At 55.6% G+C, this 67,875-nt stretch overlaps 3 protein-coding genes across 7 annotated transcripts; 1 reads left to right on the top strand and 2 right to left on the bottom strand.

The window, feature by feature from the left end:
- Positions 1 to 11,817: 11,817 nt before the first annotated feature.
- LOC119847811 (persulfide dioxygenase ETHE1, mitochondrial-like) lies at positions 11,818 to 32,363 on the bottom strand. Of its 2 annotated transcripts, none has more exons than XM_043501824.1 (7): positions 32,185 to 32,324; positions 14,510 to 14,654; positions 14,020 to 14,168; positions 13,733 to 13,862; positions 13,179 to 13,268; positions 12,869 to 12,985; positions 11,818 to 12,627 (listed from the first exon to the last, which is right to left on the bottom strand). In XM_043501824.1, the coding sequence occupies exons 1-7, from the start codon at positions 32,290 to 32,292 to the stop codon at positions 12,575 to 12,577; spliced, it is 792 nt and encodes a 263-aa protein (XP_043357759.1). In that variant the 5' UTR covers positions 32,293 to 32,324; the 3' UTR covers positions 11,818 to 12,574. The 2 variants fall into 2 exon arrangements, with proteins under 2 accessions (XP_043357759.1, XP_038238846.1); XM_038382918.2 differs by lacking the exons at positions 11,818 to 12,627; positions 12,869 to 12,985; positions 13,179 to 13,268; ... (1 more) ...; positions 14,020 to 14,168; positions 14,510 to 14,654 and adding exons at positions 28,942 to 29,751; positions 29,993 to 30,109; positions 30,303 to 30,392; ... (1 more) ...; positions 31,144 to 31,292; positions 31,623 to 31,767 and having other exon boundaries at positions 32,185 to 32,363.
- Positions 32,364 to 41,077: 8,714 nt separating this feature from the next.
- On the bottom strand, positions 41,078 to 52,074 carry XRCC1 (X-ray repair cross complementing 1). 4 transcript variants are annotated; one of them, XR_006276841.1, is made up of 17 exons: positions 51,759 to 51,907; positions 51,472 to 51,564; positions 50,733 to 50,840; positions 50,342 to 50,500; positions 48,931 to 49,011; positions 48,670 to 48,787; positions 48,228 to 48,370; positions 47,421 to 47,541; positions 46,989 to 47,199; positions 46,525 to 46,641; positions 46,128 to 46,227; positions 45,621 to 45,946; positions 45,136 to 45,275; positions 44,753 to 44,843; positions 44,225 to 44,300; positions 41,843 to 43,827; positions 41,078 to 41,338 (listed from the first exon to the last, which is right to left on the bottom strand). XR_006276841.1 is itself a non-coding variant. In XM_038382916.2 (17 exons), the coding sequence occupies exons 1-17, from the start codon at positions 52,032 to 52,034 to the stop codon at positions 43,714 to 43,716; spliced, it is 2,178 nt and encodes a 725-aa protein (XP_038238844.2). In that variant the 5' UTR covers positions 52,035 to 52,074; the 3' UTR covers positions 41,078 to 43,713. The 4 variants fall into 4 exon arrangements, 1 of the variants encoding a protein (XP_038238844.2); XM_038382916.2 differs by having other exon boundaries at positions 41,078 to 43,827; positions 45,621 to 45,675; positions 45,772 to 45,946; positions 51,759 to 52,074; XR_006276843.1 differs by lacking the exon at positions 41,078 to 41,338 and having other exon boundaries at positions 43,761 to 43,827; positions 45,595 to 45,675; positions 45,772 to 45,946.
- Positions 52,075 to 63,648: 11,574 nt separating this feature from the next.
- Positions 63,649 to 67,653, top strand: LOC122457394 (phospholipase A2 inhibitor and Ly6/PLAUR domain-containing protein-like). The gene is made up of 5 exons (XM_043502086.1): positions 63,649 to 63,697; positions 63,992 to 64,108; positions 65,166 to 65,318; positions 65,642 to 65,782; positions 67,496 to 67,653. Exons 1-5 carry the CDS (start codon positions 63,649 to 63,651, stop codon positions 67,651 to 67,653), a joined length of 618 nt encoding a protein of 205 aa, XP_043358021.1.
- Positions 67,654 to 67,875: the final 222 nt, after the last annotated feature.

Raw genomic sequence — 67,875 nt, 5'->3', positions numbered from 1 at the left:
GTACTTAAAGACTGTTACCCTGTCGTCCCCCCGCCCCGCCTCCGTCTTCTCTTCTCCCAGCTAATTTCAATCTGCCCTTGTAGGCCATGTTTTCTAGATGGGGTAATACCTAGCCCTGCCTCGTTTTTATTGCTCATCCCTGGACTCTCCGATTTGCCCACATCTTTCGAGTGTGGTGCCCAGTACTGGATGCAAGACTCCAGGTGAGATGTCATCAGGGCTGAGCAGAGCTAAAGAATCACTTCTCGTGTTTTGCTTACAACACTCCTGATGAGACATCCCAGAAGAACGGCCTCTGGTTTTGCCACATCATCGTACTGTTGACTCACATTTAGCTTGTGATGCACTCTGACCCCCAGATCCCTTTCCGCAGGACTCCTTCATAGGCGGTCATTTCCCATTCTGTGTGTCTGCAACTGATTGTTCTTTCCAAAGTGGAGTACTTTGCATTTGTCCATATTGAATTTCATCCTATTTACTTCAGACCATTTCTCCAGTTTGTCCAGATCATTTTGAATCTTAATCCTGTCCTCCAGCATGCTAGTGTGACAAAGTAGGGGATTTTCTTAGTGTTTTGCATGAATATTGTGTGTGCCTCAGTTTCCCCGTATGCTGTGTGTGTAACGAGGGGGTGGGAGGGGGTTTGTTGTTGCAGGGGACCAGGTGTGTCCTCGCCTAGCAGCCGGGACCCCAGACACCGGTCTGGAGATTGGGAGCCAGCCGGGTCCAGCCGGGGACGAACAAAGGACCGCAGAGAGGGGCCCAGGCTGTCTGTTTACGTGGGATGGAAGACAAAGGGCAGAGGAGGGGCTGGTGGGGGAGGGGATTTAGGGGGCTCGGCTGGGGACAGGGAGCAGCCGGAGCCCATGGGGATGGGGACAGAGCCAGTTGGATGGTGCTGAGACTGGCCAGGCCCGAGGGCCCTGAGAACTGCCCGGGCTGGGTCCAGACATTCAATAAACCTCCTGTTTTATGCTGGCAGAGAGTCACTGCAGCTAGAGACTGGGGGGCATTGCGCCCTCTGGGGGTGGGGGTCCCGGGGGCCCAAAGTGAGGACTACCTGAGGGGGCCCACGGCAGAGCCAGGCTGCTGGAGGCTCAGAGAGATGCGGTTCCAGGAGGCACTGGAGCCCATTAACCCCCATGAGAGATTGTGACCTCCAAGAAGGGCTATCACACTGGGGGGTTCGTCCCAGGGGCTGTACGGAGCCGAGAGAGCCCGGGGCCTGGAAGACTGTGACAGCTTGCAACCCCTTCCAGCTTGGTATTGTCCTCAGACTTTATAAGTGTGTTCTCTATGCCATTATCCAAATCACTGAACAGAACCAGACCCAGGACAGATCCCTCCAGGACCCCACTCGAGGGTCCTTCCAGCTTGACTGCGAATCGCTCATAACTGCTCCCTGGGAGCGGTTTTCCAACCAGTTGTGCACCCACCTTCGAGTAGGTTTGTCTAGGTTGGATTTCTCTGGTTTGTTTATGATACATGTGAGACTGTATCAAAAGCCTTACTCAAGTCAAGATATACCACGTCTACCGCTTCCCCCCCGATCCACCAGGCTTATTACCCTGTTAAAGAAGGATCTGAGGTTGGTTTGACACGATTTGTTCTTGACAAATCCATGCCGAGTGTTACTTATCACCTGATTATCTTCTCGGTGCACACAAACAGATTGTGTGATTATTTGCTCCATTATCTTTCCAGGTACCGAAGTGAAGCTGACTGGTCTGTAATTTCCTGGTTGTCCTTATTCCCCTTTTTGTAGCTAGGTACAATATTTGCCCTTTTCCAGTCCTCTGGCATCTCTCCTGTCCCCCAGGAATTCTCACAGAGAATCGCTACAGGTTTCAGAGTGGTAGCGGTGTTAGTCTGTATCAGCAGAAAGAACGAGGAGTCCTTATGGCACCTTAGAGACTAACAAATTTATTTGAGCATAAGCTTTTGTGGGCTAAAGCCCACTTCATCAGATCCATGCAGTGAAAAATACAGTAGGAAGTTATATATATACACAGAGAACATGAAACAATGGGGGTTGCCACACCAACTCTTAACGAGACCAATCGATTAAGGTGGGCTATTATCAGCAGAAGAAAAAAAAAACTTTTGTAGTGATAATCAGGATGGCTCATTTCAAACAGTTGACAAGAAGGTGTGAGTAACAGTAGGGGAAAGTTAGCCTGGGGAAATAGTTTTTAGTTTATGTAATGATTCATCCATTCCCAGTCTGTATTCAAGCCTAATTTAATGTTGTTCAATTTGCAAATTAATTCCAGTTCTGCTGTTTCTTGTTGGAGTCTGTTTTTGAAGTTTTTTTGTTAAATAATTGCAACTTTTAGGTCTGTAATTGAGTGTCCAGGGAGGTTGAAGTGTTCTACAGCTGGTTTTTGAATGTTATAATTCTTGACGTCTGATTTGTGTCCATTTATTCTTTGCGTAGAGACTGTCCGGTTTGGCCAATGTACATAGATTCATAGACACTAAGGTCAGAAGGGACCATTCTGATCATCTAGTCCAACCTCCTGCACAAGGCAGGCCACAGAATCTCACCCACCCACTCCTACGAAAAACCTCACCTATGTCTGAGCTATTGAAGTCCTCAAATCGTGGTTTAAAGACTTCAAGGAGCAGAGAAGCCTCCCTCAAGTGACCCGTGCCCCATGCTACAGAGGAAGGCGAAAAACCTCCAGGGCCTCTTCCAATCTGCCCTGGAGGAATATTCCTTCCCGACCCCAAATATGGCGATCAGCTAAACCCTGAGCATATGGGCAAGATTCACCAGCCAGATACTACAGAAAATTCTTTCCTGGGTAACTCAGATCCCATCCATCTAATATCCCATCTCAGGGGATTCGACCTATTTACCCTGAATATTTAAAGATCAATTACTTACCAAAATCACATTATCCCATCATACCATCTCCTCCATAAACTTATCGAGTAGAATCTTAAAGCCAGACAGATCTTTTGCCCCCAGAGGGCAAAGGGGCATTGCTGGCACATGATGGCATACATCACATTGGTAGATGTGCAGGTGAACAAGCCTCTGATAGTGTGGCTGATGTGATTAGGCCCTATGATGGTGTCCCCTGAATAGATACGTGGACAGAGTTGGCAACGGGCTTTGTTGCAAGGACAGGTTCCTGGGTTAGTGGTTCTGTTGTGTGGGGTGTGGTTGCTGGTGAGTATTTGCTTCAGATTGGGGGGCTGTCTGTAAGCAAGGACTGGCCTGTGTCCCAAGATCTGTGAGAGTGATGGGTCGTCCTTCAGGATAGGTTGTAGATCGTTGATGATGCGTTGGAGAGGTTTTAGTTGGGGGCTGAAGGTGATGGCTAGTGGCGTTCTGTGATTTTCTTTGTTGGGCCTGTCCTGTAGTAGGTGACTTCTGGGTACTCTTCTGGCTCTGTCAATCTGTTTCTTCACTTCAGCAGGTGGGTATTGTAGTTGTAGGAATGCATGATAGAGATCTTGTAGGTGTTTGTCTCTCTCTGAGGGGTTGGAGCACATGCGGTTATATCGTAGGGCTTGGCTGTAGACAATGGATCGTGTGGTATGCTCTGGATGAAAGCTAAAGGCATGTAGGTAGGAATAGCGGTCAGTAGGTTTCCGATATAGGGTGGTGTTTATGTGACCATCGCTTATTAGCACCGTAGTGTCCAGGAAGTGGATCTCTTGTGTGGACTGGTCCAGGCTGAGGTTGATGGTGGGATGGAAATTGTTGAAATCATGGTGGAATTCCTCAAGGGCTTCTTTTCCGTGGGTCCAGATGATGAAGATGTCATCAATGTAGCGCAAGTAGAGTAGGGGCATTAGGGGACGAGAGCTGAGGGAGTGGTGTTCTAAGTCAGCCATAAAAATGTTGGCATCCTGTGGGGCCATGCGGGTACCCATCGCAGTGCTGCTGATTTGAAGGTATACATTGTCCCCAAATGTGAAATAGTTATGGGTGAGGACAAAGTCACAAAGTTCAGCCACCAGGTTAGCCGTGACATTATCGGGGATACTGTTCCTGATGGCTTGTAGTCCATCTTTGTGTGGAATGTTGGTGTAGAGGCTTCTACATCCATAGTGGCCAGGATGGTGTTTTCAGGATGGAAGATCACCAAGATCGCTAGTGGCTCAGAGATCTCATCAGCTGGTTCCTTACGTATCCAAGGCCGGATTTCGTCAGGCCCTGCCGACTTGAAGACATGGAACTTATCTAAGTAATTCTTAACTCGCTCTTTCCCTCTTGTAGCCTCAGATCCTGCCCCATGTCTGCTGACATTCACTATGGTAGTCGGCTGATAAAAACGGAAACAAAAAAAGCATTTAACACTTCAGCCATCGCTTCATTTTCTGTTACTGGCTCTCCATTCTCACTGAGTAATGGACCTGTCCATCCTTGGTCTTCCTCTTGCTTTTCACGTATTCACAGAATGTTTTCTTGTTGCCCTTTCTGTCCCTAGCTGATTTAATCTTGTTTTGTGCCTTGGCCTTTCTCATTTTGTCCCGACATGTGTCGTGTGTTTATATTCACCCTTCGCAATCTGACCTAGTTTCCACTTTTTGAAGGATTCTTTTCTGCGTTTCAGCTCATTGACGATCCCCTGGTAAGCCAGAGTGGTCTCTTGCCATCCTTCCTATGCAGCGGGGTAGTTTGTTCTTGTGCCCTTAATAACGTCTCTTTAAAAACTGCCCTGAACTCTGTGGCCCTTAGACTTGCTTCCCACGGGATCTCACCCCCAATTCACTGAGTTCACTGAAGTCGGCCTTCTCCAACTCCATTGTCTGATCTCTGCTGTTTTCCCTCCTACCGTTCCTTAGCAGTGTGAGCTCTGTCATTTCCTGACCCCTTTCACCCAAGCTGCCGTCCACCTGCAGATTCTCAACCAGTTCCTCCTGTGGGTCAGAACCAAATCCAGAACCGCCTCCCCCTCGCTGCTTTCCCCAAAGCTGTCTCCAATGCATTCCAAGATCTGTGCCCGGCGGTGTTATTTTCCCAGCTGTTCTCTGGGTGGTTGAAACCCCCCGTTGCCACCATGGCCTGGGCTTTGGATGATTTTGTGAGTTGTTTAAAAAAAGCCATACCCACCTCTTCTTCCTGGTTAGCTGGTCTGTCGCTAACCCTACCATGGCATCCCCGCCTGCTTGTTACCCCTTTTATCCCTACCCGGAGACTTTCAGCAAGTCCGTCTCCTATTTACATCCCAGCCTCAGAGAAGGTGCAGACACCTTTGCTATACCAGGCAACCCCTCCTCCCTTTATCCCTGCCCACCTGAGTAAACCGTGCTGTTGTATACCGATATTGCAGTCACGGGAGTTAACCTGCCAAGTCATTGTGATGCACCTTCTGTTGTAATTGGGATTATTCACTGGGATCTCTAGCCCTTCCTGTTTACTCCCCATACTTCGTGCATTAGCACACAGGCATCTAGGACGATCATTAGATTTGCCCTTTAGTGTCTCCTCTGCCCCTGCCCACATTCCCCCCAGATTCCAACCCTTCACCCAGGTTCTGCCGCCTTGGCTGGCATCATATAACCTCAACCCAACACACCTGTGATGTGGGCCTGATATAAACATGGGGCAGGAGGGTGGGAACTGGAGATTGGCCACACCCCGCATTTCACAGGCCACCTGGCTGAGAGCAGGTGGGCCTGGGAGCCAGAACTCCTGGGTTTGCGCCTCAGTTCTGGGAGGGGAGTCTAGTGGTTAGAGCAGGCGGGGTTGGGAGCCCGGACTCCTGGGATCTATCCCTGGCTCTGGGAGGAGAGTGATGTCTAGTGGTTAGAGCAGGGGCAAGCTGGGAGCCAGGACTCCTGGGTTCTGTCACGGTTCTGGGAGGGGAAAGGAATCTAGTGGTTAGAGTAAGGGGGCTGTAGGACCCAGGTCTACTGGGTTCTATCCCCAGCTGTCCTGCACAGATTTCCGCTCTTTCTGCCTCAGTTTCCCTCACTGTATAATAGGGTTAAGTTTGCTTGACTCAGTTTCCCCAGGGAAGGAAAGGTTTGTCAGGGTCCACTAATTAACCTGTGTTAATTGTTTTAAGATCCAGGGCTGGAAGCAACAGCAGAGAATGCTGCCGGGGCAGCTTGGCGAGATGGTGCCAGGCTCCCTGCTCTGGGGGGAATTCTGCATCAAAAAAACAAAAAGTTCTGCGCACAACATGTAAAAACCCTGTGCATTTTCTTAGAATCATAGAATCATAGAATATCAGAGTTGGAAGGGACCTCAGGAGGTCATCTAGTCCAACCCTCTGCTCAAAGCAAGACCAATTGGGGGAGATGGTTGGGAGATGTCCAGGTAATCTCCACGCCAGATTTTAGCATTGAGAGGGAAGAAGATGAAGTAAGAAAGGATACAGCCGTGGGTAGAAGAATGTATATAAGGAGCGAGGGCAGTGTGGATACCAGTCTAATAGGTTATACTGGCTGTAGAATGACTGTGCCTAATAGGGTACAAAATGTGAGCGAGGCCAAACAGCAAAAATTAAGATGTTTGTACACCAATGCGAGGAGCCTAGGTAACAAAATGGAGGAACTAGAGCTACTGATGCAAGAAGTGAAACCAGATATTATAGGGATAACAGAAACATGGTGGAATAGTAGTCATGACTGGACTACAGGTATTGAAGGGTATGTGCTGTTTAGGAAAGACAGAAACAAAGGTAAAGGGGGTGGAGTAGCATTGTATATCATAGAATCATAGAATATCAGAGTTGGAAGGGACCTCAGGAGATCATCTAGTCCAACCACCTGCTCAAAGCAGGGCCAAGCCCTAATTTTTGCCCCAGATCCCTAAATCAATGATGAGGTAGAATGTAAAGAAATAAGAAGCGATGCAATGGATAAGACAGAGTCCGTCTGGGCAAAAATTACATTGGGGAAGAAAACTAGTAAAGCCTCTCCTACGATAGTGCTTGGGGTGTGCTATAGACCGCCGGGATCTAATTTGGATATGGATAGAGCCCTTTTTAATGTCTTTAATAAAATAAATACTAATGGAAACTGCGTGATCATGGGAGACTTTAACTTCCCAGATATAGACTGGAAGACCAGTGCTAGTAATAATAATAGGGCTCATATTTTCCTAGATGCGATAGCTGATGGATTCCTTCAACAAGTAGTTGCTGAACCGACTAGAGGGGATGCCATTTTAGATTTCATTTTGGTGAGTAGTGAGGACCTCATAGAAGAAATGGTTGTAGGGGATAATCTTGGCTCAAGTGATCATGAGCTAATTCAGTTCAAACTGAACAGAAGGATTAACAAAAATAAATCTGCAACTAGAGTTTTTGATTTCAAAAGGGCTGACTTTCAAAAATTAGTTAGGGAAGTGGATTGGACTGAAGAATGTATGGATCTAAAGGTAGAGGAGGCCTGGGATTACTTTAAATAAAAGCTGCAGAAGCTATCGGAAGCTTGTTTCCCAAGAAAGGGGAAAAAATTCATAGGAAGGAGTTGTAGACCAAGCTAGATGAGCAAGCATTTTAGAGAGGTGATTAAGAAGAAGCAGAAAGCATACAGGGAGTGGAAGATGGGAGGGGTCAGCAAGGAAAGCTACCTAATTGAGGTCAGAACATGTAGGGATAAAGTGAGACAGACTAAAAGTCGAGTAGAGTTGGACCTTGCAAAGGGAATTAAAACCAATAGTAAAAGGTTCTGTAGCCATATAAATAAGAAGAAAACTAAGAAAGAAGAAGTGGGGCTGCTAAACACTGAGGATGGAGTGGAGGTTAAAGATAATCTAGGCATGGCCCAATATCTAAACAAATACTTTGCCTCAGTCTTTAATAAGGCTAAAGAGGATCTTGGGGATAATGGTAGCATGACAAATGGGAATGAGGATATGGAGGTATATATTACCATATCTGAGGTAGAAGCGAAACTCAAAACAGCTTAATGGGACTAAATCGGGGGGCCCAGATAATCTTCATCCAAGAATATTAAAGGAATTGGCACCTGAAATTGCAAGCCCATTAGCAAGAATTTTTAATGAATCTGTAAACTCAGGAGTAGTACCGAATGATTGGAGAATTGTTAATATAGTTCCTATTTTTAAGAAAGGAAAAAAAAGTGATCCAGGTAACTACAGGCCAGTTAGTTTGACATCTGTAGTATGCAAGGTCCTGGAAAAAATTTTGAAGGAGAAATTAGTTAACGACATTGAAGTCAATGATAAATGGGACAAAATACAACATGGTTTTACAAAAGGTAGATCGTGCCAAACCAACCTGATCTCCTTTTTTGAAAAAGTAACAGATTTTTTAGATAAAGGAAATGCAGTGGATCTAATTTACCTAGATTTCAGTAAGGCATTTGATACCGTGCCACATGGGGAATTATTAGTTAAATTGGAGAAGATGGGGATCAATATGAACATCAAAAGATGGATAAGGAATTGGTTAAAGTGGAGACTGCAACGGGTCCTACTGAAAGGCGAACTGTCAGGCAGGAGGGAGGTTACCAGTGGAGTTCCTCAGGGATCGGTTTTGGGACCAATCTTATTTAATCTTTTTATTACTGACCTTGGCACAAAAAGTGGGAGTGTGCTAATAAAGTTTGCAGATGATACAAAGCTGGGAGGTATTGCCAATTCAGAGAAGGATCGGGATATTATACAGGAGGATCTGGATGACCTTGTAAACTGGAGTAATAGAAATAGGATGAAATTTAATGGTGAGAAGTGTAAGGTTATGCATTTAGGGATTAATAACAAGAATTTTAGTTATAAGTTGGGGACGCATCAATTAGAAGTAACAGAAGAGGAGAAGGACCTTGGAGTATTGGTTGATCATAGGATGACTATGAGCTGCCAATGTGATATGGCTGTGAAAAAAGCTAATGCGGTTTTGGGATGCATCAGGAGAGGTATTTCCAGTAGGGATAAGGAGGTTTTAGTACCGTTATACAAGGCACTGGTGAGACCTCACCTGGAATACTGTGTGCAGTTCTGGTCTCCCATGTTTAAAAAGGATGAATTCAAACTGGAGCAGGTACAGAGAAGGGCTACTAGGATGATCCGAGGAATGGAAAACTTGTCTTATGAAAGGAGACTTAAGGAGCTTGGCTTGTTTAACATAACTAAAAGAAGGTTGAGGGGAGAGATGATTGTTCTCTATAAATATATCAGAGGGATAAATACAGGAGAGGGAGAGGAATTATTTAAGCTCAGCACCAATGTGGACACAAGAACAAATGGGTATAAACTGGTCACCAGGAAGTTTAGACTTGAAATCAGACGAAGGTTTTTAACCATCAGAGGAGTGAAGTTTTGGAATAGCCTTCCAAGGGAAGCAGTGGGGGCAAAAGATCTCTCTGGTTTTAAGATTCTACTTGATAAGTTTATGGAGGAGATGGTATGATGGGATAATATGATTTTGGTAAGTAATCGATCTTTAAATATTCAGGGTAAATAGGCCGAATCCCCTGAGATGGGATATTAGATGGATGGGATCTGAGTTACCCAGGAAAGAATTTTCTGTAGTATCTGGCTGGTGAATCTTGCCCATATGCTCAGGGTTTAGCTGATCGCCATATTTGGGGTCGGGAAGGAATTTTCCTCCAGGGCAGATTGGAAGCAGCCCTGGAGGTTTTTCGCCTTCCTCTGTAGCGTGGGGCACGGGTCACTTGAGGGAGGCTTCTCTGCTCCTTGAAGTCTTTAAACCACGATTTGAGGACTTCAATAGTTCAGACATAGGTGAGGTTTTTCGTAGGAGTGGGTGGGTGAGATTCTGTGGCCTGCGTTGTGCAGGAGGTCAGACTAGATGATCAGAATGGTCCCTTCTGACCTTAGTATCTATGAATCAATCCCCAATTTTTGCCCCTGATCCCTAAATGGCCCCCTCAAGGATTTTAGCAGGCCAATGCTCAAACCACTGAGCTATCCCACCCCTCAAATCCCATATAATCCCCTCACTTTCAACTATTTTGGTAATTTATTGCAAAATCCCTGTCAGCGAGTCTGTCTCTAACGACACAGATGACCCCCCAGGAGCAGAGAGGGACAGAATCCCCTGTGCCCATGTGGATCCTTTCTGCAGGCTCATGGTGTAGGTTACCCGGAAACATGGGAGCTGGGGGGTAAGGCAGAGAGAGAACTGACGGCACAGAGAACGCATTAGCATAGTGGGATCTGTCCCAGTCTCTTCCCAGGCAGAGGTGAGGGGGCTCCCTGCTTCTCAGTGGGCAAACACACCCCAAGACCCACGTAGCTACTCCTAGCCCCCCCACCCTTCCTCAGCTTCCCCTCCCTCATCAGGATCCTTGTCCTATGGACCGTTCCCCCTCAGCCCTGTGCCCTCATCTCTCCCTTCCCCTGGAGATTGACTCCCCTTTCCCATCCCACTGCCCCACCCCCACCCCCAGGCTCCAAAAACTCCCGCTCTGCCACTGGGGAACTCTCCTCTCCAACTCCACTGGGGTCCCTCTGCTTCCCCCTCATACCGAACTGACCCCTTACTTGCCTGGCCCATTCCCAAGTCCCTAGCACAGGGAGCCACAGCTGGAGAACCCCGCTCCTGGAGAAGGGGACTTGCCTGTGTAGCATGAAAATCAGTGAGCAGGTGCCCCCCCTCCCTAAATGGCACCCCGGCCAAGGCTCCCCATGGTTTCCCCACAGTTGCTTGGGTCAGCCCCATGCCTCTGCAGGGCAGGCATGGCAACGTGGACAAGGGGCACACACCGGGGCTGCCTGCCAGTGGGGAGCGCAGGCCTCTGGCTGCACGGAGGTGGGGGAGATCACCCTGCAGCCCCCCCCCGTCCCCTGACACAGACTCAGCAGTGCACCTGACACAGCAGAAGGGCCTGCTTTTCTGCAGCAAGCACACCGCAAGAGCAAGCGAGAGGGACAGTCTGGCATGCCCAGCCCCAGTGGTGATTTACACACACACCCCCCGCTGCTCCCAACGCGCCCGCTTGGGACCGCTGCCAGGGAAGGGCGCATGGCCCCTCGCGTAGCTTCCTCAGCGGAAACTCATATTCTGCAGGGAAACAAAGAAAATCTGAGGGGGACCCAAATTCTGCACATGCGCAATGGTGCACAATTGCCCCAGGAGTGTCTCACAGCTGCTGGCTAGCTAAGGTGTCCAACCCCCCCACTTATTTACCCAGACCCTCCTCTTGGTAGCCAAAAAAGGAGCCCCTTTTATAGCCCTGGTCCTTTCCCAGCATGCCTTGCTGCCCAGCTTACAACACCCATCAACCCTGGGGACATCTCCCACAATTCCTTTCTTTCAGGGCTGCAGCCTTAAAGGGGCAACACCCCTTATTGAAGGGGGTGTCTAGGGTGGCTCTATCCCAACCCTGTGGAGTTCACTGGGCAGAAAGACCTTCCCCCTCCAGCTGGGATGGAGCCCCACTAGCATTGCACCTGGCTCTGGGGTGGCGTCCAGGTGGCTGAGCCTGTTTTCAGGGGTCAGGGTGGGTGGGAACAGACCAAGGGATGGGGGGGTTCCCTTTTTTAAGCAGTGTGGGCTGTGGCCAGGGTTTACCCCTCCCTGGAGAGGCAGGAAGGGAAAAGGAAAGAACTATCAGGAGGGGAGGAAGTAAGGAATGGGGGGTGACGAGTTCAGATCTCAGGGGTGGGAGGAAGGGATGGAAGCCAATTCTCCTTCCCTCTTGCCCTTTCTCTGGGCCAAGACCACGGGCAGGCTCCTGCAGCTGTTCCTAGGGTGGGAGATGAGGGGGTCTGGACCCCTGGGGTCGGTGGGGGAGAGCAAACCCCGGGAACAGGCTGGGGAAAGTGAGGGAGCAGCACCCCCTGGTGGGCAACTGCAGTAACACGGTGGCCCCATGGGCCCATCTCACCCAGCATCCTGCCTTGTGAAGCAAACTTGATTCCGATGGATCCAGCACAACTTTATTCTCTCCGCAGTGGTTCATTTCCAACCCTCTCCCTCCCTAAGACTGAGCCACATTCACAAATAGGGGTCCCCCCCCTCCCAGCCCAGAGTGGGGGAGACCTGCTCCCAGGTCTAGGCCCACTGGTGCCGACACCCCACAGAGCAGAGACAAGAGACAGTCCAGCTGGTGCAAATAGCAAGTGGAGGGAGCCCTGCAGCGCGAGTAGGACCCCCCAATTCAGCCACAGGGTGGGAAGCAGGGCCTGACAGAACTGAGCAGGGTCCCCCCGGGTACCCTATTATTCAAATGCAGAATATGGGGGCCTGGGGCCTCTCTCAGACCCCAATGCTGGCTGCAGGGGTTCCCTGCTGTCTGCACACCAGGCTCAGGAAAGGGGGGGGCCTTTGCTCCCCAGGAGAGACTAGCGGGAAGCCTCCACTCCACAGCGAATGCAGAGGAAGGTGCAAACTCCCTAATGCCAGACTGGGGGGGATCAGAGGAATTGGTGGGGATGTTGCAGTGGGGGAAGGGAAGCTGCCATGGTTGAAGATCATTAACCCTTCCCACTCAGGACCCCAAAGAGGGAGCCCCCAGATTTCGCTTAAGGGAGGGACCAAAGTGACAGTCAGAGACAGCCAGCCCCAGGCCAAAGGACCTGCCATTATCATAAGAGTCAATGAGAGGGCATGCCCTATGATGAGGTGGGCGGGGCTTAACACAAGGGGCGTGGCATTAGAGAAAGGGGGCCGGGCTAAGTCGCTGCATCCTGTATCCCACACTTGAGGTTCGCTGGGACCGCAAAGTCTGCAGAGGATGAAAAAAACAGAGACGTTAGACAGAGCGATAGGGGCCCTGGCCTCATCTACACCCCATGCCAGCCCTCAGCTGGGATAACACCACCCCCCGCTTTAACTACTAGACCCCCCACTCCCCGCCCAGCTCCGGGAGAGAGCCCAGGCGTCCTGGCTCCCAGCCCCCCGCTGCTCCAACCCTTTTCCCTCCCAGCCCCGGGAGAGAGCCCAGGCGTCCTGGCTCCCAGTCTCACCAATTTGTTGGGGTTGAGGAAGGTTCAAGCTGTTCATCAGCTGGACAAAGGCCTCGCAGCTCTGGGTCAGTCGGGGGTTCAGGGTCCTCTCCTCCTCCACCGTGGACACCGTCTGGCCTGCAGGGGGCGCCAGGGGCAGGTGAGAAACAGCACCAGCAGGGGGAGCCCCCATCCCACCCCTGTAGCACAACGCCCCTGCGGGCCCCCCACCCGGCTCCCTGGAGCACAGCGCCCCCTAGTGCCGGGCTGGGGCATCGGGGCCAGCCCTGACTGCCCCCACTGAGCCTCCTGGCGCCGTGCTCGGACTCACCCGTGTAGTCGTGGGCGGGGTAGATCAGACAGTCTCCGGGGAGCGTGAAGATTTTCTCGTGCACGGAGCGGTACAAGGTCTCCGGGGAGCCTGGGGGGCGGAGAGAATTGGGGCCTGGTTACCACGGGGTGAGGGACACGGCCAACCCCCTGGCTTGGCACCCCAGCCACCCCCGGCACTGCCTGGCCAAAGCTCCCTGGCACGGCACCCCCATCATCGCCCCAGCAGCCCCTGCCATCACCTTGGCAACCAGCAGCCACGTTCCCCAGGGCTATGCCCACTAGGAGGTGAACCCAGAGATGCTCCCTCCATCCCCATGGCAACTCCCAATCATGTCCCCCCCAAACACACACACCCCTCACCATGGCATCTCCAGGTCATGCCCAGCGGTTGTCACCATCGCCATGGCGGTCACCATCATATCCAAGGGATGCACCCTCCTGTCTCCACAGTAACTATTCACCAGCCCTCCAAGAAACCCCTCCCCCGGTAACACATGAACCCCCCCCCCGCACACACACACACCCCCACCCACCTCCCCAGCTCGCCCTCACCCTGCTGGAAGTCGGTGCGGCCGCAGCCCCGGATCAGCAGGGCGTCCCCGGTGAAGGCCATGGTCCTGTCACTGAGCACGTAGGTCAGGCAGCCGTCCGTGTGTCCGGGGGTGGAGCGGGCTTCCAGGGCCTGCAGACAGGGGGAGCCAGCGACATGACCCCTCCGTGGACCCAGGAGTCCTGGCTCCCAGCCCCCCCGTTCTAACCACTAGAACCCCAGGTCCTCCCAGAGCCGGGGAGAGAACCCAGGAGTCCGGGCTCCCAGCCCCAGTGCCCAGGTGACTTACGAAGGCCCCGAATTCCAGGGCGTGGCCCTCGCGGAGGAGGATGTCGGCCAAGGCCCCGCTGTCCTGGGAGATCGCGCTGCGGCAGCCTGGGAGCATCGTCTTCAGCAGCCTGGTGCCCGTGATGTGGTCTGCGTGGCAGTGGGTGTTGGCTGCGCGGAGCAGAACCAGGGATTTACAGATGGGAACCTAACCCGCTCCCCACCCCCTGAGCCAGCCGGTCCCTGCCCTGGGGTCAGATCAGGGCTGATTCCTCCTAGAGGGAACAGGCCTCGTGTCCCGCTCCCCACCCGCTGAGCCAGCCGGTCCCTGCCCTGGGGCCGGATTGGGGCCGATGCCCCCAGAGGGGACAGGGCCCGTGTCCCGCTCCCCACCCACTGAGCCAGCCTGTCCCTGCCTTGGGGCTGGATTTGAACAGGTGCCCCCTAAAGGGGAACGGCCCTGACCCCATCTCCTTCCACAACAAGACAGTCCCCATGGGAGCCGCTCTCACCTGCATACAGTAAGTTGAGGCCCAGCTCCTTCACCAGCTTCACGTCCCGTTTGGCCGTCTCCAGAACCGGGTCGATCAGAACCGCCTCCTTGGTCTTCAGGTCCGCGAGCAGGTAGGTGTAGGTGCAGCTCACGGGCTCAAAGAGCTGTGGAGGGGAGATCCAGTTAGCACCGGCAAGGGAGTGGGGTCTAGTAGTTAGAGCAGGGGGGTGGGAGCCAGGACTCCTGGGTTCTATTCCTCCCCCCCCCCCCAGCATGGCATCGGTTGACTGTTGATAAATCTCTTCCTCCCCGATAGAATCACCCCTGACAGCCCAGCAGGAGTAACCATCTCTTCACACCCAGCAGCTCCATCTCCCCAGCTCGGCACCCAGCCGTGTTACTGGGTTCCCAGCCTGCTCCCTGGGGCCCAAAATCATCCCCCCACCCCCACCCCCAGAGCCCACATGGACCTCGTAACCACAGCGCAGCCAGGAGGGAATGATCACGTCACGGCCCCGGGACTGGCGCCCCAGGACCCAACACCAGTGCACTGTATGCGCTCATCTCTACAGAACCCAGGAGTCCTGGCTCCCAGCCCCCCTCGCTCTAACCCCTAGACCCCACTCCCCTCCCAGAGATGGGGAGAGAACCCAGGAGTCCTGGCTCCCAGCCCCCTCTGCTCTAACCACTAGACCCCACTCCTCTCCCAGAACTGGGGATAGAACCCAGGAGTCCTGGCTCCCAACCCCTCCCCCCAACCACTAGACCCCACTCCCCTTCCAAAGCCAGGGAGAGAACCCAGGTGTCCTGGATCCCAGCCCCCATGCCTGGCGCTCACCTGCCGGAAGAGCAGCCCCTGGCCTTGGGCACGGCAGGTACAATGTGGTCTCAGGGTCATGGCCAGGGCGTGCTGGTGGCTGGAGCCTTGGGTGATGCGCTGGTGCCAGGCTGGGGGGGATGAGTCCTTTAAATGCCAGACGGTGGGGGCGGGAGGGGAGGAAGGAGGCGGAGGCAGAGGTGGGGAGGACAGGGCAGGCTGGAGATCTAAAAGAGGTTGGAGCTGGGGGGTGGGGCTGGGAGCCAGGACTCCTGGGTTCCACTCCTTTCCCTCCACCATGGCATCGGTTGCCGGTTGGTAAATTTCTCCCTCCCAGATAGAATCACCCCCCAGCAGGAGTTCCCGTCTCGTCACACCCAGCGGCTCCGGTTCCCCAGCCACGTTATTGCCACGGCACGTTCCCAGCCTGCTCCCGGGGCCCCGAAATCATCCCGCCCCCCACCCCCGGAGCCAGCACAGGGCTGGTAACCATGGCGCAGCCAGGAGGGAACGATCAAGTCACGCCCCTGGGACTGGGCCCAGGGACCCAACAGACAATGGGGCTGCACAGTGTGCGCTCATCTCTAGAGAACCCAGGAGTCCTGGCTCCCAGCCAGTCTAACCAGTCCTTTGCTCTTGCGGTGCAGTAGCACTGAACTCTGCCCTTTCAGCCCTTCTGGGCAGTGACAGTCGTGGCAGGCAGGATTCTCGCTCACCTGCCTTCTCGGGGACCCCCTGCCCCCCAACGGAGTCCCCCCTTCTCGCTATGGAAGCCTGGTCACCAGCCGGCCAGGGGCCTCCTCCAGATCTCTAGGCTCCCCTGCTTCCAATCCTGCGGTTTTTTGCTTTTCAGGAAGCAGCTGAGCTGTTTGTAGAGTGGCTGAGGAGAGGTAATGGGTTGGGGAGGGGGGAGCCCGGACACCTGAGTTCTCTCCCTGGCTCTGGGAAGGGAAGGCAGGGGGGTCTCGTGGGTTAGAGGAGGTGGGTCGGAGCCAGGATTCCTGGGTTCTCTCTCCAGTTCAGGCAGGTCCTTTCCCCTCTTGGTGTCTCAGTTTCCCTGCCTTGCAGCAGGCCAATCATTCCGAGCCAGGGAGTGGGTTGGCTCCCACCCCCGGGGGGCCAGTTAATTTTAGAGTGACCAAACAGCAAGTGTGAAAAATCAGGACGGGGTGGGGGGTAATAGGAGCCTATATATGAAAAAGACCCCAAAATTGGGATTGTCCCTATCAAATTGGGACACCTGGTCACCCTAGTTAATTTCAATGGAGTTGGATGTTCAGGGAGACACGCAGCGGGGTGGGGGATCCACGCAGAGCCACAAACAATCCCCATGCCCCGGCCCCCAAGCCACCCCTGCCACCCACTCCGTGCACCTGCCCTCCTGGGAGCCTTTCCCTAGGCACAGGACCCTTCTCCTCTAGGGGGTGCCAACTCCAATCCTCTGCCAGGTGAGCGACTGGCTAGCTCAGAGGGGCTTGGGGGGGAGAAATCAGACACTTATAGACATGTCAGCCTGGAAGGGACCTCGCTCGGCCATCCAGTCCAGTCCCCCGCACTGAGGCAGGGCTAGGTATTACCCAGCCCACCCCGGCAAGTGTTTGTCCCACCTGTTCTGCAAAACCTCCAGTGATGAAGATTCCACAACCTCCCTGGGAAATTTACCCCAGAGCTTAACCACCCTGACAGGTAGGAACTTTTTCCTAATGTCCAACCTAAACAGCCCTTGCTGCAGTTTAAGCCCATTGCTCCTTGTCCTGGCCTCAGTGCACAAGAACAATCTTCCACCCTCCTCTTAACCTTTTAGGTACTTAAAGACTGTTACCCTGTCGTCCCCCCGCCCCGCGTCCGTCTTCTCTTCTCCCAGCTAATTTCAATCTGCCCTTGTAGGCCATGTTTTCTAGATGGGGTAATACCTAGCCCTGCCTCGTTTTTATTGCTCATCCCTGGACTCTCCGATTTGCCCACATCTTTCGAGTGTGGTGCCCAGTACTGGATGCAAGACTCCAGGTGAGATGTCATCAGGGCTGAGCAGAGCTAAAGAATCACTTCTCGTGTTTTGCTTACAACACTCCTGATGAGACATCCCAGAAGAACGGCCTCTGGTTTTGCCACATCATCGTACTGTTGACTCACATTTAGCTTGTGATGCACTCTGACCCCCAGATCCCTTTCCGCAGGACTCCTTCATAGGCGGTCATTTCCCATTCTGTGTGTCTGCAACTGATTGTTCTTTCCAAAGTGGAGTACTTTGCATTTGTCCATATTGAATTTCATCCTATTTACTTCAGACCATTTCTCCAGTTTGTCCAGATCATTTTGAATCTTAATCCTGTCCTCCAGCATGCTAGTGTGACAAAGTAGGGGATTTTCTTAGTGTTTTGCATGAATATTGTGTGTGCCTCAGTTTCCCCGTATGCTGTGTGTGTAACGAGGGGGTGGGAGGGGGTTTGTTGTTGCAGGGGACCAGGTGTGTCCTCGCCTAGCAGCCGGGACCCCAGACACCGGTCTGGAGATTGGGAGCCAGCCGGGTCCAGCCGGGGACGAACAAAGGACCGCAGAGAGGGGCCCAGGCTGTCTGTTTACGTGGGATGGAAGACAAAGGGCAGAGGAGGGGCTGGTGGGGGAGGGGATTTAGGGGGCTCGGCTGGGGACAGGGAGCAGCCGGAGCCCATGGGGATGGGGACAGAGCCAGTTGGATGGTGCTGAGACTGGCCAGGCCCGAGGGCCCTGAGAACTGCCCGGGCTGGGTCCAGACATTCAATAAACCTCCTGTTTTATGCTGGCAGAGAGTCACTGCAGCTAGAGACTGGGGGGCATTGCGCCCTCTGGGGGTGGGGGTCCCGGGGGCCCAAAGTGAGGACTACCTGAGGGGGCCCACGGCAGAGCCAGGCTGCTGGAGGCTCAGAGAGATGCGGTTCCAGGAGGCACTGGAGCCCATTAACCCCCATGAGAGATTGTGACCTCCAAGAAGGGCTATCACACTGGGGGGTTCGTCCCAGGGGCTGTACGGAGCCGAGAGAGCCCGGGGCCTGGAAGACTGTGACAGCTTGCAACCCCTTCCAGCTTGGTATTGTCCTCAGACTTTATAAGTGTGTTCTCTATGCCATTATCCAAATCACTGAACAGAACCAGACCCAGGACAGATCCCTCCAGGACCCCACTCGAGGGTCCTTCCAGCTTGACTGCGAATCGCTCATAACTGCTCCCTGGGAGCGGTTTTCCAACCAGTTGTGCACCCACCTTCGAGTAGGTTTGTCTAGGTTGGATTTCTCTGGTTTGTTTATGATACATGTGAGACTGTATCAAAAGCCTTACTCAAGTCAAGATATACCACGTCTACCGCTTCCCCCCCGATCCACCAGGCTTATTACCCTGTTAAAGAAGGATCTGAGGTTGGTTTGACACGATTTGTTCTTGACAAATCCATGCCGAGTGTTACTTATCACCTGATTATCTTCTCGGTGCACACAAACAGATTGTGTGATTATTTGCTCCATTATCTTTCCAGGTACCGAAGTGAAGCTGACTGGTCTGTAATTTCCTGGTTGTCCTTATTCCCCTTTTTGTAGCTAGGTACAATATTTGCCCTTTTCCAGTCCTCTGGCATCTCTCCTGTCCCCCAGGAATTCTCACAGAGAATCGCTACAGGTTTCAGAGTGGTAGCGGTGTTAGTCTGTATCAGCAGAAAGAACGAGGAGTCCTTATGGCACCTTAGAGACTAACAAATTTATTTGAGCATAAGCTTTTGTGGGCTAAAGCCCACTTCATCAGATCCATGCAGTGAAAAATACAGTAGGAAGTTATATATATACACAGAGAACATGAAACAATGGGGGTTGCCACACCAACTCTTAACGAGACCAATCGATTAAGGTGGGCTATTATCAGCAGAAGAAAAAAAAAACTTTTGTAGTGATAATCAGGATGGCTCATTTCAAACAGTTGACAAGAAGGTGTGAGTAACAGTAGGGGAAAGTTAGCCTGGGGAAATAGTTTTTAGTTTATGTAATGATTCATCCATTCCCAGTCTGTATTCAAGCCTAATTTAATGTTGTTCAATTTGCAAATTAATTCCAGTTCTGCTGTTTCTTGTTGGAGTCTGTTTTTGAAGTTTTTTTGTTAAATAATTGCAACTTTTAGGTCTGTAATTGAGTGTCCAGGGAGGTTGAAGTGTTCTACAGCTGGTTTTTGAATGTTATAATTCTTGACGTCTGATTTGTGTCCATTTATTCTTTGCGTAGAGACTGTCCGGTTTGGCCAATGTACATAGATTCATAGACACTAAGGTCAGAAGGGACCATTCTGATCATCTAGTCCAACCTCCTGCACAAGGCAGGCCACAGAATCTCACCCACCCACTCCTACGAAAAACCTCACCTATGTCTGAGCTATTGAAGTCCTCAAATCGTGGTTTAAAGACTTCAAGGAGCAGAGAAGCCTCCCTCAAGTGACCCGTGCCCCATGCTACAGAGGAAGGCGAAAAACCTCCAGGGCCTCTTCCAATCTGCCCTGGAGGAATATTCCTTCCCGACCCCAAATATGGCGATCAGCTAAACCCTGAGCATATGGGCAAGATTCACCAGCCAGATACTACAGAAAATTCTTTCCTGGGTAACTCAGATCCCATCCATCTAATATCCCATCTCAGGGGATTCGGCCTATTTACCCTGAATATTTAAAGATCAATTACTTACCAAAATCACATTATCCCATCATACCATCTCCTCCATAAACTTATCGAGTAGAATCTTAAAGCCAGACAGATCTTTTGCCCCCAGAGGGCAAAGGGGCATTGCTGGCACATGATGGCATACATCACATTGGTAGATGTGCAGGTGAACAAGCCTCTGATAGTGTGGCTGATGTGATTAGGCCCTATGATGGTGTCCCCTGAATAGATACGTGGACAGAGTTGGCAACGGGCTTTGTTGCAAGGACAGGTTCCTGGGTTAGTGGTTCTGTTGTGTGGGGTGTGGTTGCTGGTGAGTATTTGCTTCAGATTGGGGGGCTGTCTGTAAGCAAGGACTGGCCTGTGTCCCAAGATCTGTGAGAGTGATGGGTCGTCCTTCAGGATAGGTTGTAGATCGTTGATGATGCGTTGGAGAGGTTTTAGTTGGGGGCTGAAGGTGATGGCTAGTGGCGTTCTGTGATTTTCTTTGTTGGGCCTGTCCTGTAGTAGGTGACTTCTGGGTACTCTTCTGGCTCTGTCAATCTGTTTCTTCACTTCAGCAGGTGGGTATTGTAGTTGTAGGAATGCATGATAGAGATCTTGTAGGTGTTTGTCTCTCTCTGAGGGGTTGGAGCACATGCGGTTATATCGTAGGGCTTGGCTGTAGACAATGGATCGTGTGGTATGCTCTGGATGAAAGCTAAAGGCATGTAGGTAGGAATAGCGGTCAGTAGGTTTCCGATATAGGGTGGTGTTTATGTGACCATCGCTTATTAGCACCGTAGTGTCCAGGAAGTGGATCTCTTGTGTGGACTGGTCCAGGCTGAGGTTGATGGTGGGATGGAAATTGTTGAAATCATGGTGGAATTCCTCAAGGGCTTCTTTTCCGTGGGTCCAGATGATGAAGATGTCATCAATGTAGCGCAAGTAGAGTAGGGGCATTAGGGGACGAGAGCTGAGGGAGTGGTGTTCTAAGTCAGCCATAAAAATGTTGGCATCCTGTGGGGCCATGCGGGTACCCATCGCAGTGCTGCTGATTTGAAGGTATACATTGTCCCCAAATGTGAAATAGTTATGGGTGAGGACAAAGTCACAAAGTTCAGCCACCAGGTTAGCCGTGACATTATCGGGGATACTGTTCCTGATGGCTTGTAGTCCATCTTTGTGTGGAATGTTGGTGTAGAGGCTTCTACATCCATAGTGGCCAGGATGGTGTTTTCAGGATGGAAGATCACCAAGATCGCTAGTGGCTCAGAGATCTCATCAGCTGGTTCCTTACGTATCCAAGGCCGGATTTCGTCAGGCCCTGCCGACTTGAAGACATGGAACTTATCTAAGTAATTCTTAACTCGCTCTTTCCCTCTTGTAGCCTCAGATCCTGCCCCATGTCTGCTGACATTCACTATGGTAGTCGGCTGATAAAAACGGAAACAAAAAAAGCATTTAACACTTCAGCCATCGCTTCATTTTCTGTTACTGGCTCTCCATTCTCACTGAGTAATGGACCTGTCCATCCTTGGTCTTCCTCTTGCTTTTCACGTATTCACAGAATGTTTTCTTGTTGCCCTTTCTGTCCCTAGCTGATTTAATCTTGTTTTGTGCCTTGGCCTTTCTCATTTTGTCCCGACATGTGTCGTGTGTTTATATTCACCCTTCGCAATCTGACCTAGTTTCCACTTTTTGAAGGATTCTTTTCTGCGTTTCAGCTCATTGACGATCCCCTGGTAAGCCAGAGTGGTCTCTTGCCATCCTTCCTATGCAGCGGGGTAGTTTGTTCTTGTGCCCTTAATAACGTCTCTTTAAAAACTGCCCTGAACTCTGTGGCCCTTAGACTTGCTTCCCACGGGATCTCACCCCCAATTCACTGAGTTCACTGAAGTCGGCCTTCTCCAACTCCATTGTCTGATCTCTGCTGTTTTCCCTCCTACCGTTCCTTAGCAGTGTGAGCTCTGTCATTTCCTGACCCCTTTCACCCAAGCTGCCGTCCACCTGCAGATTCTCAACCAGTTCCTCCTGTGGGTCAGAACCAAATCCAGAACCGCCTCCCCCTCGCTGCTTTCCCCAAAGCTGTCTCCAATGCATTCCAAGATCTGTGCCCGGCGGTGTTATTTTCCCAGCTGTTCTCTGGGTGGTTGAAACCCCCCGTTGCCACCATGGCCTGGGCTTTGGATGATTTTGTGAGTTGTTTAAAAAAAGCCATACCCACCTCTTCTTCCTGGTTAGCTGGTCTGTCGCTAACCCTACCATGGCATCCCCGCCTGCTTGTTACCCCTTTTATCCCTACCCGGAGACTTTCAGCAAGTCCGTCTCCTATTTACATCCCAGCCTCAGAGAAGGTGCAGACACCTTTGCTATACCAGGCAACCCCTCCTCCCTTTATCCCTGCCCACCTGAGTAAACCGTGCTGTTGTATACCGATATTGCAGTCACGGGAGTTAACCTGCCAAGTCATTGTGATGCACCTTCTGTTGTAATTGGGATTATTCACTGGGATCTCTAGCCCTTCCTGTTTACTCCCCATACTTCGTGCATTAGCACACAGGCATCTAGGACGATCATTAGATTTGCCCTTTAGTGTCTCCTCTGCCCCTGCCCACATTCCCCCCAGATTCCAACCCTTCACCCAGGTTCTGCCGCCTTGGCTGGCATCATATAACCTCAACCCAACACACCTGTGATGTGGGCCTGATATAAACATGGGGCAGGAGGGTGGGAACTGGAGATTGGCCACACCCCGCATTTCACAGGCCACCTGGCTGAGAGCAGGTGGGCCTGGGAGCCAGAACTCCTGGGTTTGCGCCTCAGTTCTGGGAGGGGAGTCTAGTGGTTAGAGCAGGCGGGGTTGGGAGCCCGGACTCCTGGGATCTATCCCTGGCTCTGGGAGGAGAGTGATGTCTAGTGGTTAGAGCAGGGGCAAGCTGGGAGCCAGGACTCCTGGGTTCTGTCACGGTTCTGGGAGGGGAAAGGAATCTAGTGGTTAGAGTAAGGGGGCTGTAGGACCCAGGTCTACTGGGTTCTATCCCCAGCTGTCCTGCACAGATTTCCGCTCTTTCTGCCTCAGTTTCCCTCACTGTATAATAGGGTTAAGTTTGCTTGACTCAGTTTCCCCAGGGAAGGAAAGGTTTGTCAGGGTCCACTAATTAACCTGTGTTAATTGTTTTAAGATCCAGGGCTGGAAGCAACAGCAGAGAATGCTGCCGGGGCAGCTTGGCGAGATGGTGCCAGGCTCCCTGCTCTGGGGGGAATTCTGCATCAAAAAAACAAAAAGTTCTGCGCACAACATGTAAAAACCCTGTGCATTTTCTTAGAATCATAGAATCATAGAATATCAGAGTTGGAAGGGACCTCAGGAGGTCATCTAGTCCAACCCTCTGCTCAAAGCAAGACCAATTGGGGGAGATGGTTGGGAGATGTCCAGGTAATCTCCACGCCAGATTTTAGCATTGAGAGGGAAGAAGATGAAGTAAGAAAGGATACAGCCGTGGGTAGAAGAATGTATATAAGGAGCGAGGGCAGTGTGGATACCAGTCTAATAGGTTATACTGGCTGTAGAATGACTGTGCCTAATAGGGTACAAAATGTGAGCGAGGCCAAACAGCAAAAATTAAGATGTTTGTACACCAATGCGAGGAGCCTAGGTAACAAAATGGAGGAACTAGAGCTACTGATGCAAGAAGTGAAACCAGATATTATAGGGATAACAGAAACATGGTGGAATAGTAGTCATGACTGGACTACAGGTATTGAAGGGTATGTGCTGTTTAGGAAAGACAGAAACAAAGGTAAAGGGGGTGGAGTAGCATTGTATATCATAGAATCATAGAATATCAGAGTTGGAAGGGACCTCAGGAGATCATCTAGTCCAACCACCTGCTCAAAGCAGGGCCAAGCCCTAATTTTTGCCCCAGATCCCTAAATCAATGATGAGGTAGAATGTAAAGAAATAAGAAGCGATGCAATGGATAAGACAGAGTCCGTCTGGGCAAAAATTACATTGGGGAAGAAAACTAGTAAAGCCTCTCCTACGATAGTGCTTGGGGTGTGCTATAGACCGCCGGGATCTAATTTGGATATGGATAGAGCCCTTTTTAATGTCTTTAATAAAATAAATACTAATGGAAACTGCGTGATCATGGGAGACTTTAACTTCCCAGATATAGACTGGAAGACCAGTGCTAGTAATAATAATAGGGCTCATATTTTCCTAGATGCGATAGCTGATGGATTCCTTCAACAAGTAGTTGCTGAACCGACTAGAGGGGATGCCATTTTAGATTTCATTTTGGTGAGTAGTGAGGACCTCATAGAAGAAATGGTTGTAGGGGATAATCTTGGCTCAAGTGATCATGAGCTAATTCAGTTCAAACTGAACAGAAGGATTAACAAAAATAAATCTGCAACTAGAGTTTTTGATTTCAAAAGGGCTGACTTTCAAAAATTAAGGAAATTAGTTAGGGAAGTGGATTGGACTGAAGAATGTATGGATCTAAAGGTAGAGGAGGCCTGGGATTACTTTAAATAAAAGCTGCAGAAGCTATCGGAAGCTTGTTTCCCAAGAAAGGGGAAAAAATTCATAGGAAGGAGTTGTAGACCAAGCTAGATGAGCAAGCATTTTAGAGAGGTGATTAAGAAGAAGCAGAAAGCATACAGGGAGTGGAAGATGGGAGGGGTCAGCAAGGAAAGCTACCTAATTGAGGTCAGAACATGTAGGGATAAAGTGAGACAGACTAAAAGTCGAGTAGAGTTGGACCTTGCAAAGGGAATTAAAACCAATAGTAAAAGGTTCTGTAGCCATATAAATAAGAAGAAAACTAAGAAAGAAGAAGTGGGGCTGCTAAACACTGAGGATGGAGTGGAGGTTAAAGATAATCTAGGCATGGCCCAATATCTAAACAAATACTTTGCCTCAGTCTTTAATAAGGCTAAAGAGGATCTTGGGGATAATGGTAGCATGACAAATGGGAATGAGGATATGGAGGTATATATTACCATATCTGAGGTAGAAGCGAAACTCAAAACAGCTTAATGGGACTAAATCGGGGGGCCCAGATAATCTTCATCCAAGAATATTAAAGGAATTGGCACCTGAAATTGCAAGCCCATTAGCAAGAATTTTTAATGAATCTGTAAACTCAGGAGTAGTACCGAATGATTGGAGAATTGTTAATATAGTTCCTATTTTTAAGAAAGGAAAAAAAAGTGATCCAGGTAACTACAGGCCAGTTAGTTTGACATCTGTAGTATGCAAGGTCCTGGAAAAAATTTTGAAGGAGAAATTAGTTAACGACATTGAAGTCAATGATAAATGGGACAAAATACAACATGGTTTTACAAAAGGTAGATCGTGCCAAACCAACCTGATCTCCTTTTTGAAAAAGTAACAGATTTTTTAGATAAAGGAAATGCAGTGGATCTAATTTACCTAGATTTCAGTAAGGCATTTGATACCGTGCCACATGGGGAATTATTAGTTAAATTGGAGAAGATGGGGATCAATATGAACATCAAAAGATGGATAAGGAATTGGTTAAAGTGGAGACTGCAACGGGTCCTACTGAAAGGCGAACTGTCAGGCAGGAGGGAGGTTACCAGTGGAGTTCCTCAGGGATCGGTTTTGGGACCAATCTTATTTAATCTTTTTATTACTGACCTTGGCACAAAAAGTGGGAGTGTGCTAATAAAGTTTGCAGATGATACAAAGCTGGGAGGTATTGCCAATTCAGAGAAGGATCGGGATATTATACAGGAGGATCTGGATGACCTTGTAAACTGGAGTAATAGAAATAGGATGAAATTTAATGGTGAGAAGTGTAAGGTTATGCATTTAGGGATTAATAACAAGAATTTTAGTTATAAGTTGGGGACGCATCAATTAGAAGTAACAGAAGAGGAGAAGGACCTTGGAGTATTGGTTGATCATAGGATGACTATGAGCTGCCAATGTGATATGGCTGTGAAAAAAGCTAATGCGGTTTTGGGATGCATCAGGAGAGGTATTTCCAGTAGGGATAAGGAGGTTTTAGTACCGTTATACAAGGCACTGGTGAGACCTCACCTGGAATACTGTGTGCAGTTCTGGTCTCCCATGTTTAAAAAGGATGAATTCAAACTGGAGCAGGTACAGAGAAGGGCTACTAGGATGATCCGAGGAATGGAAAACTTGTCTTATGAAAGGAGACTTAAGGAGCTTGGCTTGTTTAACATAACTAAAAGAAGGTTGAGGGGAGAGATGATTGTTCTCTATAAATATATCAGAGGGATAAATACAGGAGAGGGAGAGGAATTATTTAAGCTCAGCACCAATGTGGACACAAGAACAAATGGGTATAAACTGGTCACCAGGAAGTTTAGACTTGAAATCAGACGAAGGTTTTTAACCATCAGAGGAGTGAAGTTTTGGAATAGTCTTCCAAGGGAAGCAGTGGGGGCAAAAGATCTCTCTGGTTTTAAGATTCTACTTGATAAGTTTATGGAGGAGATGGTATGATGGGATAATATGATTTTGGTAAGTAATCGATCTTTAAATATTCAGGGTAAATAGGCCGAATCCCCTGAGATGGGATATTAGATGGATGGGATCTGAGTTACCCAGGAAAGAATTTTCTGTAGTATCTGGCTGGTGAATCTTGCCCATATGCTCAGGGTTTAGCTGATCGCCATATTTGGGGTCGGGAAGGAATTTTCCTCCAGGGCAGATTGGAAGCAGCCCTGGAGGTTTTTCGCCTTCCTCTGTAGCGTGGGGCACGGGTCACTTGAGGGAGGCTTCTCTGCTCCTTGAAGTCTTTAAACCACGATTTGAGGACTTCAATAGTTCAGACATAGGTGAGGTTTTTCGTAGGAGTGGGTGGGTGAGATTCTGTGGCCTGCGTTGTGCAGGAGGTCAGACTAGATGATCAGAATGGTCCCTTCTGACCTTAGTATCTATGAATCAATCCCCAATTTTTGCCCCTGATCCCTAAATGGCCCCCTCAAGGATTTTAGCAGGCCAATGCTCAAACCACTGAGCTATCCCACCCCTCAAATCCCATATAATCCCCTCACTTTCAACTATTTTGGTAATTTATTGCAAAATCCCTGTCAGCGAGTCTGTCTGTAACGACACAGATGACCCCCCAGGAGCAGAGAGGGACAGAATCCCCTGTGCCCATGTGGATCCTTTCTGCAGGCTCATGGTGTAGGTTACCCGGAAACATGGGAGCTGGGGGGTAAGGCAGAGAGAGAACTGACGGCACAGAGAACGCATTAGCATAGTGGGATCTGTCCCAGTCTCTTCCCAGGCAGAGGTGAGGGGGCTCCCTGCTTCTCAGTGGGCAAACACACCCCAAGACCCACGTAGCTACTCCTAGCCCCCCCACCCTTCCTCAGCTTCCCCTCCCTCATCAGGATCCTTGTCCTATGGACCGTTCCCCCTCAGCCCTGTGCCCTCATCTCTCCCTTCCCCTGGAGATTGACTCCCCTTTCCCATCCCACTGCCCCACCCCCACCCCCAGGCTCCAAAAACTCCCGCTCTGCCACTGGGGAACTCTCCTCTCCAACTCCACTGGGGTCCCTCTGCTTCCCCCTCATACCGAACTGACCCCTTACTTGCCTGGCCCATTCCCAAGTCCCTAGCACAGGGAGCCACAGCTGGAGAACCCCGCTCCTGGAGAAGGGGACTTGCCTGTGTAGCATGAAAATCAGTGAGCAGGTGCCCCCCCTCCCTAAATGGCACCCCGGCCAAGGCTCCCCATGGTTTCCCCACAGTTGCTTGGGTCAGCCCCATGCCTCTGCAGGGCAGGCATGGCAACGTGGACAAGGGGCACACACCGGGGCTGCCTGCCAGTGGGGAGCGCAGGCCTCTGGCTGCACGGAGGTGGGGGAGATCACCCTGCAGCCCCCCCCCCCGTCCCCTGACACAGACTCAGCAGTGCACCTGACACAGCAGAAGGGCCTGCTTTTCTGCAGCAAGCACACCGCAAGAGCAAGCGAGAGGGACAGTCTGGCATGCCCAGCCCCAGTGGTGATTTACACACACACCCCCCGCTGCTCCCAACGTGCCCGCTTGGGACCGCTGCCAGGGAAGGGCGCATGGCCCCTCGCGTAGCTTCCTCAGCGGAAACTCATATTCTGCAGGGAAACAAAGAAAATCTGAGGGGGACCCAAATTCTGCACATGCGCAATGGTGCGCAATTGCCCCAGGAGTGTCTCACAGCTGCTGGCTAGCTAAGGTGTCCAACCCCCCCACTTATTTACCCAGACCCTCCTCTTGGTAGCCAAAAAGGGAGCCCCTTTTATAGCCCTGGTCCTTTCCCAGCATGCCTTGCTGCCCAGCTTACAACACCCATCAACCCTGGGGACTACATCTCCCACAATTCCTTTCTTTCAGGGCTGCAGCCTTAAAGGGGCAACACCCCTTATTGAAGGGGGTGTCTAGGGTGGCTCTATCCCAACCCTGTGGAGTTCACTGGGCAGAAAGACCTTCCCCCTCCAGCTGGGATGGAGCCCCACTAGCATTGCACCTGGCTCTGGGGTGGCGTCCAGGTGGCTGAGCCTGTTTTCAGGGGTCAGGGTGGGTGGGAACAGACCAAGGGATGGGGGGGTTCCCTTTTTTAAGCAGTGTGGGCTGTGGCCAGGGTTTACCCCTCCCTGGAGAGGCAGGAAGGGAAAAGGAAAGAACTATCAGGAGGGGAGGAAGTAAGGAATGGGGGGTGACGAGTTCAGATCTCAGGGGTGGGAGGAAGGGATGGAAGCCAATTCTCCTTCCCTCTTGCCCTTTCTCTGGGCCAAGACCACGGGCAGGCTCCTGCAGCTGTTCCTAGGGTGGGAGATGAGGGGGTCTGGACCCCTGGGGTCGGTGGGGGAGAGCAAACCCCGGGAACAGGCTGGGGAAAGTGAGGGAGCAGCACCCCCTGGTGGGCAACTGCAGTAACACGGTGGCCCCATGGGCCCATCTCACCCAGCATCCTGCCTTGTGAAGCAAACTTGATTCCGATGGATCCAGCACAACTTTATTCTCTCCGCAGTGGTTCATTTCCAACCCTCTCCCTCCCTAAGACTGAGCCACATTCACAAATAGGGGTCCCCCCCCTCCCAGCCCAGAGTGGGGGAGACCTGCTCCCAGGTCTAGGCCCACTGGTGCCGACACCCCACAGAGCAGAGACAAGAGACAGTCCAGCTGGTGCAAATAGCAAGTGGAGGGAGCCCTGCAGCGCGAGTAGGACCCCCCAATTCAGCCACAGGGTGGGAAGCAGGGCCTGACAGAACTGAGCAGGGTCCCCCCGGGTACCCTATTATTCAAATGCAGAATATGGGGGCCTGGGGCCTCTCTCAGACCCCAATGCTGGCTGCAGGGGTTCCCTGCTGTCTGCACACCAGGCTCAGGAAAGGGGGGGGCCTTTGCTCCCCAGGAGAGACTAGCGGGAAGCCTCCACTCCACAGCGAATGCAGAGGAAGGTGCAAACTCCCTAATGCCAGACTGGGGGGGATCAGAGGAATTGGTGGGGATGTTGCAGTGGGGGAAGGGAAGCTGCCATGGTTGAAGATCATTAACCCTTCCCACTCAGGACCCCAAAGAGGGAGCCCCCAGATTTCGCTTAAGGGAGGGACCAAAGTGACAGTCAGAGACAGCCAGCCCCAGGCCAAAGGACCTGCCATTATCATAAGAGTCAATGAGAGGGCATGCCCTATGATGAGGTGGGCGGGGCTTAACACAAGGGGCGTGGCATTAGAGAAAGGGGGCCGGGCTAAGTCGCTGCATCCTGTATCCCACACTTGAGGTTCGCTGGGACCGCAAAGTCTGCAGAGGATGAAAAAAACAGAGACGTTAGACAGAGCGATAGGGGCCCTGGCCTCATCTACACCCCATGCCAGCCCTCAGCTGGGATAACACCACCCCCCGCTTTAACTACTAGACCCCCCACTCCCCGCCCAGCTCCGGGAGAGAGCCCAGGCGTCCTGGCTCCCAGCCCCCCGCTGCTCCAACCCTTTTCCCTCCCAGCCCCGGGAGAGAGCCCAGGCGTCCTGGCTCCCAGTCTCACCAATTTGTTGGGGTTGAGGAAGGTTCAAGCTGTTCATCAGCTGGACAAAGGCCTCGCAGCTCTGGGTCAGTCGGGGGTTCAGGGTCCTCTCCTCCTCCACCGTGGACACCGTCTGGCCTGCAGGGGGCGCCAGGGGCAGGTGAGAAACAGCACCAGCAGGGGGAGCCCCCATCCCACCCCTGTAGCACAACGCCCCTGCGGGCCCCCCACCCGGCTCCCTGGAGCACAGCGCCCCCTAGTGCCGGGCTGGGGCATCGGGGCCAGCCCTGACTGCCCCCACTGAGCCTCCTGGCGCCGTGCTCGGACTCACCCGTGTAGTCGTGGGCGGGGTAGATCAGACAGTCTCCGGGGAGCGTGAAGATTTTCTCGTGCACGGAGCGGTACAAGGTCTCCGGGGAGCCTGGGGGGCGGAGAGAATTGGGGCCTGGTTACCACGGGGTGAGGGACACGGCCAACCCCCTGGCTTGGCACCCCAGCCACCCCCGGCACTGCCTGGCCAAAGCTCCCTGGCACGGCACCCCCATCATCGCCCCAGCAGCCCCTGCCATCACCTTGGCAACCAGCAGCCACGTTCCCCAGGGCTATGCCCACTAGGAGGTGAACCCAGAGATGCTCCCTCCATCCCCATGGCAACTCCCAATCATGTCCCCCCCAAACACACACACCCCTCACCATGGCATCTCCAGGTCATGCCCAGCGGTTGTCACCATCGCCATGGCGGTCACCATCATATCCAAGGGATGCACCCTCCTGTCTCCACGGTAACTATTCACCAGCCCTCCAAGAAACCCCTCCCCCGGTAACACGTGAACCCCCCCCCCGCACACACACACACCCCCACCCACCTCCCCAGCTCGCCCTCACCCTGCTGGAAGTCGGTGCGGCCGCAGCCCCGGATCAGCAGGGCGTCCCCGGTGAAGGCCATGGTCCTGTCACTGAGCACGTAGGTCAGGCAGCCGTCCGTGTGTCCGGGGGTGGAGCGGGCTTCCAGGGCCTGCAGACAGGGGGAGCCAGCGACATGACCCCTCCGTGGACCCAGGAGTCCTGGCTCCCAGGCCCCCCGTTCTAACCACTAGAACCCCAGGTCCTCCCAGAGCCGGGGAGAGAACCCAGGAGTCCGGGCTCCCAGCCCCAGTGCCCAGGTGACTTACGAAGGCCCCGAATTCCAGGGCGTGGCCCTCGCGGAGGAGGATGTCGGCCAAGGCCCCGCTGTCCTGGGAGATCGCGCTGCGGCAGCCTGGGAGCATCGTCTTCAGCAGCCCGGTGCCCGTGATGTGGTCTGCGTGGCAGTGGGTGTTGGCTGCGCGGAGCAGAACCAGGGATTTACAGATGGGAACCTAACCCGCTCCCCACCCCCTGAGCCAGCCGGTCTCTGCCCTGGGGCCGGATCGGGGCCGATGCCCCCAGAGGGGACAGGCCCCGTGTCCCGCTCCTCACCCACTGAGCCAGCCGGTCCCTGCCCTGGGGCTGGATCGGGGCCGATGCCCCCTAGAGGGACACGGAGCCTTTCCCAATTCTCCACCCCCTGAGCCAGCCGGTCCCTGCCCTTGGGCCGGATCAGGGCTGGTGCCCCCGAGAGGGGAAAGGCCCCGTGTCCCATTCTCCACCTGCCTCCCAGGGCTGCTCTCACCTGCATACAGCAAGTTGAGGCCCAGCTCCCTCACCAGCTCCGCGTCCCGCTTGGCCGTCTCCAGAACCGGGTCGATCAGAACCGCCTCCTTGGTCTTCAGGTCCGCAAGCAGGTAGGTGTAGGTGCAGCTCACAGGCTCAAAGAGCTGTGGAGGAGAGATCCAGTTAGCACCAGCAAGGGAGCGGGGTCTAGTAGTTAGAGCGGATGGGCTGGGAGCCAGGAGTCCTGGGTTCTACCCATGGTTCTGGTGCTATCCCTCCTGCCTCTCCTTCCCCATCGGTCATTCCCAGCTCCAGGCTCCCTTTGCCCTGGGAGCGGGACAGGAAGTCAGGAATCCCGCAGGCAGGGCGTGGAAGTTACAGCACCAAGGATCTGATCAGACCAGCAATAAGGAGGGCTGGGATTTCCTGACTGGCAGAGCACGTTCTTCTGGGGAGAGAACCCAGGAGTTCTGGCTCCCAGCCCCCCCTGCTCTAACCACCAGCCCCCACTCCCCTCCCAGTGCCAGGGAGAGAACCCAGGAGTCCTGGCTCCCAGCCCCCAGGCCCGGCCCGGGGCTCACCTGCCGGAAGAGCAGCCCCTGGCGCTGGGCGCGGCGGGTGCAGTCGGGTCTCAGGGCCAGGGCGCGGCGGGCAGCCGCCGCTGCAGGGCGGCTCCGGGACAGCCACATCGCCGAGGCAGTGGGCGCTGCGCTGGTGCCAGCTGCGGGGACGGGCCCTTTAAATGCCAGGAGTAGTTGGGGAGAACGGAAGGGGGCGGGGACAGGGAGCCTGGAGCCCTTAAAGGGGCAGCTGCACCGGGGGCGGGGGAGCTGGGTCCGTGGACATAGAGATGCTCCTGGCACACGAGGGAAGGGTAACACACACACACACACACACACACACACATACACACACACCACACTCACATGGGAAGGATAACACAGAGAGATACACACACTAGGAAAGGGTAACACACACACGCACACACACACGTGCATAGAAATATGGAGTGCCACACATGTAAACACATGGTTCCAGATATACACACGAATACACACACACTAGGGAAGGTTAACACAAACAGATAGACACACTAGGGAAGGGTAACACCCACACACAGAGACATGTGCGCAGAGATATGGAGTGCCACATATATACACACAGGGATATAATTACACACAGGGTTCCCGATACACACACAAGTCCCTCTCACAGACACACACTGTCCCTGGAATACAATTATACACACAGCAGCCCTGGCACATGCGCGCACATACACACAGATACAATTCAACACACACTGGCTTACACACATATCCAGAGCCCCCCTCTCTGTCTCACAATGTACACAGTGTTACACTTACACACACACTCAGTCACACACATACAGCCACACTGGGCTACAGTCACGCTGGCATACCCCAGGTGCACCAAGAACAAGACACAAGCACTCACAGGTCAGCCTCTTTGGAAACACACACTCACACACAGTAAAGATTTACCCCGCAACCTGTTAGTTGCACTGCTTTGTTACTGTAGGGTCTTCCAAGGACAATTAGCAAACACATGGAAGAGGGTACCACACTGGGCCCACAGCTACAGATCGAGTCCCCTTTAAATATGCAAATGAAGGTCGCAATCCCTATCCTGATTGGTCCATCCGGCTGGTAGTTTCATTCCCTGTTCATCTGATTAACCCTACAAATGCCAGATATAGGGGAGGCCGCATCACCTAGTGGAAAGGGGTGGGGTGAGGTATGGAGCCAGGACTCCTGGGTTCTCTCCTGGGCTCTTGGGAAGGCAGTGAGATCTAGTGGTTAGAGCAGAGTGGGGCTGGGAGCCAGGACTCTTGGGTTCTCTCCCCAGCTTGGGGAGGGGAGTGGGGTCTAGTGGTTAGAGCAGGGTGGGGGGCAGTGGGCAAGGACCAAGGGACTTTAACTGTCCTTGAAGATTCTTGTCGGGCTGGTCTCTGCCCTTTGCCAAAGAAGCAGCTGAGATTAACCCTTCACCTGCCAGCCCTTTCCTCCGGGACAGGCGCCCGCAGCCCACCTGGGAGAGGGTTAGAAACCCATGAAGCAGCTCAGCGCCCGGGATCGGGATGGGGATGGGGGAAGTGACGTCATTGTTTATTCTCTTGGCCATATGGACTTCGTTCCCAGGGCACAAGTCAGGACTCCAAGCCTGGCCACTGGCTCTAAGTACTGGGTGTGAGCTCCAGTCGTTAAAGGGGCGTGACAGGCCTGCCAGCCAGGACTCCTGGGTTCTCTTCCAGGCTCTGGGCGGGGAGAGGGATCTCGTGGTCAGAGTAGGGGGGCTCAGAGCCAGGACTCCTGGGTTCTCTCCCCGGCTCTGGGAGAGGAGTGGGATCTTGTGGTCAGAGCAGGGGGGCTGGGAGCCAGGACTCCTGGGTTCTCTAGAGATGAGTGCGTACTGTGCAGTCCCATTGCCTGTTGGGTTCCCAGGGGGCATGAGAAATCATTCCCTCCTGGCTGCACTGTGGCTAGTGGGCCAGTGTGGGCTCTGGCAGGGGGATGATTTGGGGCCCCTGGGAGCAGGTTGGGAACCTGCCGTGGCAATAACACGACTGGGTGCAGGGCTGAGGAGCTGGAGCCGCTGGGTGTGACGAGACGGTAACGCCTGCTGGGGGTTGATTATATCTGGGAGGGAGAGATTTGCCAGCCGGCAACTGATGCCATGCTGAAGGGGGGAGGGAAAGGAACAGAGCCCAGGAGTCCTGGTTTCCAGCCCCCTGCTCTAACTACTAGACCCCACTCCCCTCCCTGAGCCGGGGAGAGAACTCAGGCGTCCTGGCTCCCAACCCTCTTCCTTTGCCCTTGCAGTGTAATTACAGTAGCGCTGAACTCTTCCCTCCTTTCAGCCATTTTGGGCGGTGACAGTCACCGTGGGCAGAATTATCACCCCTCCCCGCAATGGCGTCCCCTATCTTGTCAAGGAAGCCCTGGTCACTGGTCAGCCTGATCTCTAGGATTTCACATCATTGCTCCCCTGCTTCCAATCCTGCAGTTTTTTGCTTTTCGAGAAGCAGCTGGCTCGGGAGCTCTAATGGGTTAGAGCCAGCAGCCAAGACTCCTGGGTTCTCTCCCTGGCTCTGGGAGGGGAGTGGGGTCTAGTGGTTAGACCAGGGATGCTGGGAGTTAACTTTCTCTCCCCCCCACCCCCCACCACAGGATGTTTTCTGTATTTATCTGCTCCATCAATGATTTTTTTCCAACAGAAATTAAAATAAAATGTAGAGCCAAAGCCACTGAGCTGAGGGAAACCCTACGATAATAAACCAGCGTGTGCAGTGTCAGTACTCAGGGCAGACCCTAGAATAAACAGCATGCCCAGAGCTCATAAGCAACCCTACAGCAATAACCCTAGGCTATGCAATCCAAGGTCTCCTGAGAGACCCTACAATAAACAAACCACTCTGCCCAGTTACCCTACACTAAACAAACGAGTGTGCATAGCCCCAGAACTGTGGAGAGAGCCAACAAACAACACATTAGCGTCTGTAGCCCCAGCGCACGAGAGACCCTACAGTAAACAAACATAACCGTGCTCACAGGAGACCCTACAGTAAACAAACAGGACTCTGCAGCCCTGGTGCTCACAGGAGACCTTACAATAAACAAATGAGCTCGTGCGACCCCAGTGGTCAGAAGACCCTACAATAAACAAATGAGACCCTACAGTAAACAAACTAGGATGCCCAGATACTCCACCATCAACAAACCATCCTGTTGCACAGCCCCGTGGTTCATGAGAGACCCTAACAAACCAACCCCGTGTGCCTGGGAGGGGAGACCGAGCCTGGAACAGCCTGTTGCTGGGAGCTGCGGCGGGGGGGGCGGGGATGGACGCATAGAAAGAACAGCCACCGCGCGTTTGCACGATGAATTTTGTCCCTCGCCCGAGCTGGTGAGAGAAACCCGGTGGGCGCGCGAAGGGGGAGCCCTGACGCGCCCCCGTGCGGCCACTTGGTAGAGCCCAGCGCTTGCTCCCTGCTCCTGGCCCCGCCCAGCGGCGGCTCCTCCCTCTCCCTCCTCCCCCTCCCTTCTCGGCGGATCTGCTGCGTCCGCCCCTGTCCCCGGGGATTCCCCCCGCCCCGCTGGCATTTCCCCCACCCTCACTGAGCCTCCTGCATTGTCCCCTCCCCATGCTCTGCCAGGACTCCTGGGTTCTCTCCGTGGCTCCGGGAGGGGAGTGGAGGGGGCTGGGAGCCCGGACTCCTGGGTTCTCTCCCTGGCTCTAGGAGGGGAGGGGGCTGGGAGCCCGGACTCCTGGGTTCTCTCCCTGGCACCGGGAGGGGAGTGGAGGGGGCTGGGAGCCCGGACTCCTGGGTTCTCTCCCTGGCACCGGGAGGGGAGTGGGGTCTAGTGGTTAGAGCGACAGGGGGCTGGGAATCAAGCCCCAGAGGCAGGAATGGAACCCAGAAATCCTGACTCCTTGGCAACTACCCACAAGCCACCCTCCCCTTCTGCTGCTGGAAAGAGAACCCAGTGGTCCTAGGGGGCACACGGGCCGCGTATAAGGGCGAACTTCCCCTCTTATGAAACAGGGCGCAGCCGCCCCTTCAGGGAGCTGGGAGCCTGCATGCCCGGGCTGACAAATAGAAAATCCCTGGGGAAATTAAATGCAAAAGGCTCCGGTTAACGCTTCAATACAGAGCTGAGATATTCCACGCCCCTCAGCTTATCCTACCTCTGCCACCAGCTCTGCCTTGACAGCCTCAGACACGGGATTTTCCCTCCTCCCTCTGCACGTCCCAAACCAACCAGAGCCCGGGCTCTTGATGGCCTGCCAATCCTGCACCCTTTAGAGTGGGATCCCTGAGGAGAAAGCTGCCCATCTACATACGTCTGTCCCATCTTTGTTACCCTCATTTCTCAGGATTAAAGGGTTAATACTGCCCGTCTCCAGACAGTGGGTCGCTTTGTCTCACTCTTTTGCTGCCTGCCCCAGTTTTCTTTTCTGGCCTCTTTGAATGAAAAAAATTCAGATACCAGGTCTCTGAAGGGAAGCAGCAAATATTCCATCGGCCAAGCCGGGCTGTTGGAGAGTGAAGGAAAGGGTCCTGCATTGGGAGGGGCAGCTTGATTTTAGCACCTAAAGGCGCTGATCAAGATAGGGAACAAAATCAAGGCTCCCACCATGCTGGGCACTGTACAGACCCCGACAGAGATCAGGGCCCTGTCGCGCTAGGTATTGCCAGACCCCGACCACGATCAGGGTCCTGTCGCTCCGGGCGCTGCACAGACCCAGACTCAGATCAGGGCCCCCCATATGCTCCATCCTGACCCACAGTGACCCATCCAATATTCCAATGAGGAGAAGAACTGAGAACAAAAGTCTTTGGGGGGAGGGGGGCAGCAGGAGGGGAGATGACAGATCTGGGGGGAACACTGGGAGGGTATAGGGCACAGGATTGAGGGATAGGCAGGGTCTGATGTGGGGTGTATGTGGGGCTGGATCTGGGGGATATGTGGATATGTGCATGGTGGGGTGGGGGGAGAAAGCTACATAGATGGGGTTGAGGGGGGATGTGGGCTTACGTGGCTGGATGGAGGGATGTGGGGCTGGATTGAGGGTATACGGGATCAGTATGTGGGGCTGGATCTATGGGACTTCTGTGGGGCTGAGGGCTCCCCCAGGCAGGGGGGTGTCTCTAGCCAGGTCTCCCTAACTCCGACTCTGGCCCGGTCATAACCATAAGGGTAGCCTAAAAAACCTCCTTACCTGTAAAGGGTTAAGAAGTTCAAATAACCTGGTTGGCACCTGACCAAAGGAACCCATGGGGACAAAAGATCCATTCAAATCTGGGGGGGAAGGGGGGAGCTTTGTTTTGGGTTCTTTGTTTCTGTGTTCGTTCGCTCTTGGGACTAAGCGGGACCAGACATCAGTCCATGTCCTCAAAACCCTTCTGAACCAGTCTCTCCTATTACAGAAAGTCTAAGTACAGCCAGGCAAGATGGATTAGTTTATCTTCGTTTTCTCAACTTGTGAATTTTCCCTTTGCTGGAGGGAGATTTATTCCGGTTTTGTTGCAACTTTGAAGTTAAAGCTCGAGGGGGTTCCTCTGTGTTTTGGGCATCTTTTGTTACCCTGTAAAGTTATCTTCCAACCTGACTTTACAGAGGGGATTTTTACCTTTGCTTTTTAAAAAAAAAAAAATACAATTTTTTTAAGAACAGATTGATTTTTTTTTTCAGTGTCCAAAGATCCAGGGTTTTGGGTCTGTGATCACTTTATAACGAATTGGTTAGGATATTCTCACGCCTCCCCAGGAAAGGGAGTGAAGGGGCTTGGGGGGCTATTTTGGGGGAACAGGAACTCCAAGTGATCCTTTCCGATTCTTTGTCTAAATCACTTGGTGGTGGCAGTGTACTGTTCAAGGACAAGGTGGAATTTGTGCCTTGGGAAAGTTTTTAACCTAAGCTGGTAAAAATAAGTTTAGCGGGTCTTGCATACTGGTCCCCACATCTGTACCCCCGAGTTCAGAGTGGGGAAGGAACCCTGACATGGTGGCAGAGGTGGGCCCCATGCACAGCCCTGACATTGCCCCACTCCCTGCAGCTGCCTGCACTGCGCCCATCACCCCGGGCCAACAGGTCTGAGGCCGAACCCAGGGACCAGCTGGAGGAGGACAGAGACCAGGGGCGGGGGCAGGCCGGGGGGGGGGGCGGAATATGACAGTTGAGCAGGGGATGGGGACAGGTGAGCAAGAGGATGGCTGAATGAGGGACAGGTGAGCAGGGGGAATAGGGGACAGATGGGTGGGGAGATGGGGATAGGCAAGCGAGGGATGGAGGTGTAGGGGGAGGGATGGAGGGACAGAGGACATGGGATGGATGGAGGTATAAGGGGATGTGGGTATAGAGGCGTGGGGCTGGAAGGGGGACTGGTGCCCAGAGGGATGATGGCCAACTGTAACACAAGGGTCAGTTTTGGCCCCGTTTGTATCTTGGGCGGGGTGTCAATAGGGCCAGAGCCCCAGCGGGCAGGAACTAGCCATTGCTCTGTAGACATTCCCCCTCTCATTCACACCAGGGCATTTCCCCTCTGTAAATCCCAGCCCAGTTTTGCTCATCCCGATCTTGGCCTGAATCTGGCCCCTGAGACTGGGCCCAAATCCCAGCCAGAGGACTAAATTCCAGCTGCGGCTGGTGACATGCAGGCCAGGCTGGACCACAGGTGCGTGACAGTGAGGTGATGCTAGCGAAATGCCTGAGGGACAGCACCATGCGGATTGGGGGGAACGGGAAACCATCGATAATCGGTCAAACGACATCATTCATTGCAGGGCCCAGGTAGCACCGTGGATCTATGCAGCACCCAGCGCAATGGGGCCCCACTCTCGGCCGGGGTCTGTGTTTATTGTTGTACAATCTCAATTTATAATTTTATGTTAACTAATAATACGATAATACTTATAAATGATTAATAATTATCAATTACTACATTTTAAATGAGAGATTGAACAATACTTTATATTATAAATAAGATATTGTATATGTTAAATATCAAATTTCTAATAATTAACAATTATATTACTAAATGATTATTACTGTATCATTTATAACATTTCATATCATAAATGATAATTAGTAATTATTATAAATTGGGCACTATTCATGATATATTAAAATACTTTATGTTCTAAATGACACATTATTAGTAAGACAAGCTTTTGTCATGGATATTTTTTAGTAAAAGTCAGGGATAGGTCACAGCTTCCATGAATTTTTCTTTTTTGCCCGTCACCTGTCCCTGACTTTTACTAAAAATATCCATGACAAAATGGGGATCAATGGGTCCCCACACTGCCTGAAGCAGGGCAGCTGCACCGGGGCTGCGGGGTACCCCTGCCGCCCACAGCTCTGGGGGCCCACGGCGGCTGGGAGCTTGAGGGTTCTTGGGAGCTGTAGGGGCTGCCAGAGGTGGTAGAGGTACCCCACAGTTCCCTGTCCCTGCAGGCAGCGGAAGACCCTACAGCTCCCGACCACCGCAGGCTGAAGTCATAAAGGTCGCTGGAAGTCATAAATTCCGACGAAATCAGTCTTAATTATTAGTAATTATCAATAGTTATAAATTAGCAATTGATACTCACTCTCTGTATTAAACACCACTAATACTTTCTATTACAGATGATAAACGATTGATTCTTCTCTTTGCCTCAGGCCCGGCTCTCTGGGGCTGGCTTGTCTCCATTCCGTCTCTCTTGGAGCAGTTCCTCAGAAACGCTGCTGTTCATCAAATCCCAGCTAGTGTTGCATCTTCCAACCCAGCTTTTACCTGCCACATCTAACTTGAACCCCCCGTTTCCTGGCTGTTCTTCCGATCTTCCTTCCCCCTGGCCAAACTATCCAAGCCTGGATCCCCTCCGCGGTTCTAGAATTGGTGCCACCTTCCCCGAATTCGTTCCTTCCAAGCACAATTCGTCCTGGTTACCCCCAGGGTCCAGCTGAATGGGTTTACCACTCTCTGCAAGATCTGCACCGGTCACTTCCTCCGTCCCCAGCATTCGGAACCGTACACGCTGCAGGCCCAATTACTGACGCGTAGTTCTGACTTGTCACTGTGCTAGCCAGCCTCCTACCGCAGGTCACGCCTCACTCCTCTTTATGGACTCAACGCCTTTCCTGCTTCGAAGATCCTTGCTTAGTTCCCCATTTTCCTGCTGCGGGGACTGACTGCTGGCTGTAAGACTTTGCCAGAGACATGACATAACTGACTGATTGGTTGTGTTAATTATTAATATTTTGTTGTAAAGCCCAGATTGCAAGTTTAACGAACTGTGACGAGGCATGTTATACCTAGCCTTGGAAGGGGTCAGTTTTTTATCCATAAACCTTGATAAAAGTCCATTTCACCGCACCCTCGGAAACCGATGGAAAAAAATCTTTCCATCAATGATCATCAAAATGTCCGGACGGGCGACGGGAAAGCAGCACGGCTGGGGAACGGAGCGGAGCTGGATTTCAGGGTATTTGCTTTGTACATGTCGACAATGTGTGTTTTAACAGGTATAAAGCTTTCACTTTTTAAAAATCAACATTTAGTCATTCAATAATTATTGTCTGACCCGCCCTGTTGTGTGACTGCCCCATAACCTCCCACAACAGCGAACATTTAAATCAGTAAAAAAAATTTAAAATGCTTTAAAAATTGGTATGTCAAAAATGATAAAACTCAGATTGTCAAGCCTAATTATACATTAGCCATTAGTTCCTAATTATTAATAAGTATGAATTATTATTATACATTCTCAACAAATCTTGGATGATAGATCATCAACGATCAGTTACCAATTATTATAACAAGGTGACAATGTGTTGGGTACAAATAGATAGTCGCGCAGTAAAATTAATCAGATGAAAGAATGTGACGGAAAATAAATAAGAAAAATAAAGATAAATTGTGAACTGGGAAATTTCTGTAGCAGGTTAAAAAAAAGTCAAGTAACAAAAATAACTTTACCCAGATTTTAATTTTAAACATGTAGGTGAAATTTAACCAATTTGCAAAAAGAATTGAGAGAAAGAAAATACAAAACAACAGAGTAGAAATTAATCACCCTTGAGGGGGATAAATAGCTGGGTAGAAATTTTGAGATTTAAAAAATCTGGCATTTGAGGGCTGGGTTTCTAGTGATGGGAAATTAATGCACTCTGAGTTAATGGTCCATTTCATACTGGGGTGACAAATTTTCATTCAAAAGTCAATCCTGACCTTCAGCCCCGAGATGCCCCTCCACAGCTCTGCCAGTGCCCCTCACTCCTGACCCGCAGCCCCCTGCTCTCCCTCTGTACAATTCGCAGATGATGTTTTCTGTGTCCTGTAGGTTATAAGCACCCCAAACCCAACCTGCTGCCATGGCTGGAAAGGGGATGAAGCCATGGGGAAGGGTTGATCCCTGTTATAGAAGCGTCTTCCAGTGTATTTTATGTGGAACCCTCCCCCCATGCACCCCATGAGGAGGACAGGGCGGGGGGGAAGGGGAAATTCGCTCATTTTATTTTTTTGGTATATTAATCTATAAAAAGTAATGACTGTCTGTCCATCCTCTGCTGGAGGGGCTGACTGCCCCCTCCCCCAGTGTTACACACAGCACCCCCTGGGAAGTCTTGAATTCCCCCAAAGCACAAACTTCTCAACGCCCCCCACCCCTCCGACAAGGTTCCAGACTCCAGCTCAACAGGCTCCCCCGATCTGCGAGTGCCCGTCAATTCCAACCCACAGCCCCCCGCTATCCCAGCCCGGGGCTCCCCCCCGGTTCCGTTCATGGACCTACCTCTCAGTCTCTCTCAGCCCTGCTATCAGCCCCACTGCTTCATTTCTGCCACCCGTTGGCAGCTGTGGGGTCAGATCAACACAAGGGGGCCACAGCTGGGCTCGTTAACAGGTTTAATTAGGAAAGATACACACTGGCCATGCAGCAAAGGACAGGGCCCCCCAGGTGGTGTTGGGAGCAGCTGAGCTGGGCTCTGGCTCAGGACCCCCACACCCATCTCTTCTCCCCCTGGCTGGTCTAAGTCTGGAAAGCACCGTGGGGCACAGGAAAAAGTTCCCGTTGGATTCCCCTGCCCAGGCCAGACAGAACATGCGGAGACCCCCACCCCTGGCTACAGCTCAGAGGGGGAATGGATGGGTTATAACTCCACGGCTGGAGATGGGGGTCACGCAGACCCAGAGCAGCTGAGGGGTGGAGCAGTAGCTCCAGCCCCATTCAGGTCCAGAGAGCGAGATGCCTTCGCTCATCACACGCTTGTGCTGAGTTTCAATACAGAGGCTGCTCCCTGAACCAGTGCAGGGGGGTGGTTCGAGTTCATGGCAGCAGGTCCAGTACCTTTTCCACAGCAGCTCCCTGGGGGATGTGGGTTTATGGGGGCACAGGACTAGGGGGGCTCAGCAACAGCACGTCTCCTTTCAAAGGACAACGTGGGGCCCTTTCAAAGAATCCCACTGGGGCAGAGCAGGGTCTCTAGCACACCCCAAGGCCAGGGCCATTCCTCCGCTGTGCTGTGCGAGAGGGGGCCCAGGACTTGTAGCCTAAATTCAGTGTGGGGCCCAGGCCAGGGCCTCAGTGAGACCAGACCCACCCCCCTGTTAAAGGGGGTTTTTAAACCAAGCTTCACCTGAAAGCCGTTTATTTTGCACAAAGAAAATTCTGTAGAAAAAAGAGCCCCGCCCCCCCCCACCCTACAAATACAAACAGCACCCCAGGATCTAGGGCAGGAGAAAGGGAAACCATGGACACAGGCACACAGCAACTGTGAAACTGACCAGGGAGCAGGACTGAAACTGACCAGACACACCCACATAGGTCCCCCTCCCCCCAGCCTGAAACTGACCAGGGAGAGAGGGAAACTATCCAGCTTAATTTCCTTGCCCAGAGCAGTCAAATGTTAAGACCTGAACTCACCCACCCCCGTGGCTCGGTGAAAATTCACGGTGCCAAGTGGTCCCTGGCTGCACCGTTCCCAGGGCGGTAAGGCAGGGAGAGACGGTTTCCTGCATTTGACCTGGGTTTGTAAATTCTCTGGAGTTTAGCATCTAACCCTGCCCCTCGGGTTCCCCCCTCCCAGTCACAGACTCTGTCCAGCACAAGCCACGTGGGTTTAACGGAAAAGGGGACCCACGCAGGTGAAGGGGACTGGATATGGGGGGGAAAGAACTGGAGACGGGGGGTCCAGCAGATGCAGACACCAGTTCAAAGGAATGTGACTGTAGGGCGGCCAAACAGCGAGAAGCAGAGTCAATCCAGGATTAACCCGACAGGTCGAAATGACAGCGCTGGCAGAAAGGGGGTTGAGGGGACGCATGGTGAGGGCGCCTCAGAGATTGGGGGGAGGCGGTATATTGAGGGGAACAGGGAGTCTGGCTGGGGGAGGAGTCAGATCAGCTGCAGGGGGTAGGTATATGTGGGGCGGCCCTGCCCCAGCACAGAGCCCAGCTCAGCCCCTGCAGTGGAGGCTCAGGCAGGGGCTGGAACAGCTAAAACCGCCCCGCCCAGCGTGTCGCCCGTACCCAGGTACACAGGGGGGCTCCCAGCCCCGAGTCTGCGCTGGCGCCACCCTGTGCTAGGGGGATCTGCGAACGCCGCCCTATGCTTGCGGCACCACCACGTACGGCTGGTGCGGGATGAGCCGCTGGCGCTCGTTGCAGGTGTAGATCCAGCGGGGGCGGACGAAGGAGAGATTGGCATTGTCGTTCAGTGCCTGGGGGGGGGCAATGGCAGGGAAGTGAGGGCCAAGCACCAGAAGAGCATCTGACCAGCCCTCCTGCTCTAAGCCCCTACACCCCACTCCCTTCCCAGAGCTGGAGAGAGAACCCAGGAGTCCTGGCTCCCAGCTCCCCCCTGATCTGAGGAACTGGACCCCACTCCCTTCCCAGTCAGGGACAGAACCCAGGAGTCCTGGCTCCAAAGACTCTAGTCTACACCCTGCATTAAACACCCAAATGCGATAAACAGGTTAAAGGCCCTGTGTCCCGTTCCCTGTCCCCACGGAGCCAGCCAGCCCCCTGCCCGCTCTAGGGGAGGACACGTGCTTCTCATCCATTGGGGTTCCTATTCTGGTGCTGGGGGGCAGGGGGAGAACAGGGGAGCCCTCTCACCTCCTCGAAGGTGTCATCCCACTCCTGGGCCGTGATGACGTAGTTCACCCGCTCGTTCATGTAGCCCTCCACCTCCCTGGGGGCAGAACGGCATCATCAGTGAGAACCCCTCACTCCCGACCTGCAGCCCCCCCAGCTCTGCCCACGCCCCTCGCTCCCGACCCGCAGCTCCCCCCCAGCTCTGCCCATGCCCCTCACTCCCAACCCATGGCCCCCGGCTCCCCCGAGCTCTGCCCACGCCCCTCACTCCCAATCTGCAGCTCCCCCCCACCCCAGCCGGCGCCCCTCACTCCTGACCCGCAGCCCCTGCTGCCCCAACCCATACTTCCATCAATTAAAAAAAGAATTGCACGCTGAACACAGACGTGTGTCCAGCACAGAGACGCAGCTGTCTCTGGGTGGGGCGCGGAGGCTGTTTAACAACCTCCCAGAAACAGATCACACTTAGGACAGCAGTGAAGGAGAATTTTATAACTACAAAGGGGACTTCGGGAGCTATCCCCCATCCAATGGAATTTCTCCCCTCACCCGCTGAATGCCGTGATGTAGCGATTCAGAAGGCGTCGCTCCTGGGAGGGGAACTCTCCATAGAGAAAAAAGCGTTTGCCCACGAAGAAATCTGGAGAGGATGAACGGGTTTACGTAAGGAGCTGGATGCTAGAAAAGCGCTTGGGCATCTCCCTGTCAGATTCGTACTGTGTTCACCTGTTGGACTCCCTGCTGCAGGATATTAAAAATCTCCTTCATATGTTCTACTCAAACTCACTGTTAACAGAGGTTACCCATCCCCTAGAGGAGACAGGCTCCGTGCCCCATTCCCCCCCACCCAAGAGAGCCAGTTCCCCCCCACGGGGCCAGATGGAAGCCAGAGGTCCCTGGAAGGGAAAGACGCCATATCCCACACCACCTACCAGGCAGCTCCGGGATGGGCTGATCCGGCTCCTCCTCCACATCCGTGTTCTCATCTGTAGAGCCACCATAGGGGTCGTCATCGAGGTCCGGAGCTGCCTCCCGACCTGCTTGCTGCTTCTTTCGGTGCTCCTCCTCCACCCTGCATCAGGGAGCGTGGGTCAGCCAGGGGGTGACACCCCTCCCCCTCCTCTGCTGAAGCAGCATAGCCCCCTGCCCTACCTCACCCCCACCCCCCTCCCAAAGCCAGGGATAGAACCCAGGAGTGCTGGCTCCCAGCCCCCTGCTCTAACCACTACACCCCACTCCCCTGAGCTACAGAGAGAACCCAGGAGTCCCTCCCCAGAAACAGCACCGTGGTGGGGGGGAATCTCCCCCTGGGGCCCTTTTCCCATTCCTCCTGTCCCCATCCCCTCTCTGGATCAGCCCCCATGGCTGAGGGGCACTTGCCCCCAACTCACCAGGGGCCAAGCTCTGCTGTACCCACCTCCTCAGCTCGTCGTCCGTGTCGCCGGAGTCACCCTCCCCGCTGTCTCTCGCCCCTGGAGAACAGCACGAGAAATCAGTCCCAGCCACCGCATGGCATTGTGGGATACCTGCCAGGGCAGGGAGCCAGGACTCCTGGGTTCTCTCCCTACCTGCGGGCTCCCCGCTGTCCGTGGAGGCTGGAGACCTCTCCCCCATGACCCGCGAGTTGCTGGTGTTGGCCCAGGATGTGCCGGGCTCGGTTTCCTCCCCCGAGGACTCACCCTGAGGCGGCTGGGCCCTGACAGGCGCCTTGCCCTGGTGGTTGGAGCTAGGCTGCCCGGCTCTCTGCAAGAGAAAGGTCCGAGGTGGGGGGGGTCTGTGCAAGGTGGTTTAATGGGGGCAGGAGCTTGGGGAGCTAGACCCTGTCCCCCTCCCAGAGCTGGGGAGGGAACCCAGAAGTCCTGGCTCCTGGCCCTATCCCACTCCCCTCCCAGAGCCAGACTCTGCCCCACCAGATGCCCCCTACCTGTCGGGGGGAGGGGGTCTTGCGGGGCCGGGCGGGCGGCTCTTCCTCGCTCTCCTCTTCCTCTGTGCTGCCTGAGGCAGGCAGCCCATCCATCAGGTACCTGCCCAGGGACACCCCTTGGTTATCCCCTCAGCCAAGCACTGCTCCCCAGTCCCAGGGAGATCAGAGTGAACCCCCTGGAGCCCCCCTCCCCCCTGCAGTCCCCTACAACAGGACTGAACCCCCTGGGCTCCAGCCATCACCGATTGCCCCCCCATGAATGACCCCCAGCACTCTCCTCCACTGGTCTAGCTCCCCATCTGATCCCGATAGCATATAACCCCCCGAGCCCCAGCCAGTGCCGATACCTCCCGGATGGCCCCCCAGGCCCACTGGATGTAGGGTGGCTCCCCCTCACCGTTTGCAGGGCAGGCGCCGCCGGGCCCGGTGGCAGTCCAGCACCCACTCTTTCCGCACAATGGTGCCCCTGCACCCCTTTACCTGGCTGTACTTGGGGGTGTTGGCGAAGGCACAGCTAGGGGAGAGGGAAGCAGAAGGGAGATCAGAGAGAGGTAAATCAAGGCGTCAGGACTCCTGGGTTCTTTCCCCAGCTCTGGGTGGGGAGTGGAGTCTAGTGGTTAGACGGGGGTACCTACATGAGGCGGGTACTGTCTGGGGTCCAGTCGGGCTGGCTGGGCGGTACCGGCTGGGCGCAGGCAGGGAGCCGGCAGTACCGACATGAGGTGGGTGCTATTGGGGGTCCAGTCAGTCTGGCCAGGCGGGGAGCCGGCGTTACCCACATGAGGTGGGTGCTGTCGGGGGTCCAGTCCGGCTGGCTGAGCAGTACCGGCCTGGCGGGGGCAGGGAGCTGGCAGTACCTACATGAGGTGGGTGCTGTCGGGGGTCCAGTCAGGCCGGTACTTGGCACCCATCTCCACCGCCTTGTCCCGCAGCTCAGAGCGGAAGGGGTTCTGGAAGCCGCTCAGCACGAAGACCGTCCCCTGCAGGAGCCGATGAAAATCCTCCCCTGCCCCCTCTGGCGACGGGTCCTTCTTCTTGTGGGCCAGCAGCCTGCTGGGGGGCGGCTCCGGGGCTGGGGGAGGACAATGGGGGGGTTCGTGATAACACCCATCTACTGGGACACTTGAGCCAACTGGAAAGCCTGGCCGAATGAATGACAGATCCGCCCTCCCCTCCTTACACTGTACCCCGCCCCCCACCTTTCTCTGGCCCGTAAGGTAGCAACAGACCTCGACCCGTCACACTGTATACTATGGAGAGAGCCGGCGAGAGAACGCAAGAGTCCCCTCTCACCTTTGGGCTTCTTGGGGGCTGGCTGCGTGGAGTGGGGGGCCTCGGGGTCAGGTTTCCGAGCAGAGGGGGGGGCCGAGTTCTCCTTGCTGAACTCAAACTTCCTCTTGGTCGGAGCCGGATCCTGAGGGGGAAGAAGTGGATCAGGAGCAAAAGGTAAACAACTGGGACGATCTGCATTGGATTCCTGAACGCAGCCACCACTGGCGGGGGGCTGTTTATACAGGGACCCCTCACCAGGTGCTGAGATGTGGCCGCTTGAAGACAAAAAGTGAAGGAGAACCCTGTACCCAAGCAAATCTGCAACGCAGCAAATTGTGGGTACCAGAATGCAGTCCCCAATGATGGGAGCCGGCCCGGACACCAGGGTTCATATAGATGACTACATTCCCAGGCCAACAGAGACAGCCGTTCCAGACAGCCCAGACCAGAGACCGGCCCCCCAGTCACTCCTAGGGCCGATCTTACCAAGGAATCCCATCTTGACTGAGAAACTGCCCAGGATGGAGAATCCCCCGCGCCCCTCGGGGGCTTGTCCCAATGATTCATTGCCCCCCCGGTGAGCACTGATACCTTATTCCCAGGGTGAATAGAAACGGGATCATGGCTGCCGGGAGCCTTCCCTGGGTTAAACCGAACGGGTCAAGTGCCTGGCGTCACTTGCTCTGCGGTCGGATTTTCAAGCTGTTCTTTGTTCTCGCGGCTCTTACCAAACTCCTTTGCCAGGGGAGGTCACAGGAACTGGCCCCCGGGTTCCAGCAGCCCCCGGCACTGTGAGGGAGCGGCCACGCCCGGCCGAGAGGACTGTACCTTGGAGGCTGCAGCGCAGCTGGGGGAGGTCCTGGCAGTGGGTTTCTCTGCAGCGGGTGGGGAGGGGGAGGAGGCAGCGCCAGGTGTGCTGGCCTGGAGGGTGGCCATGGCGTAGCTGGGGGACGGTTCCTCCGTCTGTGGGGCTGAAAACAAGAGAAGTCGCAGCCGCAAATCACAGCAGCGGCACACGGAGCCAGAGCTAACCAGTCATACCACAGAGGGCAGGGGACAGCCCCTGGAAACCGGCATCTCTGGCTAACCTCGACAGACAGCTAGCACACCCAGCTGGGGAGAGAACCCAGGAGCCCTGGCTCCCAGCACTCACCACTAGACCCCACTCCCCTCCCGGAGCCAGGCAGAGAACCCAGGAGTCGTGGCTCCCAGCCCCCACCCCATTCTAATCCACTAGACCCCCCAGCTCCCCTCCAGGGGTTTGTGGTACCTCTGGGCGGTGTGAGAAGCGGTTTGCTAGCTCGGCTGAAGAACAGGGCCCCAGGCCTCATTGAGGCAGAACTGCTGTCCTCGTCCTTCACCTTAAACTGGCCCAGCTTGGTCACCTTCTGTACGGAGAGAAATGCACAGGGCTGGGCTAGCTGGGGATGCAGGTCGGGAGTGAGGGGCACTGACAGAGCTGGGGGAGAGGAGGGGGGAGTCCGTGGCTGGGCTAGCAGGATTGAGGGGCACCGCCAAAGCTGTTACTCACCGGGGAGACAGATTTTGATTGGGTTTCGTTGTTTTCAGGTGGCGAGTGGAACTTCACAAAAGACAGCCCATACGCTAGGGTCTATGGGGAGATCAGCCAGAAAGAAAGTGACTCATTGGCAGAGCTGGGGAGAGAATCCAGCAGTTCTGGCTCCCAGCCCACCTCCCCTGGTCTAACCACTAGACCTCACTCCCCCCACTGAGACACCCTGTACCCCACGTTAGCCACTTTCATAAAGTTATGAAATATTTGGTACAAAGTCTGCTTTGTGAGGTATCACTTGAAAACTCATCATTTACTGAACATCATTGTCCTTTTAAAATGTGTGTAAAGCTACGGACTTTTACTACATGATGTTACTAAAATATGTTAGGATTCTGGAGAGCGCCCACAGACTAGCTCTTCAGAGACAACAAAGAACAGAGCAATACCCCACCAGGTGTTAAGAAACAGCTGGGTAGACAGCCATTCTCTGGCAGGGGGAAGGTGTGAATAAGAAATGTACATTTTGCCCCAGAGATGGTTCAAGCCTCACATACACAAGGTGTGGGGTAATCCTCAGGGAGGGGGGTAAAGGAATGAAAAACAGTGGCTTCTACCTCACCTCTCCCATCTCTCTGCTCATGACATCAGTGTATTCCCTGGAAGGACACTGAACCAAAGTGGAGGGTCCCAGACTGAAAGGAAATCCAGCCTGTGAAATCTACTACAAGCTTTTGGCGAGAAAAACCCTTTTTGCTTTTAACTCCACTCAGTGGGTAAATTAGACAGCAGCTTGCGTGCTTATTTCCTGTCATTTTTCTTTGCAACCCATTCTGACTTTTACGCCTCAACATTTGTAAGCAATTGGAATCAACCTTTCAGCAAGTAAAAACCTTCTCAAATTGTTTCATCCAAAGCAGAGTGTTTGGACTGAAGTGTTTGGGAACCTCCACTTGGCTGGTGCACAATACCTTCCCTTTGATGGGATTTCTATGAGCTCGTGCTGTCCAGGAGGGTGCTGGGCAGTACAAGCCGCACATTTCTGGGGGACAAGCCCAGGACTAAGGATTGTCGGGTGCTGCCCAGTGTGTAATTGAGGAACGGCCGGGAAAGCATTCCTGTAACTCAGCTCGGGGTGACTTTGCATGCTGCAGGCTGTGTGAGCGGGCCAGGACTGCTGGCAAAGCAATGTCAAAGACCCAAGGGGACACAGCTGTTCCCCACTCCAGACTATACCCTGGAGAACATCACACCCACCCCACTTGAGCAGGTCACACCGACAATGGATCACGATGTCACCACTGTTCTGCACTGCCCGCTTTCACTCACCCACATGTAATCCCTTCCACCCCTGCCTGGCCAGTATGCGAGGGGTCCCCAGACCAGGCTATACTGTGGAGGAGGGTCCCAGGGTGGGGAGGGGTCCCACCTTGGTGTAGGGCTGGGTGCAGACAATTTTCACCCGGTCCCATTTCTTCTCGGCTGCTGCCTTCACCAGCTTGTCCGGGCCGAACATCCGGACCCGGTTGAGGTTGGTACCAGCCTTGCTCTCCGAGGGCGACATGAAAGACGAGGTGACCAGCAGCACCTGGGGGGGTGGGGGGGAAGAGAGCCCGGTGTTAGAGAAGCCTCTGCAAACACCTGACATCCCCCCACCCCAAATCCTGTCGTCGCCACAGTCCTAAATGGTTAAGCCCCCTGCCGTCGCTCAGCTGGGCCCCACCCCACAGGGCTCGCTGAACCAGGTCCACCCCTCTGCCCCCCCATCTTAGACCTGGGAGTTCCCCAAAGCCCAGCACACGCTGCTTCCTCCCCCTCACCTCATAGTCCTGCTCGCTGGGCGAGGCGGAGCTGCCGGCCAGCACCTCCACGAAGGCAGAGCCCTCGTTGCCCACGTCGATGCTGTGGATCCGCTCCTCCTTGTCGAACTGCCGCGGGCAGAAGGGGAGAGAGTCAGGGGCCGGGGATGCGGTGCCCACCCAGGGCCCATTTCCAACCACTCTGGGAATCAGGAGTCCAGGCTCCCCCCCACACCCTAACCACTGCACCCCCATCCCCTCCCAAAGCCAGGGAGAGGACCCAGGAGTCCCGGCTCCCCCTCGCCCCCCCCTTCCTTCCAGGGAGAGGACCCAGGAGTCCCGGCTCCCCCTCGCCCCCCCCTTCCTTCCAGGGAGAAGACCCAGGAGTCCCGGCTCCCCCTTGCCCCCCCCTTCCTTCCAGGGAGAGGACCCAGGAGTCCCGGCTCCCCCTTGCCCCCCCCTTCCTTCCAGGGAGAGGACCCAGGAGTCCCGGCTCCCCCTTGCCCCCCCTTCCTTCCAGGGAGAGGACCCAGGAGTCCCGGCTCCCCCTTGCCCCCCCCTTCCTTCCAGGGAGAGGACCCAGGAGTCCCGGCTCCCCCTTGCCCCCCCCTTCCTTCCAGGGAGAGGACCCAGGAGTCCCGGCTCCCCCTTGCCCCCCCTTCCTTCCAGGGAGAGGACCCAGGAGTCCCGGCTCCCCCTTGCCCCCCCTTCCTTCCAGGGAGAGGACCCAGGAGTCCCGGCCCCAGGGCGGGGGGCTCACCTGCAGGATGACCGACAGCTGCTTCTCGCCCGCCTGCGCCGCCTTCCACTTGCGGTAGGTGTCGGCTTTGAGCAGGTTCTCGGCGCAGTGAGTCTGGGGAATGGGGGGAGGAGAATCGTCAGGGGGCGGGACAGCCCCGGGGAATGGTCTCTTCCGTCCCCCCTCCCCCAGCAGGGAATGGTCTCTCCCGCCCCCCCATGGGGAATGGCCTCTCCCGTCCCGTCGTGGTCTCGCCGACCCAGACCCAGACCCCCCCGGAACGGCCCCGGGAATGGGCTGCCCCGCACCGGGTCGGCGCTGCTCGCGGACACCACATGGCGGATCCCGATCTCCGGCATCCCCGCGCGCGCCGCCCGCCGCCCGCCGCCCCCCCCCCCGGAAGTGGAACCGCTCTGCGCCGCCCGCTCTATGTTGGCTCGGTCCTCCGAGCCGCTCTGCGCAGGCGCCGTTGCCGAGCGAGGGGCTTGTGCGCGTGCGCAGCGCCCGATCTCGCCCAAAAAACGGGGCGCGTGCGTGGTCCCTTCGCGCCTCTTTCGCCCGGTCCGCGCTCGATCGCGGCGCATGCGCCGCGGCTGCTGCTTGCGGCTCCTACTAGTGCGCTTGCGCCTTGCCCTTTCCCTGCCTTCTCGCGCCCGTTCAACCTCCTGGCGGCGCAGAGGCGAAGTCGCATCAGAGCGCGACATGACGTCATGCTATGGGGCACGCGGCCCCAATTTTAGTTAATTGTGATGTCTTAATCAGTCAGTGACTAATAATGACATCATCATGGCATGACATCATCAACATGGACAGTCTTCCCAGTGTAACATCATCCGCAGTGACATCATCGACATATGACATCACATCACCAAGTGGGGATGTCATCAGCCCCATGATGTGATATCATCAATAGGTGCAGACACCTGGATGTAATGGCCTGAGAATGGGACATCATCAAAATAGGTGGACATTATAATGTGACATCATCATGGGGCTGTCACGGAGTCCCCGGGCGATGCTCGGGAACTGCTCCCTAGGAAGCCGGGCAGGACTCTGGGGAAGCCTCCTCTCTGGGAGCAGCCTGTCCCCAGGGCAAGAAGCTTCCCCAGCTTCGGCCTTCCTGGGTCTGACCTCGGAGCATCCAGCCTCCCCTGCCCCACCGTGCGCTTCCTGCAGCGAGTCCGCCCAGGCGGGATCCGAGCAGCCAGAGGGCCCTGCCCCCCAACTCCACAGTCAGACGTGACTCTCAGCCAGGCTGGAAAACAGAAGGGCTATTAAACGACAGGAAGACAAGCCCTTCCCCTGTGCCCCAAGCCTGCCGAGACTGAGTTGCTTCCAGCTGCCTGGCACCTGCCCTGCCCATTGCTCCTCCTCCGGCCTTTGTCTCACTTCTGGGCTGAGAGTCACCTGGTCGCATCCCCCTCCTGTGTCTCAGGTTACAAAGGGGCAGCCATTGCATCCCTGCAGGCAGCTGGAGCAGCCCTCGCAAAAGTCACACACGCTTATTCCCATCACCCAGACATTGGTGCAATACATAGGGAAACGGAGGCACACCCGGCATTCATGCAAAACACTAAGACTCATATAGGCTCACATACAACATAACAAGGGAAAATCCCCACTTCGCAACATCTCTCCCCCCTTCGAGACCGAACTGACCGTGGTTTCTTTAGCCAGTGACCTGGGGAAGTTCAGGCCCCCCTCTCTGGGACAAAGCATCAGCTATAACATTTACACTCCCCTGAACATGGACCACCCCCATCTCATACTCCTGGATGGACAGACTCCACCTCAGGAGCTTGACGTTGGCCCCTCTCATCTGGTGCAGGCACGGTAGGATGAGTGGTCTGGGTTCACAGTGAAGCACCACCCAAAAAGATCCGGCTGCAGCCTTTTAGGAGCCCACTCCATGGCCAGTCACGTCTCCTCTATGGCCGCATAGCCTTGCTCCCGGGGCAGCAGCTTCCTGCTCAGATACATGATGGGGTGTTTCTCCCCCTTTGCATTGGCCTGCCTCGGCACCACACCAAGCCCTGTGTCTGGGGCATCGGTGAACATCATAAAGGTTTTGTCAAAGTCTGAGTTTCCCAGCACCAGGTCCTTGACCAGATCCTCCTGCAGCATGCAGAGAGCCCTCTGGCACTGCCCGGTCTGCAATCCAGACCAGCTTGTCTGGCTTCCCCTTCTTGCATAGCTCAGTTATGGGAGCTGACACAGAGCTAAAGTGGGGCACAGACCTCCAGTGGTGCCCCTCCATCCCGATAAAGGCCTGGGCCTGTTTCTTAGTCTGGGGAGCAGGCCAGTCTCTGATCACCCCATGTTGTCTGGCTCTGGCTTTAGGCAGCCGCTCACCACCTTGTGTCCCTGGTATGATCCCTCTGCCATCCCCACCTTGCACGTCCCAGCTTTTACAGTCAGCCCTGCCTCCTGAAGGCGACTCAGCCCCCTCTTCACTTGGGACGCCTAGTCCTCCCAGGTCTGGCTAATGACACAAATATCATCAGTGTCTGCTAGGGTAAAATTCTCCATCCCCCTCAGTAACTGATCCACCTGATGCTGGTAAGTGACCAGCACCTCCTTGAGGCCAAAAGGACCAAGGATTTGTACAGCCCCAAATGGGTGACAAAAGCGGTTCAAACCTAGCATCTGGATCCAAAGGCACCTGCCAGTAGCGTTTGATGAAATCCCTGGTCATGGAGTACCGAGTCCCCCCCAACTTGTCTAGGATCTCGTCAGGCCTAGACATGGGCAGGCACCAGACATGGTGATGGCACTGAGCTTCCAATAGGCCACACAGAATCAGATCGACCCATCTTTCCTGGGGACCAGCATCACGGGAGAGGCCTCCAGGGCTGGTGGGTGGCTGGATTACCTCTAAAGCCAGCATGTCTCTGACCTCCCTCCAGGGCCTAGGCTGTGTTCCCCGTTACTCTGAATGTGGAACACAGGATGGGAGGATGGGCTCCCGGCTCCACCCAGTGGACAGCTCAGTTTGTGAGCCCAGGCCGGTTGGAGAACAGCTGTGGGTACGAATGCAGGGTCTCTCTCATCTCTGCCTGCCAGACAGGAGTTAGCTGGTCAGAGAGGGGAATTGAGTCAAGAAGAGACCGGCTCTGGTCTCAGGGAAGAGACCCACCAGGGGATCTTCCCCCTTCTCCCACTGGCCACACACAGCCAGGACCAGCCTCTCCCTGTCACGGTACAGCTCCATCATGTTGACCTGGTCCCCTTAGTGGCTGTGAGCCTGGCTAGGCAGGTCCACCACATCGTTCTCCTCATTCAGCTGCTGGATGACCTTGAAGGGCCCATCTCAGGCAACTCGTGGCTTATTCTACCTCACCGGACGAGACCCCTCACCTGGTCCCCAGTGCCGTAGGCTGAGCGGTTGTACCAGACCTTCTGCTTCCATGGGCCGTAGCTAGGTTCTCCCTGGCCAGACCCATGAGCTCAGCAAGCTTTTCCCAGAAAGTCAATACATGCTCCACCAATCATTCTCCATCGGGGAGGCCTTCCCCTCCCTTCTGTCCCCCACCAAGTCCAGGGCCACCTTCTAAAAAGGCTCCTCTATGACAGGCCGGTGTCCCAAGGCTGTTTTACCCTTGTCCCAGGCCTTTTGCACATCTGGACAAGGCAGCCCTGGTTGGCAGGTGTCCCGCCCTGGCTGTGGTTCCCCACACTCAGCTGGGGTCTCCGATCCCCCTGGGCTCAGCTTTGCCTCTGCTGTCTCAGTGAGGGCAGGCAGGGAGCCCGCTGCTTTGCTCACAGCATCAAAGCCAGCTTGAGCCCCCTCCCCAGCGTGCAGGGCGGCAGGGAGCATCTCTTCGTCCCACTCAACCCCAGAGCTCTGGTTACAGGCAGGCAGGTATCCAGAGCCCAGCAGCTCCTGCCCCTTGCCAGCCAGGTCAGCTGCATTTTCACTGCCCGCTTCATTCAGCCGATTGGTTCCCTGGATTCAAATTCAAACCCTTGGCTGTTACAGGAGCAGGGCCTGGATCCTGTCCCAAAGAGACACAGTCCTCCCCCAACAGGGTCTCACAGCCGATATCTTGGAGAACCCCAATGACCAGCCAGCCCGACCCCTCCTGGGTCTGCACAGGGATCCGGGCCATAGGCAGAGTGAAGGGCTTCATCCCTGGGACCCTCATTGACTTCCTTCCCCATTGACCATCACCTTCTGCTCCCACTGGGGGTCCGGGGAGCCTGAGCCCAGGAGACTCCACACAGACATATAGGTTGGGGCCGGGAGCGGGAGCCTGTCCACCACCCTGCCCATGTGGCTAAACAGCTCTATGGCCTTGGGACCCAGGAAGGGGGCTAGACACGGAGCCTTTCCGAAGGCTCAGCCTGGTTCCAATAGCCAGCCTTCCCAAAGGCCGTGAGACAGGCATCTGTATCTTCCCCTTCCTTAACCAGGGGCAGCAATTTAGTGTCGAGGTTCCCTGCGGAATTGGCACCCCAGGGACTATCCCCACTCACCCTGGGCGGGTCCTTCTGCCTCTCAGCTCAGTCATCACCAGTTCCTGTGGCCTCTCTCTCTCCTGCTGTTCTGCTTCATGCCTTCCCTGTCTCTCACGGTCCTCCGACCCCTTCGATCTCAGTTCCAATTCCATCCGTCACAGATCCACCGACAAGGAATCCGGTGGAGACCCCCGGCTGGTCGGGGACACGGTTCTCCAGGATACCCGGCTGCTCCCAGACTCTCTCGCGGCCCCAGCTGGGACAGGAACTGGTTCCTTAGAGCATAGGTGCCAACTCTGTGGGTGCTCTGGGGCTGGAGCACCCATGGGGAAAAATTAGCAGGTGCTTGGCACCCACCAGCAGCCAAGCTCCCCCCCGCCTCGCTTCCCCCCGAAGCGTGCTGCGTGCCCGCTCCTCCCCCTCCCTCCCAGCTCTTCCTGCCCCCTGCTGCCTAACAGCTGTTTGGTGACGCTTAGGACTTTCCCAGAGGGAGTAGGAGGAGCGGGGACACGGCATGCTCAGGGAAGGATGTGGAGAAGAGGTAAGGCAGGGGCGGGCACTTGGGGGAAGGGGGTGGGATTGGGGTGGGGTGAGGGCGGTGCAGGGATTGAAAGAAGAGGGACAGGGTCGGGGCCAGAGGCAGGTTTGGGGGTTGAGCACCCACTGGGCAGTCGGTGCTTATGCCCAACTGATCATGGACTCACAAGCCTGTGCTCTGTTCGCTGCACATGATCCCTGGGAGGAACCCCTTCAGTGCAACAGCCCTTCCCGGGAGTCCACTCTTTCTTGGGGTTAAGCCGTAGGCTCCTCCACCTCCTGGAACCGCACCTCTTGGAGCCTTCAGCGCGCCCGTCTCTCGCTAATCCCCCTTCGTTTTACTGCTCCCCAGTGATTAACTGCAGGATGGTCTGTCCGTGGGGTGCAGTTGATCCCACCACTGCCACCAGGTGTCATGGAGTCATTGGGGCGATGCTCTGGAACTCTTCCCTACGAAGCCAGTCAGGACTCTGTGGGAGACTCCTCTCTCTGAGCCTGCTGTTTCAAGGGCAAAAAGCTTTGACCTTCCTGGGTCTGACCTCGGAGTATTCAGCATCCCCTTCCACACCGTGCGCTTCCCGCAGCGAGTCCACCTGTGGCGGAGCTTCTGGGGGAGCCAGAGGGCCCTGCACCCCAACTCCGCACTCACACCTGACTCTCAGCCAGCCGGGGAAACAGAAGGTTTATCAGTCGACAGGAACACAGCGTAGGACAGAACATATTAGCACAGAAATCAGTGACTTTAAGCTAAGTCCATCTTGGGGGGAGGGGAGCTCAGAGCCAGGGCTCTGGTTCTCCCCCTGAGCCCCAAGCCTGCCAAGACCGACTCACTTCCAGCTGCCTGGCACCTGCCCTGCCCATTGCTCCTCCTCTGGCCTTTGTCTCGCTTCTGGGCCAAGAGTCACCTGGTCGCATCCCCCTCCTGGGTCTTAGGTTATGAAGGGGCGGCCACAGCATCCATGCAAGGAGCTGGAGCAACCCCCACAAAGGTCACACATGCTTATTCCCACCACCCAGACATTGGTGCAATACACAGGAAAACTGAGGCACACCCGGCATTCATGCAAAACAGTAAGATTCACATAGGCTCACATACAACATAACAAGGGGAAATCCCCACTTCGTCACAGGGGCACAGTGCATGCAGTGACATCAGCCTGATGTGACATGACATCACAGGCTGGTGACATCATCCAGATGAGCAGACGTGATCAAGATGGCCCCATCCCAGCACACTGTGGCACAGTGGCATTACGGTGGTCTGGCAGCACGATGACATTAAGGGACATCGCCATCATGTGACATCACCTTGGCGTGAGCCTGGGACATGATCACAACACCACGGTGATGCCACGTGACGTTTGTGGCAGCTCGTCACAGCCTCAGCATCCCTGGCAGGGATTTAACATGGCCTTGTGACGAGTGGCCGGGGCTTGGTTTGAGGTCGCTGAGTTTGTCGCGACATGATGGTGGGTTAACATGGTGACACAGCCGTGACCACACTAGGGTTGCCAGCTTCCTGATTGCAGAAAACTGAACACACTTGCCCCACCCCGTCTGAGGCCTCACCACTGCCCTCCACTTCTCAGCCCACCACTCATTGACCCCTCCGTCGCTCTCTCCCCTGTTGTCAGACGTCACCGGTGTGGCACTCGGCTTTGTTCAATGATGATAACAGCCGGCTGCGTGCGCGTGTTCCCTCTGTGTGTTGCCCCGGCTCCGCAGATCGCTGGCACCGCAGACCCCGAGAGCACCCCCAATGACCACAGACTCCGATAAGGTACGAAGGCACCTGGCCAGGTTTATTGTCAAATGAAGCACAGTAATGGTTCCCCACTGACTCTTCCGGACATACTACGAATATTTGCCCCCAACAATGGACCGGCTCAGTCCGTGGCGGGATTCTCCACTGCCCCCGAGGCCAGGGGTACACTTCTATACACAGGTACAAACAAGTTACCCATCACTCCCGACGTATAGCGGTGCAACCCCTCTGCATGTTAGGGTTGCAAAGTCTTGACCATTGCTTTAGTTCAGGCCTCAGGCCTCATACCGGTACCACAGCCCCCACCCTCGCTCACTTGCTCATTTTCACCAGGCTGGAGCAGGGGGTTGTGGTGCGGAAGGGGGCTCAGGGCTGGGGCAGGTGGTTGGGGGGAATGTGAGGGTGTCTCTGGCTGGGGGTGTGGGCTCTGGGGTGGGACTGGGGATGAGGGGATTGGGGTTCAGGAGTGTGGTCTGGGCTGGGAGCGAGGGATTCGGATTGCGGGAGGGGGCTCAGGACTGGGGCAGGGTGTTGGGGCACGGGAGGGGGTGAGGGTTGCAGGCTCTGGGTGGCGCTTACCTTGGGTGGCTCCCAGAAACGGCCAGCATATCCGGCTCCAAGGCGGAGGCGTGGCCAGGTGCGCTCCCCCCATCCGCAGGCACCACCCACGCAGCTCCCATTAGCTGCGGCTCCCAGCCAATGGGAGCTGTGGAGCCAGCACTCAGGGCAGGGGCAGTGCGCAAAGCCCCCGTGGCCACCCCTGCATTTAGGAGCTTGACATGCCCGTCACTTCCTGGAGCCGCATGGAGCCAGGGCAGGCAGGGAGCCTGCCTTAGCCCTGCTGCGCTGCTGACCAGACTTTTAACGGCCGCCAGGGTCCCTTTTCAACTAGGCGTTACAGTCAAAAACCGGACGCCTTGCAACCCTAATTATCACGAGAATCTGCGCACGGGGACTGACAGTGTTGGCTCTGTGATGTGACTTGGTGACAGCATTGTGTGATGGCAGCCCCGGCGAGCAACATGGTGGCACCATGCCATGGTGAGGGCGACTTCTGCTCCCTCCTTCTGTCTACATACACATGCCTCTGGCTGTCCATCTGTCATGCTGTCTGGAGCAGCCCATGACTGTGAGTGCCTATTTCAGGGCAGACTGGCAAGACACAGGACAGATCCCCCAAGCTGATGGTGAGTTCTGTTATTAGATTTCACCAAGACAGTAACAAATGCCAACTCCTGGATCGCTGTAACAGTCTAACCATGGAGTTACAGGCGGTCCCCGGAGTCTGTCTTGTCACCCAACCAAACTGGGCTTAGTGACCAATAGTCACTTACACCAAAAATCACCCCACAGAAGGTTGCTCCCAGTCACTTCCTGAGTTCAATTGGTGCCCTAGATCCCACATCAAAGACAAGGCCTGTTGCAAATCCCATAATAAACCATCTAACGCATGCCCAACTTGTAGTGATCTGTCGATTCGAAGTGGCTTCCAGGGCGGACCCAGGGGTCACCCTTGGGGATCTCGGCCTCAGTTTAGAGTTTCTGGCCCTGTCAGAATTCAAATAGTGAAGAGAGAGACGGACAATTTTCCCGTGACTTGGTTTTATTTCCTTCATTCAGCTTCCAAGCCCATAGGCCGAGCTTCTGTGCACCGTTTCCCAGGTGCGACAGGGCTGTTAACCAGCCCTCTGGATTGCAATGGTCCTGGCTGGCCCGTCTGATTCGGATAGGCTGGCTGGGCAGGGGGACAATTCCCAGACTGGGTTCACAAGTTCAGAGCAAACGTTTTCAAAGCTTTAGAGCAAAACTGAGCTATTTCCTTGTAAGCTGGGACCCACGAGAGGTTAATGCAGGCAGGCAGCGGCTTCCCTAGCGGCTAAATGTTAAATACAGTCGTACCAGACTGACACCAGTTTTGAGCAAAGTAACACACGGGTAACCTGGGCAGGTCCTTAGTTCTTAGCTAATTCCGGCCTGCCAGTGTCACCCCATCCCTCCCCACCCGTCCCGCTTCATACACATCCCTCTGTTTGTCCGTCCGTCCCCATGCACACCTTCCTACCCATCCATCGATCTCCATCGCTACAGTGGTGCCAACTCTCATGATTGTGTCACGTGTCTCATGATAAGTATCGTTTTCGTTTAAGCCCCGGCTCCCGGAGTCAGGTGGGTCTGGGCTGGTTTGAGCCTTAAAGAAGAGGGCTGTTTCGAGCCCTCACGGCTGTGGAGAAAGCTACAGACCGTGACCCCTGGGGCCCCTAACGGCTTAAAGAGCAGACGGCAAATAACAAGACCCCCAGATCTCGTATCTTTACGTAATCTCATGATTTTAAAGCCAATCTCATGATTTTTGAACCTTTGGGGTTGGCCATACTGCCTCCATCTGTTCTGTTCTCCATCCCCATACACAGCCTTCAGTCTCCCTGCCCATCCCCATATAGACCCATCCGTGCAGCTAAGGTGCCCCTAGCATCAGGGCCCTCCTGGGATCACCCCCCCTCCCAGGTAAGTGGGGATCTGCAGCCCCCTGGGGATCCGTGAGCCCTTTTGCTGAAACCCTGCGCCCTGGCGCCCAACTCCCCCGCCATGGGGCTGAAACCAGGAGTGGCGTGGGGCTGAAACCCCAAGCTCCCCTTTCCTCCTCCTCCCGCTGAAGCAGCCAGGAGCTGCGTGGGGCTGAAACCCTGAGCTTCCTGCCCCCCCAGACCTCCGCTGAAGCCCCAACGTGGGCAGAAGCCCTGAGCCCATGGGCAGAGGTGAGGGGGCATGAGGGCATTGCCCCCCCAAACTTCAGTGTCTTACCCAGAGTGGGGCAGTCCTGGGGGCAGCTCCATCCCCCCCCCTTCAGCCCCACTCAGGTCCTGCCCTCTGGCCAGCTCCTAGGCAGGAAGCCGGAGCCAGGCAGTGTGGGGCAGCTGCTCCTCTGGCTGGTGGTGCCATGGGGTGGGCAGCCATGACATTGCCCCATCTGCTGCTGGTGCCCGGGGTTGCCGCTGCTCCTAGCCCCCATTGACTGCTCCTGCAGCTGGTCAGAGCTGCCCAGGCGGGGACCCAGTGCCAGGGCCAGCAGAGCCCTCGGGGAGCAGGCCCAGACAGGTGGGGGGTGCTGAAGTGAGTCCAGGGGTGGAGGCGACTTTCCCTCCCTGGACCCCACTGTGCAGAGCTGGCCTGAGCCCCGCAATCCTGAGCCCCCTCCCCAAATATAGAAGTCAAACTACACCTATGTCCCACCCCTGGCAGGAGCCCTGAGTCCCCTCGCCCCCCGCGCCGGGCCCTTGAGTCTTTATAGCACTCAGGGGCCCGGAGCGGGGCTCAGGAAGGAAAAGGCTGAGAACCCCTGCGCTAGATCCCACCCAGCAAGTCGGGGGCCCCTCGGTTGTCACTGTAGCCGGCTGGCCAGTCCTCAGCCTTTGCCACTGTCTGACTGTCCCAAAGGCCTTTCTCTAGGGCCCTGCCCAGAAACTCTCTGTCCTGCTCACACTGGTCCCCAGCCAGGCCAGCCGCGCCTCCGTCAGCAACCTGGGCGCTTCGCTTAGCTTCCCTCGGCCCTCTGCCAGGAATCAGAGCCGAGGAGAGAACCCAGGAGTCCTGGCTCCCAGCCCCCTTGTTCTGAGCCCCAGCTCCCCCTGCTGGTCTCGGGAGGGGGTTCTCTGCCCTGGTCTGAGCCCACCCTGTTCTCTGTGTAACCGCCCCCACCCCACATGGTTCCTAGGTTCCTAGTACCTCCAGCGGATGCCCCTCACCTCCCATGGGCTGAACTTCCCAGCCTGCTTCGCTGTGAACGCTGACGCCTGCCAGGGGGACCCCGGCTTGAGCAGCGCAGGGCTGAGACCCACTGGGCTGGGGTGGAAAAGGCGTCGTGCCGAGCTGGTGCCAAGCCAAGCGCTGGATTTGCTGCACTTAGGGCAGGGCTGAGGTGTTGTCAGGTGGGGGATTCTCCAGCCCCCATTGCTGTCTCTGGCCTGGCCATCACCCCAATGCAACATAGAGCAGCCTCGGGGCTGCTCTATTTTACAATCTGCTCTATGGGCCGTGGGGGGTCAGGGAATAGCCACAGCGCAGAGCGCCTCAGCTACACCCCCCGATCCTATGGGCCCTGGGGACAGGAAATAGCCACAGCACAGGGCGCCCTGGCCATGCCCTGATCCACCCCATGGGCCTCATGGGGCAGGGAATAGCCACTGCAGAAGGCGACTCTCTCTCATTCCCCACAGGGCCCCCTTGTCCCTCTTCAAGGTGTGGGGCTGTCTGCCCCCCGTCATGTGTCTGCCCCGTGGGGTTGCTGTATACCCGGAGAGGGGCCACCTGCACCCCAGCCTGACAACAGCCTGGGCCCCTGCTAGGGCTGGGAAGGGAACCCAGAAGTCCTGGCTCCCAGCCCCCCTGCTCTAACTCACTAGACCCCACTCTCCTCCCACAGCCGGGGAGAGAAAATCCCTGGTGGGACTTTCCATTCCCCCCTCGGCCAGACAAAGACACTCCCTCTGGGACCCCGTCTTTATACAGGGATAGCAACAAAGTAGGTAATATCCCCTGACGGGGCTAGTTACCACCTGTGTACCGGCTGCTTGATCCAGGCTCAAGCCATCTCTATCCATGCCCCTGTCATTCTGAGTCTAGCCTTGGGAGGGGTCCGGGTGTCCCCGTATCGCCTTTGGGGAGTGTGTTTACCCCAACTCGGTACCGGGGGGATCCTTCGGGAATGTCTTCGGGGAAGTGCCCAGCACCCCGCCTAGCACATCTTAGGAGTGTCTGTGAGTTTGCAACCCCAGCCGGGTTCTTGCCAAGTTCCCATACCGGACGGAGAACCTGCAGGGCCTGACCCAGGAGTCCTGGCCCCGGACCAGCCAACTCACCCTCCCCTCTGGACAATTTCGCCGGATGCCCAGAGGCCTGTCTCCTTGGCATCAAGGCTGCATTCCCCCCTCGATGTCGGCCCCCTGCCGTATGCCGAGGCACCGGCTGGCCTGTGCCCCTCCTGGGTTCCCTGGGCTCGGGACAGGGAGAGCCCTTGGCCGGATTATGGGCTGGGGCAATAGGGGGGTCAGGCCGCACCGGTCAGGTCACAGGTTTCCCTTAATGGGATCCCCCATATTCCACCCCCTGGGATCCCCAAATTCTCACCCCAACCCTGGCCCCCCTCCATCCACCCACAGATACCCCATGATCAGAGAACAGCAGCCCCCGGCCTGTGGGAGCCACGTCCCCAGGCCGGGCGGGGTGCGTGGCAGGGATCGAAAGGGAGACGTGGCCAGCGGTGAGAGGTCCAGACCAGGGTAATTGATGGCCCCAGAGCCGGATCCCTCCAGGAACTGGCTGTTCCCAGGCCCTGTTCCCTGCCCTGGCCCAGCCCCGGGGCTATAAATCCCCACTGGGCACAGTGCTGGCTGCATCCGACGGCCAGCTGTGCTCGGCTGCCCCACGCTCTGCCCTGCACCATGGCGGCCCGCCTGGCCCTCTGCCTGCTGTCTGCGCTGCTGGCCACGGGTGAGTGGTAATGTCTGTCCAGCACCAACCACCAGCTCCCACTCCCCTCCAGAGCTGGGGAGAGAACCCAGGAGTCCTGGCTCCCAGCCCCCCTGTTCTAACCACTAGACCCCACTCCCCATTCAGAGAACCCATGAGTCCTGGCTCCCAGAACGGCAGCTCCAATCCAAGCTCCACTAGTCAGCTGCTGCGGGTGACCAGGCAGTAGGGCTGCCCCCATTGGAACGATCTGTTAAGGGGGGGCTGGTGGCCCTGCAGATTATCCCTCTCCTAAATCCTCCCCTCTCTCCCCAGGTGGCTGCCTGAAGTGCGAACACTGCAGCAGCGCTGACAAGGCGTGCTCCGGAGAGCCGCAGGACTGCGAGCCCTCCCAGAACGCCTGCCTCATCCTCACCTCGGAGTCCAGAATCGGTGGGTGACGGCACCATGCCCAGGCATTGCCCCTGTCCCGATGGAGAGGGCCTGGGCTCTGCTGCTGGCCAGCCAGCGGCACCCCTGTCGCACCAGGCACTGCCCAGACCTCAACTGAGATTGGGGCCCGTTGCGCTGGGAGCTGTGGAATCAACTTGTGGAACTCCTTGCTAGAGGACGTTGTGAAGGCCAAGACAATAACAGGGTTCAAACAAGAACTAGATAAGTTCATGGAGGACAGGTCATTCAATGGCTATTAGTCAGGATGGGCAGGGATGGTGTCCCTGGCCTCTGTTTGCCAGCAGCTGAGAATGGGCCACAGGGGATGGGTCACTTGATGATTCCCGGTTCTGTTCATTTCCTCTGGGTAGGGTGGCCAACTTTCCAATTGCAGAAAACCAAACACTCCTGCCCTGCCCCCTTCCCAAGGTCCCACCCCTTCTCCAAGGCCACTCCATCCCCCCTCCCTCCGTCGCTCACTCTCCCCCACCCTTGCTCAATGTAACTGGGCAGGGGATTGGGGTGTGGGAGGGGGTGAGGGTTCCAGGGTGGGACCAGAAATGAGGGCTTTGGGGGGGTCCGAGCTGGGGCAGGGGGTCGGGGTGTGGAGGGGGGTGCAGGCACTGGTGTGGGGCTGGGGCTGAAAGGTTCAGCGTGCCGGAGGGGGTGTGGGCTCTGGGAAGGAGTTTGGGTGTGGGGGGGTTCAAACCTGGGGCAGGAGATTTCGGTGTAGGAGGGGTTTTGGGGTGTGGGGTCTGGGCGGCACTGACCTCAGGTGGCTCCTAAGAAGTGGCCGGCATGTCCGGCTCCTAGGTGGAGGTGCGGCCAGGTGGCTCTATGTGCTGCCCCCATCCACATGGTTCCCAGCCAATGGGAGCGGCGGAGCCAGCACTTGGGGTGGGGGCAGCACATGGAGCCCCTGTTAGGAGCCAGAGGGGGGACAGGCTGGCCTCTTCCAGGAGCCGTGCAGAGCCAGGGCAGGCAGGGAGCCTGCCTTAGCCCCGCTGTGCAGCAGCCCGTCCGGCCCGGTGACGCCTCCCCCCCGTCTCATCCCTAGGGCAGGAGCAGAAGCTGGGCACCTACAAGGGCTGCACTGAGACCAAGTTCTGCCCCCCACGATCCTCCAGCCTCAGTGCCGCCTTCGGCCTGCGTGTGCGGAGTGCCGCCAAGTGCTGCCAGCGGGACCTGTGCAACAAGGGAGCCGTGAGGTGTACGGGACCAGTCGCCCGCCCGGCCCCCACTCAAGCCATGAAACCCCACTCCCCTGCCTGAGCCGGGGAGAGAACCCAGGAGTCCTGGCTCTCCTAGTTCCCCAGCTTTGACCCACGAGACCCCCTCCCCTCCCTGAGCCGGGGAGAGAACCCAGGAGTCCTGGCTCCCAGCCCCCACCCACACTTCCCATTCCAACCCAGTACTCCCCACTCCCATCTCAGATTCAGGAGTCTGCCACTCTGACCATTAGGACACCCAGACCCATCCCAATGCCCTGCCCTGCTCCGAGCACCAACGCTGACTGTGTCTCTCTGTCCTTAGTGCCACGGGCCCAGCCCAAGCCCAGTGGGCTGCAGTGCCCGGGCTGCCTGTCAGAGGGCACCGAATGCCAGGCCAATGAGACCGTGAGCTGTCTGGGCCCCGAGAACCACTGCGTCTATTTTGCTGGATCCATCACAACCGGTAACTGCTTGGGGGGAGACAATTTGGGGTGGGGAAGGGCTCTTGCATCTAGCGGAGGAAGGCAGGGCAAGGAGCGAGCGTGGGCATAAACGCCAGGCACAGTCCAGTCAGAGATAAGGCCCCTTTGTAACAAGCTCCTGCGGGCTGGGGTGGGTTTGCTTCGCACTGTGTCCTCTCTGGCACCTGCTTTAGTGGAACACAAGTCACTGACCTCCGTGCCGGGGGAGACTCACCGGGGCTCTGCGGGAGGGGAAACCTTGCCAAGAACATTGTGGAATTAAAATGCAGGTAAGATTCAGAAGAACAAAAAACCCCTAGGGAAATTCCCCACACGCGGGAAAGCTCTCGAAAGCCAGCCAAACGGAGGGTGAGGTCCCGGCTCGGGGCCGGCCAGGTGAATGGATGGAGGGTGAGGTCCCGGCTCAGGGCCGGCCAGGTGAATGGATGGAGGGTGAGGTCCCGGCTCGGGGCCAGCCAGGTGAACGGACAGAGGGTGAGGTCCCGGCTCAGGGCCGGCCAGGTGAACGGACGGAGGGTGAGGTCCCGGCTCGGGGCCGGCCAGGTGAATGGATGGAGGATGAGGTCCCGGCTCGGGGCCAGCCAGGTGAACGGACGGAGGGTGAGGTCCCGGCTCGGGGCCGGCCAGGTGAATGGACGGAGGGTGAGGTCCCGGCTCGGGGCCGGCCAGGTGAACGGACGGAGGGTGAGGTCCCGGCTCAGGGCCGGCCAGGTGAATGGACGGAGGGTGAGGTCCCGGCTCGGGGCCGGCCAGGTGAATGGATGGAGGGTGAGGTCCCGGCTCGGGGCCAGCCAGGTGAACGGACAGAGGGTGAGGTCCCGGCTCAGGGCCGGCCAGGTGAACGGACGGAGGGTGAGGTCCCGGCTCGGGGCCGGCCAGGTGAATGGATGGAGGATGAGGTCCCGGCTCGGGGCCGGCCAGGTGAACGGACGGAGGGTGAGGTCCCAGCTCGGGGCCGGCCAGGTGAACGGACGGAGGGTGAGGTCCCGGCTCGGGGCCGGCCAGGTGAACGGACAGAGGGTGAGGTCCCGGCTCAGGGCCGGCCAGGTGAACGGACGGAGGGTGAGGTCCCGGCTCGGGGCCGGCCAGGTGAATGGATGGAGGATGAGGTCCCGGCTCGGGGCCAGCCAGGTGAACGGACGGAGGGTGAGGTCCCGGCTCGGGGCCGGCCAGGTGAATGGACAGAGGGTGAGGTCCCGGCTCGGGGCCGGCCAGGTGAACGGACGGAGGGTGAGGTCCCGGCTCAGGGCCGGCCAGGTGAATGGACGGAGGGTGAGGTCCTGGCTCGGGGCCGGCCAGGTGAACGGACGGAGGGTGAGGTCCCGGCTTGGGGCTGGCCAGGTGAATGGATGGAGGGTGAGGTCCTGGCTCGGGGCCGGCCAGGTGAACGGACGGAGGGTGAGGTCCCGACTTGGGGCCGTCCGGGTGAACAGATGGAGGGTGAGGTCCTGGCTCGGTGCCGGCCGGTCAGGGTACCCTGTGGCTGGCAGCATGGTACCTGGCACCCACAGGGCCTCCCACCTGGTGAACTGTGGGGGGTGGAGGGGCTGGGATCAGAGCGTCACCCTCCTGTCAGCAGGCAGGTGCCTGGCAGAGTTTGGTCGCAATTAAAGCATCTCGGGGGGGGGGGCTGTTCCCAGGGACTCTCCGGGGCGTGATCCCCTCGGTGACACCCTTCTCCACTCTGCTTTCAGGCACCCGGAATTACACCTATGCCGTGCGCGGCTGTGCCACGAAAAGCACCTGCACCAGCAAGGTGGGGGTGTACAAGCTGCCGGGGGTCTTCACCGATATTGTGATAACATCCGAATGCAGCCCAGCCCCCAGCCCCGGCCCCAAGGAGGGCACTTAGCCCCCCACAGCCTGGGGCACACAGAGCCCGGCTGGGTGGTTGCTCCTGTCGTTGTCGGCTCTCAGCATGATCCAGGATCGAGCTCCAGCGTCGGGCGTGTGCCACAAACTGCTGTGTGGGGGGGTGAGGTTTATTTCCTGTGAGAACGTCCCTGAATAAAGCATCACCAGAGGGCGAGGGGGGAAAAGAGGTGTGATTTTTTAACACTGTTGCAAAACTGAC

Source organism: Dermochelys coriacea, chromosome 24, assembly GCF_009764565.3.
Source record: "Dermochelys coriacea isolate rDerCor1 chromosome 24, rDerCor1.pri.v4, whole genome shotgun sequence".
Taxonomy (NCBI): Eukaryota; Metazoa; Chordata; order Testudines; family Dermochelyidae; genus Dermochelys; species Dermochelys coriacea.
The sequence above is the reverse complement of the archived record's forward strand: the minus strand, read 5'-3'. Positions and strand labels throughout refer to the sequence as shown.

What these genes read in the sequence shown, in the direction of transcription:
- LOC119847811 (XM_038382918.2), bottom strand. Translation starts at nt 32,292, where the DNA reads ATGTGGCTGTCCCGGAGCCGCCCTGCAGCGGCGGCTGCCCGCCGCGCC. An exon ending in AGGGGCTGCTCTTCCGGCAG is followed by an intron (nt 31,768 to 32,184) that starts GTGAGCCCCGGG and finishes TCTCCTCCACAG; the next exon opens with CTCTTTGAGCCTGTGAGCTG. An exon ending in CCCCGCCCACGACTACACGG is followed by an intron (nt 30,110 to 30,302) that starts GTGAGTCCGAGC and finishes CGCCCCCTGCAG; the next exon opens with GCCAGACGGTGTCCACGGTG.
- XRCC1 (XM_038382916.2), bottom strand. Translation starts at nt 52,034, where the DNA reads ATGCGCCGCGATCGAGCGCGGACCGGGCGAAAGAGGCGCGAAGGGACC. An exon ending in CCCGACAGCACCCACCTCAT is followed by an intron (nt 46,642 to 46,988) that starts GTAGGTACTGCC and finishes CCTCTCCCCTAG; the next exon opens with CTGTGCCTTCGCCAACACCC. An exon ending in CGGCGCCTGCCCTGCAAACG is followed by an intron (nt 46,228 to 46,524) that starts GTGAGGGGGAGC and finishes GTCCCTGGGCAG; the next exon opens with GTACCTGATGGATGGGCTGC.
- LOC122457394 (XM_043502086.1), top strand. Translation starts at nt 63,649, where the DNA reads ATGGCGGCCCGCCTGGCCCTCTGCCTGCTGTCTGCGCTGCTGGCCACG. An exon ending in CACCTCGGAGTCCAGAATCG is followed by an intron (nt 64,109 to 65,165) that starts GTGGGTGACGGC and finishes TCTCATCCCTAG; the next exon opens with GGCAGGAGCAGAAGCTGGGC. An exon ending in TGCTGGATCCATCACAACCG is followed by an intron (nt 65,783 to 67,495) that starts GTAACTGCTTGG and finishes CTCTGCTTTCAG; the next exon opens with GCACCCGGAATTACACCTAT.